General features: G+C 37.4%; 4 protein-coding genes and 1 non-coding gene across 5 annotated transcripts; 3 read left to right on the top strand and 2 right to left on the bottom strand.

Annotated features, from left to right (window-relative positions):
- Positions 1–17,158: 17,158 nt before the first annotated feature.
- On the bottom strand, positions 17,159–25,969 carry LOC133812640 (U-box domain-containing protein 5-like). The gene is made up of 7 exons (XM_062246428.1): positions 25,497–25,969; positions 25,024–25,141; positions 24,612–24,690; positions 23,330–23,515; positions 19,797–19,904; positions 18,535–19,424; positions 17,159–18,338 (listed from the first exon to the last, which is right to left on the bottom strand). Exons 3-7 carry the CDS (start codon positions 24,666–24,668, stop codon positions 17,675–17,677), a joined length of 1,905 nt encoding a protein of 634 aa, XP_062102412.1. The 5' UTR covers positions 24,669–24,690; positions 25,024–25,141; positions 25,497–25,969; the 3' UTR covers positions 17,159–17,674.
- Positions 25,970–44,433: 18,464 nt separating this feature from the next.
- Positions 44,434–47,513, top strand: LOC133812639 (putative disease resistance RPP13-like protein 1). The gene has a single exon (XM_062246427.1). It carries the CDS (start codon positions 44,627–44,629, stop codon positions 47,351–47,353), a length of 2,727 nt encoding a protein of 908 aa, XP_062102411.1. The 5' UTR covers positions 44,434–44,626; the 3' UTR covers positions 47,354–47,513.
- Positions 47,514–50,384: 2,871 nt separating this feature from the next.
- Positions 50,385–52,070, top strand: LOC133780593 (uncharacterized). The gene has a single exon (XM_062220243.1). It carries the CDS (start codon positions 50,385–50,387, stop codon positions 52,068–52,070), a length of 1,686 nt encoding a protein of 561 aa, XP_062076227.1.
- Positions 52,071–59,839: 7,769 nt separating this feature from the next.
- Positions 59,840–59,946, bottom strand: LOC133813696 (small nucleolar RNA R71). The gene has a single exon (XR_009884700.1). It is a non-coding gene; the product is annotated as a small nucleolar RNA R71 (small nucleolar RNA).
- A 1,091-nt stretch (positions 59,947–61,037) lies between these two features.
- LOC133780582 (uncharacterized) lies at positions 61,038–63,424 on the top strand. The gene is made up of 3 exons (XM_062220237.1): positions 61,038–61,663; positions 61,750–62,653; positions 63,089–63,424. Exons 1-3 carry the CDS (start codon positions 61,038–61,040, stop codon positions 63,422–63,424), a joined length of 1,866 nt encoding a protein of 621 aa, XP_062076221.1.
- The last annotated feature ends 8,665 nt before the right edge of the window (positions 63,425–72,089 follow it).

The following is a 72,089-nucleotide window of genomic DNA, read 5'->3' as shown; positions in this document are numbered from 1 at the left end:
TCGACCTGGGCGCTCCATGGAGGTGAACGATCTCTTTCACATAGAGATCTGCATACTGATATTCCAGAGTGGAAGTGAGTCATTGCAGCCTCTGGATATTCCAGAGTGGAAGTGGGAAGACATCACAATGGATTTTGTGGTGGGCTTACCCAAGACTACTGGTCAGCATGATTCTATTTGGGTGATAATGGATCGCTACACCAAATCAGCTCACTTTCTGCCAGTGAAGACTACTTATACAGTTGACCAGTATGCAGATCTCTATGTGAGAGAGATCGTGGATGAGGACATACCTAAGACGGCCTTCCGAACGCGGTTGGGCACTATGAGATCTTGGTCATGTCTTTTGGTTTGACCAATGCCCCAGTAGCCTTTATGGATCTAATGAACAGGGTGTTCAAGGATTTTCTAGATCAATTCGTTATTGTCTTTATCGACGACATCTTGGTGTATTCCAGTTCAGAGGAATAGTACGAGTTTCATCTTCGACAGGTTCTTCAGAGGTTGAGGGAGCATCAGTTGTATGCTAAATTTAAGAAGTGTGATTTCTAGTTACCTGAAGTGACATTCCTTGGACATATCATGGGTGCAGATAGGATTAAGGTGGATCCATCTAAGATAGAGGCAGTTAGAGATTGGCCGAGGCCAAGGAATGCCTCGGAGGTGCGGAGTTTTCTTGGTCTGGCAGGATACTACAGACGGTTTGTAGAGGGCTTTTCGAAGATAGCAGCACCGATGACAGGATTGACAAGAAAGAATTTGAAGTTCATCTGGTCGGACAAGTGTGAAGACAGTTTCCAGGAGTTAAAGCGACGACTTATTACAGCGCCAGTGTTAAGTCTTCCTTCGAGGGAAGGGAAGTTTGTTGTTTATTTCGATGCATCGAGGTTGGGCTTAGGCTGTGTATTGATGCAGAATGAGAAGGTTATAGCTTATGCATCATGACAGCTGAAGGAGTATGAGCAGCGGTATCCTACTCATGATTTGGAGCTGGCAGCAGTGGTTTTTGCACTGAAGATTTGGCGGCATTATCTATATGGGGAGAAGTGTGAGGTGTACACTGACCATAAGAGCCTGAAGTATTTCTTTACACAGAAGGACCTGAATATGAGACAGAGGCGTTGGCTAGAGTTGGTAAAGGATTATGATTGTGATATTCTTTACCATCCAGGGAAAGCCAATGTGGTGGCGGATGCATTGAGCCGCAGAGGTCCAGGTCAGTTGTATAGTTCTGTTCAGATCTCAAGGGAGTTAGCTGATGAGATGGTTAGAGCAGGGATAGAGTTGGTGGTGGGCCGGTTGGCTAATATTACTCTGCAGTCGACCCTGCTAGAGCGGATCAGAGAGGGGTAGTTGATAGACGCTCAGTTACAGAGGGTTAAAGAGGATGTCTTAGCGGGAGTAGCTAAGGACTATTCTGTTTCTGAGGTTGGTTTACTTCGGTATCAGGGACGGATTTGTGTTCCAGCTGATGAGGGGATCAGACGAGAGATACTAGATGAGTCTCACACGACGCCGTACTCCCTTAATCTGGGTACCACGAAGATGTATCAGGATTTGCAAACTTTATATTGGTGGCCCGGGATGAAGAGGGATGTGGTAGAGTATGTTGCCAGATGCTTAACCTATCAGCAGGTGAAAGCTGAGCATCAGCGACCGACGGGGTTGCTTCAGCCTTTGGGTATTCCTGAGTGGAAATTGGAGGACATTACCATGGATTTTGTGGGAGGTTTACCCAGGACAGTAGGACTTCATGACTCGGTGTGGGTGATAGTAGATAGATACACCAAGTCAGCCCATTTTCTCCCAGTGAGGTCAACATATACTGTGGATCAGTATGCTGAGTTATATGTGAGGGAGATCGTACGTATCCATGGGGTTCCTAAGTCTATAGTGTCAGACTGGGATCCTATCTTCACTTCCAAGTTTTGGGGTGGTTTGCAGAAAGCTTTGGGGACTCAATTGAAGTTCAGTACAGCCTTTCATCCTCAGACTGATGGACAGTCTGAGAGGATGATCCAAGTATTGGAGGATATGCTCAGAGCATGTGCGATTGATTTTGAGGGTTCATGGAGTAAGTACCTTCCGTTGATTGAGTTCTCGTATAACAATAGTTATCAGTCAACGATTGGAGTGGCTCCCTATGAGATGTTTTATGGGAGAAAGTGTAGATCACCCATTCATTGGGATGAGATGGGTGAGAGGAGATATTTGGGGCCAGATATGGTTCAGCAGACAAGTGAGGCCATAGAGAAGATCCGGGCTAGGATGCTCGCATCCCAGAGTAGACAGAAAAGCTACGCTGATCCTAAGCGTAGGGATGTGGAGTTCCAAGTTGGGGACCATGTCTTTCTCCGAGTTTCACCATTGCAAGTGGTGAGGAGGTTTGGAAAGAAGGGTAAGTTAAGCCCTAGATTCATTGGACCATTCGAAATCCTGGAAAGGATTGGTTAGGTGGCTTACAGGTTAGCTTTGCTGCCATCATTGTCTGGAGTTCATGATGTGTTCCATGTCTCCATGCTTCGAAAGTATGTTTCAGATGTAACTCATGTGTTGAGGTATGAAGATTTGGAGTTACAAGCAGATTTGGCTTATGAGGAGCAACCAGTTCAGATCATAGATCGGAAAGATAAAGTGTTGCGGAATAAGATGATTCCTCTGGTTAAGGTGATGTGGAGGAATAGTAAGGTCGAGGAGGCGACCTGGGAGCTTGAGACAGCGATGCGGGATCAATATCCCGAGTTGTTCAGGTAAATTTCGAGGACAAAATTCTCATTAGGAGGGGATAGTTGTAACGACCCAAAATTCGCTAGTAAGGCTTAAGGGCCTTGATTAGTGTGCCTGGAGGGCATAATGGGAATTATGTGTGAATTTAATGATTAAGATGCATGATTATGATTTAAAGCATGCTATATGATTAATTGAATATTTGAGATGCATGACTATGTGTATTAGTATGCACGTAGGCCCTGACTAGGTTAGAAGGGCATAATCGTAATTTTGGCCATTATGGGCATAACTGCTTTGATATATGTGATAATTGTCGAGACCACATTATTATGTGGATATATCTGTGATCTGTGACTCGAGACGATCCTTGTGAGCAAAGTAGCGAAAAAGTCATGGCGGAGATTTATACCCGGCTCAGGGTGAGCTTGGGGGTATAAATGGGAATTTAGGGAATATACTGGGGTCTATCTTGACATTGAGGAATACTATTGGTGGTTAGTTAGGTATCGGGAATTAAGCGGGAAATATTAGAGACACTCGAGGAGTTAGCGGGAATTGGGTAAAATGACTAAAATGCCCTTAAGTGGATTAAAGGGTTTAGAATTAATAGGGAGGGCATTAAGGTCATTTGGCTTTTAAAGAAGGGTATTACTGAGGTTTTATGTTAGTGGGATTTGTAGAATATTATAGAAGTCTGAAAAGAAAGAAAAAGGAAGGAAAAACAGAGTGGTTTTCCTTTGAGTCGATTTGTGGTTCTCTTACCACTTTTCTCCATTCTTCTTGAAGTAAAATTCAGAGGAGAGCTAGTTCAATTAAGCCACAAGGTTACTGAGCAAAGATTGAGGATTTGACAAGGGTTTAGCAAGGTTAGGCCATCACTTGAGGTAAGGTTCTGTAATTTATTCAGTTGCTGGTTTGGTTTCTGAACTATGGTATATAAGTTGAGTTTGATGGGGAACTTTGGGGAAATTCAGGGCAAAGGTTAAGGAAAAGCAAGCCAAGGAGGTCTAGAGACAGCTTGAGGTTGAAGTTCCATCAAAGGTATGAATTCTAAGCTCTAACTTTGCTGTTCAATTGGTTTCTGCTGAGTTTAAGTGTTTAGGAGTGGCTATGGTGAATTTTGAGTTTGTGGATGCATGTGCTTGAGTTCTAGGTATTTGGGGTGCTTGGGATGAGCAGAGTATGGTCATAAGGTTGTTTTTGAGTTTGGGAAAGAGTTGGAAGAGTTTTGGTTGAGGTTGGTTCGAGGAAATCGCAAGAAGAAGAACTGAGGGTGGTATCTGTCTGTGACTAGCGCTACAGCGCTAGCCTTTGGGCGCTGTAGCGCTAGGCCATGATGCTGAGGGGATTTTGGCTTCTGTTTGTAGCGTTGTAGCCCCCTCCCATGAGCGTTGTAGCATTACCCTGCCTTCTGAAGGGGATTTTAGGGTTATTTGCAAGGGCTTTTGACCTAGGGTTTGGGGTTTGATTCCACCACCTTGTTTGGTGGAACTAGGACTTCCCGAGGGCTCGGGATTAGCCCCGAGGCTAGGTTTTGAACTTGAGGATCGATAATGACTTTGGCCCATGATTGTGTTTAGGTGAGCGCTAGGGCTCGAGGGGGATCGTGCTCAAGGAGTCGAGGGATCAAAGCTAGGGAATTGAAAGGTAAGAAAACTGCACCCGATTATATGTTTGTGATGGGACTAAGTGCTCCCGAGAACTGTATCGTGTCAATGATGGTATTACGCCATGGGACATGTAAAAGCGGCCTAAGAGTGCCGTACATAATATTAGCGCACAGGGCGCGGCTTGGCCACTGGTAGCCAAGGACAGCTTAATATTCACTGAGCTTGGTTTAAGCAAGCCGGGGTCAGTGGGATAATGGAGGGAGCAGCCTGAGGGCGCTAGCCCTAGTTATCGTTTGTGAACTGTAGATGATATAAATTGATATGCTTAGCATGTTGAATACTTGATTATACTGAATGGCTATATGGTAGAGATTATGTGATGCGATGTGAGATATTGATTGCTTATGCTCTACTGTTGTGTTTTCTTGCTGGGCCTTGGCTCACGGGTGCTACGTGGTGCAGGTAAAGGCAAAGGCAAGCTGGACCAACCCTGAGATGGAGGGCTGCGGGGTGGAATGTACATAGCCAGTTGTTCGATCGCCATGGTCGAGGAGTGGGTCAGGACAGGGATTACCTAGTTGTCTGTTTTGCCTTAATATGGCTTGATATTGTATATAAACCTTGTGTCTTTTGTAAACAGTCTTTAAACTTAATATTTTTGGGATCCCGTGTAACAGATGATGCTTCTTAATGAAAATGTGGCTTTTGAGACCAAAACGCTTTTAACCCTAGTTCCTTTATTGTTTCAGTAACACGATTTTAATTAAATGACTTGATTAGCAAGTCTGGCACTTTGTAAACACACAGTGTAACGGTCTTGGCTATCCAGGGCGTTACATCGGATGCTCGCTTCTCAGAGTAGACAGAAGAGCTATGCAGATCCCTAGCGTAGGAACGTGGAGTTCCAGGTAGGAGACTATGTTTTCCTCAGAGTCTCGCCATGGAAATGGGTGAGAAGGTTTGGGAAGAAAGGCAAGCTGAGTCCTAGGTTTGTAGGTCCATTTGAGATCCTGAAGAGGATTGGTCAGGTGGCTTACAGATTGGCCTTGCCTCCGGCGTTGTCTGTCGTGCATAATGTGTTCCATGTATCAGCTCTTCGGAGGTATGTATCTGATGTGGGCCATATTTTGAGTTATGAAGATCTGGAACTTGAACCAGATCTCTCCTTTGAGGAGCAGCCAGTTCAGATACTTGACAGGAAAGACAAGGTCCTCAGGAATAAGACGATACCTTTGGTTAAGGTATTGTGGAGGAACAGCAAGGTCGAGGAGGCGACCTGGGAGCTGGAGTCAGATATGCAGAGTCAGTATCCCGAGCTGTTCAGGTAAATTTTGAGGACGAAATTTCAGTAAGGAGGGGATAGTTGTAATGCCCTGAATTCTCCGATGTGGTTTAGTGGCGGTTTAGTAGGCCGGGAGGGCCGTAATTGTTTAATTACGCCATTAAAGGAATATATGCATGTTTATGCGAATTATATTATGATATAATGATATATGCATGCATGTGGGTCCACATTTGATATATTATGCTGTTTTGATAATTTGGCCCATTGAGGGTAAATTTGTGTATTTGGGTGCATAATGTGATTTGTGAATGAGATTCCATTAATATGGAGATATATTCGAGCTATTCGGCATGAGAAGGTCATTTTTAGTGGATTAGCGGTTTTGTCATAACGGGGTCAATTTTGGGGTAGTAGAAATGTTTATTTGATGATAAATTGGGAATATTTGAGATCAGGGTGAAATTCTGGAGGTTTTGACTATAATGTTCCTGGGGGTGTTTTCGGGACCCCGAGTATTAGGTTTTATTTGAGATTATTTAAGCTTGAAGTAGCTGTCAGATAGAACGTACGATTAGAAAACCTCTCGTTCTCCTTCGTTAGTTCATTTTTGCCACCCGAAGCATATTTGAAGGAATCTTAAGTTCTCGGAGTCAGAATCAAGTGAGGATCGAGGCATAGCGATCCTAGGAAAGATTAGAAGCTTCTTGACCGAAGGATTTGATAGAAAACAACCTAATTGAAGGTAATCTAAGTTTAAAGTTTTGAGTTTTTAGAGTTTCTAAGCTTTGAATTGGACTTTGTGAATTGTTGTGTTTTTGATTCGTTTGAACCTTGGGTTTTGAGGGTTTTGATGCATTGGGAAGCTTGGGAACCTTGCTTTGATGATTGGGGAATGTTTAGGTATGATTTTGGAGGCTTTGAAGTGTTAAAAACACGTTTGGGAATGGCCCAGAGTTGAGGGCCGCAGCCCTGCCTTGAAGAAGCAGGTGGGGTTTTTGTGCCTGCTGGGCGCTGCGGCCCTTGCCTCAGGGAACTCTGGGGGCCACGGCCCAAGGTGCTAGGGCTGCAGCCCTTGCCCAGTTTTCGCCCCGTTTGCTCATTTTGACCCTGGGAACCTAGTTTTAGGCCTCGGGAGTGTCCCTACTACTTGGATTAGTTTGGATTGATCTCTCGGAGGCTAGATATTGGTTTGAGAACCTTTGATTATCATGTTATTGATGGTATCCTATAATGTGTTATGATTAGGTAACCGCTAAAGGACTAAAAGCTAAACCGTTCTCAAGGGTCGTTCTTTTGTTCATTCTAGCTCAAATCAGAGGTAAGAAAACTGCACCCCGAATGTGACTTGCATGCTTATTCATGAGGCATGTTGGTTGTATAAGTGTGGACATGAATTGATTGTGGAATACTTAGCAAATGTTGCTCACTTGTGCATGGTACTGACTCATTAGTCAGATTTGGCAAAGGTGCTAGTACCAACTGTGAAGCTGTGACTTATTAGTCAGGTTCGGCAGTGGTACTGGGCACTGGTCACATAGTGCTGACTCATTAGTCAGGACGGTCTTAGCGTGTTCAACGCAAGCCAGTAAAGATTAGATCTAATCGACTTTCTGCATTGAATGACTCAAAGAGCATTAATGCCGGACCGACCTTAAGTTCGATGAATATTATAAGTGCTTGTGTGGCTTACCCATCAGTCACTCACTTAATAAAGTAGAGACCTACCCATCAGTCTCTCATTTATTGAAGGCTAGTGGCTTACCTAGTAGCCACTCTTCCACTTGAATTAGTGACCTGCTTGTCAGTCACTCAATATGGTTTATTAGGACCTCAAGTGATATTCACTTGATGGACCCAAAACGGGTATGTTTAAAAATTTATACTCGCAAGCACACGAATCGTATTTATAGAATAGTTTTCGTGTAAGCACGAGATCGAACCCAAAGGAGTTGTCTAAAATCGAAAAGAGAAACTATTTTAAACCAAAATTAATAAATTCTAACCTAGTTCCAAAGATTGATGAGAATTTGTAACAATAAAAATAAAATAAAAGATAATAATAAAGAAATTAAAGACAATATATATAACATAAATTAATAATAGAGATGAAGGTGGTAAAATAAGATTATTAAGGATTAGAATCCACAAAATATAAGTTTAATAATATTTATAAGTACATTGATTCCCAAGTTTTAGTGATAGTTAAAATAAATCAAACTATCATTTTCTAAATAGATTTATAATTTTAAGCACAAATTATTTCTAAAAAGATAGGGTTTTTCTTCACTTTTCAAAATTATAATTTCAAAGCATTTAGTGTAAATCAATCTAATGAAATAACAAATAAATCAATGAACATTATTTATAAGGCAAAACATAATATTTTTGTTCTAAGCATGGATGTGTACAATTTAATGACACATCTTACACAAAGAATATTATGTTTTGCACTAATGAAGAACAAAGTGTAAATATGTACTAACAATCCAAAATACATGATATTTAAGATGAAAGAAGATATTTGAAGAAGAAAACTCCATAAACTTTGTTGCACAAAATGGGAAACCAACATACAAAATAAACACTATCTAGTTACATATTGTGTCATCATCACCTTAATAATCTTAAAAAGATTAGAAACACATAACTAGAATAGCAAATACAAACTAAAAATTACAAACATAAATAGGAAAATTTGGAGGATGAACCCCCAAAATTTCCTCTAAAAATTCATAAAATCTAAGAAAAGAACAAAGATGAAAAAAATAAAGAGATATGGAAGAAATAGTGTAAGAGAGGGTGTGTGAAATGGTGAAATGATGCTCCTATTTATAGGAGGGGATGAGGACTAAGAAATAAAAGTAAATTACATTGGGGATTAAAAACAAAGATTAAACCAAAATAAAACATAAAATAATAAAAAAACAGTAAAAATGGTAATTTTGATATCAATGTTGTAACTTTCTTGTGCATGTTTTAAAGTGGGAATATGGTGCAATGAGACATGTAAAAGGCAGCTGGCTCAAGGACTGCTCTCTTAGAGCTTGTTGGGTCCTTGGAGGCAAGGAGAGGCAGGTTGGTGGCGTGAGGTCCTGGCTGAAGGCAGGCGTAGGCCTGGGTGCAAGGGGGCAGTGGCTTTTGGTGCTGCTGGGAAATGGCCAGGCGGGCTGGGCTTGGGCCGAATGGCTGCTGAAAGATGGCAGGCGTGGGCCTGTGAGATGGCTTGGGCCATGTGCTATGTTGTGGAGAGCTGGCCCAAATGGATTTGTTGCTGGGAGGAGATGCGGCAGGTGCTTGATGAAGCAAGGAGGTAATGGAGGTAAAATGGGAGACAGGTGGCGGCAGGAGAAGCTTTCGGTGCTGGAGGTGTGATGTTGCATCAGGCGTGAGTGGCATGGTGAAGCTGAAGGAAGGAGTGGAAATGGGCCTTGGGCTTGCTGCTTTTGGTATTTCAAAAATACCAACTTTCTTTACTTTTAAAGCTTTATATCTTTTCTTTTCAAAGCCCAAAAATACAATAAATTCCCTACAAAATAAACATAAAATAAATCATAATAAAATATTTTCAACTATAAAATAAATCAAATTAATTCTTTGAAAATATTAATTATAACTTAATTTATATTAACATTTAGTTTCAATAAAACACACATTTTCTTACTTCTAACTAAACACAATAATTTAAATAATTAAACTACAACAAAATAACCATAAAAACACACAAAAATATATAAAATCAAAATAAGACTAATAAATTCAAAATTACTTAAAAACTTAATAAATCAATTAAAAACTCAAGAATTAAGCAACAATTAGCACATAAAAGGTGGTAAAATAACTCTATTTTGTAGAGTTATCATCACTCATCTGTTTGAAAGCTATGAGCTATGTGTGATTATAATGATAATCATTTGATAATGTTTACATATAATGTTATGTTTTCTTGCTGGGCTTTGGCTCATGGGTGCTATGTGGTGCAGGTAAAGGAAAAGAAAAGCTCACCCAGCCTTGAGTGGAGAGCTTAGGTGGTGATGTGTACATATGCGGCCGCTTGACCATCACGGCCAAGGAGTTCTCAGAGGAACTAGGGGGTTTACCCTATTTTTGCCGCTTAGGTCGGCGGAGTTTGAAATTTTGGAACAGTAATGACCTTTTTGAGTTGTATATAACTTGTAAATGTTCTTGTGGGCCCATGAACAGTTTTATGTATTAATAAAACATATCATTTCCTTTTTATTGGTTTTCACCTTAACTTGTTAATAACACTTAGAACACGTTTTTAACCAAAGGACTCAGGCAATGAGTCAAATTTCCGGTTCACCGTAACTGTTCTGGGGTAACCAGGGCGTTACATAACTCCAGCCAATGCCTTTGCCTCATATTAAAATCTTTTTGGGTGAAGAAGTATTTCAGGCTCTTGTGGTCTGTATAGATCTCACACTTCTCTCCATAAAGATAATGCCTCCATATCTTTAAAGCAAAGACCACAGCCGCCAACTCTAGATCATGCGTGGGATATCTCTTTTCATACTCCTTCAACTAACGAGAAGCATAAGCAATTACCTTCTCTGATTGCATCAGAACACAACTCAAACCCTGATGAGAAGCATCGCAATAAATCATAAACTTCTCCTGATCTGTCGAAAGACTCAGAATCGGAGCTGAAATCAATCTCTGCTTTAGTTCCTGGAAGCTGTTCTCACACTTATCTGACCACACAAATTTCTGACTCTTGTGTGTCAGCTCAGTCAATGCAGTAACAATCTTTGAGAACCCTTCCACGAAACGCCTATAATAACCTGCCAATCCTAGGAAACTTCTAACCTCAGAAGCATTCTTTGGCCTTGGCCAATCTCTGAACACTTCAATCTTCGTTGGATCTACCTTAATCCCCTCCTTACTGACAATATGCCCAAGAAAGGATACATGAGATAACCAGAACTCACACTTCTTGAACTTGGCAAACAATCTGTGTTCCCTCAATCTCTGTAGAACCAACCTCAGATGTTGCTCATGCTCTGGCTCAGACTGAGAATATACCAGAATATCATCGATGAAGACAATCACAAACTGGTCCAGATAATCCTTGAACACTCTGTTCATCAGATCCATAAAAGCAGCAGGGGCATTAGTCAATCCAAATGACATAACTAAAAATTCATAATGCCCATACCTGGTACGAAAAGCAGTCTTCGGTATGTCTCCCTCCTTGACCCTCAACTGATGATAACCAAAACGAAGGTCAATCTTTGAGAATACCTTTTTACCTTGCAACTGATCGAACATATTATCTATCCTTGGCAAAGGATACTTATTCTTAATTGTCAGCTTATTCAGTTTTTTGTAATCAATACACATCCTCAGAAAACCATCTTTCTTTTTCACAAACAGAACTAGCACACCCCAAGGTGAGAAACTAGGTCTGATAAAACCCAAATCCAACAGTTCTTGCAACTATACTTTTAACTCTTTCAACTCAGCTGGGGCCATTCTGTAAGGTGCTCTAGACACTGGCTCCGTCCCTAGTGCCATTTCTATAACGAACTCAATTTCTCTGTGTGGTGGCAACCCTGGAAAATCTTCCGGAAACACATCCAGGAATTCACAAACAAGTCTAGTCTCTTCCGGTCTCACTGGCACGACCTGAGTGGTATCAACCACACTGGCCAAGAATCCAATACAACCTTCTTGCAATAGATCCCTAACCCTCAATACAGAAATCATAGGTATGCGAGGTCCATGCATAGTACCAACAAACACAAAAGGATCCTCACCTTCAGGCTCAAAGGTGACCATCTTCCTTCTGCAATCAATGGTTGCCCCATACTTCACTAACCAATCCATACCCAATATCATATCAAAGTCAGTCATAACCAACTCTATCAAATCCACTGACAACTCTCTACCCTCCACTGTCACTGGCAAAGATCTGACCCATCTCCTGGATACCATTAATTCTCCAGTGGGCAACAAAGTTCCAAACCCCACAGCATAGAAATCACAGGGTCTACACAGTCTATCAATAATACTACTAGCAACAAAAGAATGTGTAGCACCAGAATCAATTAAAACATTATAAGGGGTTCCAGCACTAAGAAGCTGACCTGTAACAACTGAGGGAGAAGCCTCAGCTTCTGCTTGTGTCAATGCAAACACTTGAGCTGGGGCCGAGCTGTCCGCTTTCCTGGGTTCTTCTTTTCTGGCCTTAGGGCAATCCTTTTTAAGATGACCCACTGCTCCACATGAGAAGCAGGCCCTTGCCCTACACTCTCCCAAATGACGCCTCTTGCATCCAGGGCATTCAGGATAAGACTTCCAGGCTTCATTACCACCTGGACGACCCATTGAAATACCATGGGGCCGCCTATCAGGACCTGGAACTGGGAAGGTGTCAGGAACCTTCCTCTTCTGCTCACTGGGGCCTACACCCCTACCAGAACCCACAAATGGAGGACCTGGCCTACTGAATTCCTTTCTGGCTGCACTATCACGCCAGATCTTGTTCACTACACTCTCAGCTGTGAGTGCCTTCTCAACCACTTGTACATAGGTAGTAACCCCAGCCACAGTGGTAATACGTACATCACGGGCTAATCTAGGCTGAAGCCCCTGGAGGAATCTCTCTCTCCTGGTCCCGTCAGTGGGCACCAGCTCCATGGCAAACTTTGCCAAACGATCAAACTTTAAGGCATACTCAGTGACTGACAAATTTCCCTGAAGTAGCCTGATGAATTCCTCAGCTTTAGCTGCCCCGATAGCATCATTATAATATTTTTCATTAAACAGAGTCTGAAACTCTTCCCAACTCAGGGCATTAACATTCTTGGTCTGGGTAATAACCTCCCACCAAATCCGGGCATCCTCCCGAAACATATAAGTGGCATAGGCCACCCTCTCATTACCAGATACCCTCATGAAATCAAGGATAGTGGTAATCATACTCATCCATTGCTCTACCTTGGCAACATCTTCACTGCCCTCAAATACTGGAGGTTGCTGCTTCCTGAACCTTTCATAAAGAGGCTCTCATTTATTTCCAACCTCAGGCAGTTGCTCAGCTGCTGGCACCGACACAGGAGGTGCCTCTAATACACTGACCACTGCAGGTGCTTGCTGTTGTCTCAGGAGACGAAGCTCTTCTCCTTGTCTCAACACTGTAGCTTGCAGATCACTAACTATCTGCTGCCAGTTTACAGGAGCTGGCTGTGGAATTTGTGACTGGTCATTCTCCTGACCCTAACTATTATTATTCTGGCCTTGATCACTCTGGCCAGCTGAAGTATCTGTCTACCCTGGATTCATTCTTATCTGTTATGCCTTGTTGAAACAATGATCAATACTGCTAGTCAGGTAGTAATAACTAAACCTCTTGCCGCCTTACGGTCCAAGAACAAGCAGACAATTATCACATTCCACAGTCATACAATTATACAAGCAGATACATGTTTATAGCATTTAGCACTTAGCATGTATCACATAATAGCTCACAAACATCAATACTAATAAGTATGTTCCAGCAATCCCAGTACTAATTAGCACATAGTTGCTAAGGATATAATATTTCAGGGCACATGTTTAACATGGTGTCTCATGCATACAGGTAAAGCAAATATACTATATTGAAGCAGTTATACATATAACTACATAAATAGTTACCAAGCCATGAGTCGAGCTTGACTTCAGTGATGTGTGTACATGCCCAGCCAATCTACAGGAACCCTAACCTTGGCATGCTCTGATACCAAGTTGTAATGCCCTGGTTACCCCAGAACAGTTACGGTGAACCAGAAATTTGACTTGCTACCCGAGTCCTTTGGTTAAAAATGTGCATCTAAATGTTATTAACAGGCTAAGGTGGAAAACCAATCAAAAGGAAATGATATATTTTATTAAATACATAAAACTGTTCATGGGCCCATCAAAAACTTTTACAAGTTATATACAACTCTAAATGGTCATTACTGTATCAAATTTACAACCCCGCTGATCTAAGCGGCAAAAATAGGGTAAACCCCCTAGTTCCTCTAAGAACTCCTTGGCCGTGGTGGTCAAGCGGCCGCATATGTACACAACACCACCTAAGCTCTCCACTCAAAGCTGGGTGAGCTTTTCTTTCCCTTTACCTGCACCACATAGCATCCATGAGCCAAGGCCCAGCAAGAAAACACAATATAGCATGATATAATATCAACAATGATCGTAATAATCATTCAGGACTTTCAGTCCAAAATAGAGAAGTGACAATTGGAAAAGTCACCAAGGTGGGTACAGCTCCCTTTAGCCATGTGACGATAGGGTCACCGGGGCTTAACAGTTAAGTGAACCTTTCACTAGCTTAAACAGGTTAGGTGCATGATGACTAGTCACCAACATAACCTACCTCATGACCATAGAGTCATAACCATGGAACTCTGTTCCCTAGCCATGTGGCAAGCAGTCACCTAGGCCTTAGGCCCTAGCTCTGAGTAACTAGTCCTAGACTAGCCAAGCGCTTATAAGTTTCATCGACCTTTGGGTCGGTCCAGCATTAATGCCTTAGAGTCATTCAACGCTGATATCGATTAGATCTAATCTTCATTCGGCCCTGCGTTCAGGACGCTTATGTTGTTTCTGACTCTTAGGTTAATGATACGCGACCAGTGCCGTCCCTGACTAATCAGTGCCATACATAAGTAAACAACATTCACTAGCATTTAATATGCAATCAATGTCCACATTTACCAACCAACACACCTCAACAACAATCATGCATGTCATATACACAGGGTGCAGTTTCCTTACCTCCGGTTCGAGCGAGAAATATAATAAGAACGACTCCTGAGAACGATCAACCTTTTGATTCCTTAGCGGTTACCTAATCATAACCAATTATAACCTCCATTAATGAAAATCAACAATGAAAGGGTCTTAACCTAAACCCCACTCTCGAGACCTTGAAACATGCCCACACGGTGAGTAGATTCGATCCCGGGCCTTAAGGATTGAAACCCCGAGCCAAAAACACTTAAAAGCACTCAAAACGGGATTCTGGAGGAACAGAGTAGCACTACAGCGCTGCTCCCTAGCACCCCAGCGCTATACTCAGAACCCCCAAACGCCTAGAAAGCATCCTATGTAGCGCTATGGCGCCCTCTGATGGGCGCTGTAGCGCTACCCCCAGAACAGCTCTCCCATGAAACCTCCTTCTTTGACTCCTGCGATTCCTACTCGATTCCAATGCTTCCAAATCCCATTTTTGGTGCCAAATGAACCCAAAAACTATCCTCACATACCCCAAGCATCACAACCACAAGAACCCTAGCCAAAACTCCCAACAAAACCAAGCATCCATCCTAGGAATCCCAACTGAAAACCAGAACTAAAACAGGGCAAGACAGGGAATTCAATGGCTAGAAACTTACCTCAAGCTCAGATTATGATGCTCTTCAATGGTGGAACACACTCCCAAACTCCTAAGGCTCACTTCCCAAGCTTGAATCCTCAAGAATGGCTCAAAAATCACAAAGAAAGCTGAAGGAAAATAGGTACGGGAAAGCTCTTGAACTTACTCTGTTTTCTCCACCTTTCTACAGCCATAATTGGCTTATATCTATCCTAGGGGTGAAAAGACCTAAATACCCCTAGGTCAATTAAAGGTTTCTAAAGGCTCCCAAGGGCAAAATTGGTATTTCCCACCTATCTCGTTAATCATAATTAACGCTCTCCAATTCCCGCTATTCTCGATAATCTCAAACATCAATAATTCATATCCCGTTACCCTTTAATTCCTGGCAACGCTCTAGTCATTAAAATCACCCCGAGACTCACCCCGAGCCCCAAACTTAAACCTGTTATGACTAGACCGCTAATTAATATTCCAAGATCGTCTCATGCTGAATAGCTCGAACAAACCCACATTATAATGTGGTCTCAACAATAGGTCACCGACATGCATACAAATATACAATTACACCCTCAACGGGCCAAATTACCAAAACACCCATGTTATCAAATGTGGACCCACATGCATGCATTTAACATCATATTATAATATAATTCACATAAACATGCATATATTCATTTAATGGCATAATTAAGCAGTTATGGCCCTCCCGACCTACTAATCCAACCATTAAACGGAATTAGGGATTTCGGGGCATTACAGTTACCATTAGAAGTAAGACTCCGTGGACTCATTAGTGACTCTGAATACTCAAGATTTTTACCTTGAAGACTAAGATAGTTATGGACCAGATTTAGAAAGTGGTTTTGGAAACCAATTTTCCCTGACACTTAGAGGGTGTATTTGTTTTAAAGTTTAAAATGCATGTTAGAATTATGGTATGACTTAACAAGAGTTAAGTGTTAGATTTTCAATGCCCAATTTGTCAAATAAATTTTCTAAGATAATTTCCATAATTAATTTGAGTCACTGTATGGGTTCACTACAGTGTCACCTAAGCTAGAAGGCTCACCTCTGGATAGAGAAATTTCACAAACAAACGCTAAGATATCCAAGTAAGACAACTTATGAATGTATGGCTACAACATGATATGACTAGTTTTTTTTATTATTATTTTAATACTTAACTGTACTATTAGAAACTAGTTCTGGAAGGTTACTCAAGATCGTTGTCCTAAGGGAGTTCACATACTCATAAGTAAGGTAAGCAATGATGATTATGACACCCGGCTAGCTCTACCCAGCAGTAAAAAAAGAACTGACTTTAAAGTTTAAGTCAGATTTTTTTGTTTATGTTTAGGGGTTAGATTTAATTTTTTATTTTTGTTTATTTAAATTATTTCAAAGTTTTAATTATAAGTTTTTTTATTAACTCGGAAAATATTTTAAAATAACAAAATAAAAAAAATCATTAAAAATATGGGCAATATGGTCATATTTGAAATATGAGTTGACTAGATTGTAACAGAGGAGGGTACCAAACTGGTACAAATTGCAAATAGATGGTACTGAATGATTATTATTATAAACATATGGTACTAAGTGTGTATTTCGATAAAATACAGGGTACCACCAAACTGGTACGAATTGCAAATAGATGGTACTGAATGATTATTATTATAAACATATGGCACTAAGTGTGTATTTCAATAAAATACAGGGTACCAAATGAGTAACGCTCTCGAATCATTAAATTTTTAACTAGTAATTACTTTTTAAATGAATTTTTTTTTTATTTATCAACCTTTAGAATAATCAACAAAGGAAGTTTAACGTGCTCTTTGTTGAATACAATCACGATTTCCACTCAAAAAAGAAAAAGAAAAAACGAAAGAAAGTTTAATAATAAACTCATGTAGAATTAGATTATAAACGTGTTTGGAGCTCAATAATAATAGTCATTATAAAAATCTTGTCACAAATAAAAAGTCATTATAAAAATACATATATTTTTTTATTTGAGATGAAATACATCTATTTCAATGCATATAAAATCTATTCATGTTCATTTTACTATTTTAACAAATAAAAATTAAAATAGTCCTTACTTCCATTCAATTACCCCTTTTCAAAAAAAAAAAATCCATTCAATTTCAATTCTCAAGGGCACTTAGAATAATTGTCATTAGAACCAAACTCGTCAAATAATCTTTCAAGTTCAAGAGGAGCAAACATGGAACTGTACAAAAACACATCTTTTATATATGCATCCGAACCAATCCACAAGTCAACGGCAGAGATACATCAAGTACTACAGAACTATACATTTTTTGTATCCATGCACTATAAATGACAAATAAATTGGCACTCCTAAAAGAGAAAATTATATAAAATAAATAATAATAATAATTAAAATAGAAACTGCATAACTAGTAGAGCAAAAAAAAAAAACATCAAGCCTGGCTAAGCTAAGACAGGTTGCATCTCCCCTCCATTTAAGAACAAAGCTCTCAATTCTCTTATTGATCATTGATCAAAACCAGAAAAGATTCTGAGACTACCTTATCTGAATCTAGCTGAAGACATAAACTTCATTTTCTTTTCCCATTGTTTTTTGAGAACCTCGTAATTCTCCCAAAGAATCGTGATGTCTTAGACGGTTGTTTTTCAGTAATGTGATTGCTCTCTGTTAGCATCAAGATCAAATGTAGGGCATTCTGGCTCACTGCTAACATCTCTTAGTTGCCGGAGAAGTTCCAACGCATTCACCCGACCCCTATCGCTCCCATTGATAGAAATGTTGACAAGAGGAGGGATGACGCCCTCATCCATGACCATCTCACAATATTCAATTCGTTGAGAGCATAAAGAGAGGAGGATATCAACAGCATGCTCTTGCTCTTCGGAACTGCCATTTTCAAGAACTTCAGAAATAGAAGCAATGGATCCGCTAGTCTCAGCAACAGATGTCCTAGCCTCTTCAGTATTGCAGAGATTTTTCATTATAAATAGACACTTTTCAACAAGAGCTTTATCAGTAAGCAAGGAAACCAACTTTGGGATGCACTCAAAAGAAGCAATATGAGAACAAATGTCATGGTTTGAGGACAAGTTGCACAAAACTTTTACTGCGTTCTCCTGTAAATCTCTGATCTGTGAGTTGAGAGCTCTTATAATGGATTTTAGAGCACCAGAAGCCAGGATCTTTGATCTACAATAAGGGTAGCTGGACAAAACTTCCATGATGGTGAAAACTTCTTCAGCTACTACTGAATCCAGAAATGATGATAAGAGACCAAATGCATCTTCACGTAGATACAGTCCTTCATTCCTGCATTGGGCAGCAAAAGAGTCATTTTAATAGAATCTTAAAGGCCATGTATAGAATAATCATGCCCACATAATGAACAAGAGAACAAAATTACAGATACATAGAGAAAATAGAACATTGCTATGGACAGAGACAGTAGTTACACATACATAAACTTTTAAGGAAAAGAAGCTGTATAGTTAAACAAACAAATTACCTGTTTTTGCTCACAAATGTCAACAGTAACTGCAATCCATTCTTCAGAGCATTTACATCATTAGAATCATGTGCATCCCTTAAAAATGCTACCAGTGGTTCAACAAAATTCTCATTTGACAGAGAATAATAGGTTTTTTCATTGCGTTTCAAATGCCTTTTGACTTCTTCAACAACCTTCCATCGGGAGTCCCAAGAAAGCTCACCCAGGTTGGATAAAAATTCCAACTCAGGCTCAGTGTTTTTAGTACATGATTGAAATTTACCAGAACCATCATCAATCTGTGCAGAATTCAAGCCATTGGTTGTCTTATTGCGTGAAGAATCCGAACCGAAACTGGCGTCTATGGATCCAAGCGATACATTGCTAAAATCCATTTGCAGTCGTATGTCATTCATGGAACTGCTAAAGCTAGCAATGGAAGTTGAAGAAAACTCCAATGAGTGCAGTGCTTCTGGTGCTGTACTTGGGTCGGTGAGCGGTTCTACTTCAGCAGATCGATTACTTGTAGAGTCATTACCAGAACTTTCCAATTGAAATGAGCTTCGACAACAAGCAGAGGCAGTTTCTGTTTGATCTTGGATGACCAAGTTTCCATACTTCTTGAATAGATACAAGAAGTATGTTAATATCTTCTTCTTAGTAGAATCAGTCTCAGAAACCCTATGCAGCAACCTTTGAATTGATCTTTTTTCTAATAGAATATCCTTGGGTGATAAAATGTGGAGCCTTGACGCTGCAAGTTGAAGAGCTCTAATTTCAGAAGTTTCCATGGAATCTGATGAAGAAGTACCTCCATGGATCAACTCTTGTAGAACCTTCCCAGCCTCTTCTTCATATGGATCCAGAATGAAAGTTGCTGCCGCAAGATCATCAATTATGGTTGAGATCTGCAAAGCACAGAACACCTTCAGCTCTACAAAAATAAGTAGACTCTAAATGGCATGAAGACTAAAGTCTTAAAAAGAACCAAATTTATGAGAAAACTAACAACGGTTTGCAAAATTGCACTGTTAATATTTTGAAAGGTGAAAACTCCAATGCTGTAACAGAATATATTGCAGGAAATGTGAGATAATTAGATGTTCTGGTGCAAGGAAATCCAATGGAGAATATAAGTGGTCTGTCACTACCCCTCAAGGTCAGGAATATAATTTTTATATATATATATATAGGGAGCCACTTTGGTCCAGCCACTTTTTTGTATAAACAAACCATATTTATATATTTGTATAAGAACATAATTAAATAAATCAACAAACCTCTGATGCTAGTAAAGCTGGAACCATGTCTTGAATTTGGCATAAACTTTGCTTCAATGTGCTCCTAATTTTTGTACATCTTGAAAGTATCACATCCCCCGTTAGTGCCTGGAGGTAATATAAAGAATCATTAATATTAAATTCAAAGCTAGCTAGAATCAACAAATGGATTACAGGATTTAAGTACACAGTGACACTAATAACAGTTAATTTCCTCTGTTATATATGTTGGTTGTTACCAAAAGTTTTCTTGCCGAATAGCGTAATCATAAACATGTTGACATTTTATTTTATTTACAACTTGAATGACAATATATAGATTTATATATCTTTTGCTCCTATAATTTTTAGCAGAAAATAAACATTATTGTAGAGAAAGAGGAAAGATACAATGATGACAAGAAATCATTCAAAGTTTGCAATCACTACACCAGACAAAGCCAAGTCTTTAATTTTTTGTAAAGCAGACTCCTTGCCTAACCCTACTATATTTTAGGAACATAAAACTATAGCAACTGCTCTTCAGATTTTGTGAGAGCAAATCACAGGCCTGACAATTTGAGTTATCCATCTTGGGTTAAATTTGTTGAATGTCAAATTTATTTCCTAGTTTCTAGGACATTTATTTCTGCATTTTAGTTTTATTTTAAGAGATAAAGATCTCTAGGATCTAAAATCATACATCTCTGCTTGAAGGGAATATGTTGTCATTCCTGATTTCAATATCATGTTCAAATCCTTGATTTTAAGGGATTCTGTTGTCATTCAATAGAGGAGATTTTGTAGCAGATTTGTTACAAAATCTCTCCTATAAATTACGTACCACTGGTCTCAAATAATGTAGAAAACTAGAGTTTGCCTCTCTTGTTTTCTAACTTCCTTCCCCATTTTCTTTATGTTATCAGAGCCATAATCGGCCCAAAACAGCCATGACAGGCACTATTACAGATGGATCAACAGAGGCATCCACCAGATCTTCTCAAACAGTCTTCAATCCTTCAACAATCTTCCCACACCCTTGTTTCTTGGTGTTTTTCTAACTCCCATACTCTCAAAATTACTCGGCATAAATTAAATGGGACCAGTTATTTGGATTAGTCCCAATCCATACTTCTTCTGGTCCATGGTAAGGACATAATAGCTATAGCCTAAGCTACATCACAGGAGACACCATAAAACCCAAATAAGATGAACTTAATTATCATATATGGGAAGCTGAAAACTCTATGGTAACAACCTGATTAGTCAAGTCTAAGGAACCAAAGATAGGGAGAAATTATCTATATTAAAAAACTGCCCAAAAGGTCTGGGATTCAGCAGCAGCCATGTACTCAGATCTTGTTAAATCCTGTCAAATTTTTGAGCTACAATCTGTCCTTAAAGACGAGGAACAAGGAGACCCAACTGTGACTGATTACTACAACACTATCATCGAACTGAGGCAGGAGCTAGACATGTTTGAAGAGATTGTGGAGATAAGACTCCTGACTGGGATCAAAACAGCAGCACAAACCAGCAAGAACAAAGCATAGAAAACAACCAAAAAAACAGAGCAAAGAACACAAGTTTTACGTGGTTCAGATCAGAATGATCCTACATCCAAGGCAGGGCTTTCTAGACCCTAGTCAAATCCACAATATGATCAGCATTACATCCTCAATACATGAGAAGTCACACAGCTCACAATACACAGCTTTGTACACCAAGAACACAGCAGCAGTTCCTTTCAACAAGCTACAAAATATGGCTAACAGCACTCAGTACTCCTCACATATACAGACTAAAAATACTCTTAACCAACTCTAAATACACCCAAGTGAACCATATATACTAAGGCAGCCAATGAGAACAAGAACCAAACTTAAGCTGCGGTCTCAAGAACAGAACTACCTACCAAAAGAGAAAAGTCAGTTACAACCCCTTAGATAAAACACTCTTAAACGATTACCCTATGAAAGGATGGTGCACAAGTGGTTATAAACCACCAACTAATTATGTATCTAGTCAATGTTGGATCCTAATAGTACATCCTCATTTAGAGGTGACATTCACGGCAGGCCACTTTGGGATTAGGTTGCCCAATCCATGTCGTGCCGACATTCACGGTGGTCCACTCTGAACTTCTCGTCAAGTTGCCCCTTATGTGACGTGTCAATGTCCACTGTGGTCCACTCTGGGCTTCTCCCCAAGTCAATCATTTCGTTCCATTGGTCCCACTAGATGGTGTTGGCTATGATACCATTGTTACAACCACTCGTGTAAAACTCACCCTCAATATTCTAACTTATTCAGTTATACCTATGAGAAAAGGGTGTCCAAGTGGTTATAAAACACCAAACTAAACCCATATTTAGTTGATGACACTTAACTCTTTGAGATATAGAATAAGACATTTTTATGTACTGTTTATTTTTCTTCCTTCAGTGTCAGTTTTCAATATTGAACACATTAGAGCCTTGGCTAAGTGTAGGTACGAGGCATAGAAATAGGAGAAAATTTGTTAAGTATTGGTCAAATGCTCAAGGTCAACTCAGCTGTTATTGGACATCATAACTGAATTTGAAATTCAATTATGACAGGTGGTACTCAGTCTTAGAGGTTAAGTCAGTTGCTTACCTCTCAAGTGTACATATAAGGCTCCTAATCTATCACTTTTATTCATTCTATTCTTTTATGTACCGAGATATACAAAGTAAGAAATAAGTGAGCTTTGAGAGAACTTGTATCACTGTAAAAAGAGATTATTGGAGCAAGACTCCATTGATGTACAGAATTGAGAACTCAAGTTAATAAAGAGATTACATAGCCCTTGTGGCTGGTTTGGCCGTGGAGTAGAGTGGTGTCTAGCCAACATTCACTTGAACCACGTATGTGCATTGTGTTCTTTATGTTTTCATTCTGTTTTTGGTATTGATTCCTTGATTAAAACCAGTTTGTGTTTTATGCTTGATAATTGATATTTGATCAATTGTTTTCTGGTTTTGTTTTGTGTTTTTGTTCTTGTTTTGAGGTTGTGGTTACAACAAAATTGAATCTGAAATATTGTACTCTAATTCTGATAATGTTTGATATTTACAACTAGAAGTAATTCCGAGTGTAAATGACCACTATTAAAAATTATTTACAACAATTTAACAACTTGCTCAACAATTTTGTACCAGAAATCATTTTTACAGTTGCCATATAATTGGTCAGCACTTATCCTCCACTTATAAGTTATAAATAGCAACCTACGAAGTCATCTTATTCAAAATATGAATCTAAAAAAACTGTCGAGACAATTAGCCATTTCCTGACGAAAAAATATACTCCTGCTCACTATTTTAGCACAGTGGAATACAGATCATGTTTTCTATATCTTTGCCAGACGGCAAGAATGAATCTCATATATATAATCACAGCAACGTACAACAGAAATCTTATCTGCCCTTTTTCTTAAAATAAATTTGTTTGATAATTAATGATTTTAAATTTGACAGCATTCAATCAAAAGTAATCTAGTTTCTTTATCCAAATCATCCAACTACACGTACCAGGAAGAGTTTACTAGCTTCGCTGCAATACTGTAGGAGCAACTTTGCTTTTTCGATTGCTTGTTTTAACACAGATACAGCATATATTCCTGTTGAACACCTAGGTATAGTGGTAGTTATTTCTGGAAATAACTTTGATATCCTGTCGACTGATGCCATAAGTTCTGAGCACATTCTATGATGAACCTGCAATTAAGGAATTTTTTTAAGAAGCAAAATTACAGTAATGAAAATGACAAGAAAAAGGAGGATAAGGTATCTTGAAGAGAAGCACAAATACAAACTAAAGCAAAAAGAGCAAAACAGAAACTAAGCACCACGAAACCTGTGATTATCATTTATAATACTATTATATAAATATATATATATTAAATAAAAAAAATTATCTTAAATTAGTGGTCCAGAACAATTCAAAAGTAAAAGATGAATACAAGTTTAAAATTACTCATTCAAAATAAGAGATTACGATTAAAGTTTTCAACGAACAGACACCTCATTCTTCATCACTCAAAACATTAAAAAAGACAGGGCTGTAAACCCTATGTGCAATTAAATGACACTAGTCTTTTTTTTTTTTTTTAAGAACTAGGTCACCTGCCTATTCCTACAATATATGGGGACCAGAAGAGAAGACTATAGCAATTGCTATGTAGGGTGCTCAGAAGGGACTCAAACCTCAAGCATTGTGGGAGCAAATCACATGTCCATCTAATTGAGATACTCCTCTTGGATAAAAAAAATGACATTAAGTCTAATCTAACATCTAATAGAAACAACATTTGCTCACATTCTATCTCATCTTGATCAAAGATTATAAATATATTTTTATGGATTTAATTATTATTGTCCAACAAACCCAAAAGGAGTAGCTCGAACAGCTTCCCACAAAGTTTGAGGTTTAAATCCTTTTTCATACCTACATAGCAATTACTATAGTTTTGTATTCCTCAAATATTGTAGAATTAGGAAAAGAAGTCAAAAATTTATTGTTTAACAATATCCATTTAATCCTAAAAGTAACATGCCATATTTCTTTCAAGATAATTAGCTCTGATTTTATAAGACTCCAAGTGAACAAAACAAAACTCTCTTTAGGTTTGAACATCACGTTCATTGCATCAGTTACACAAAAGTCAAATCAGTATGCTAAATATGTTGTCATCAAAGAGCTTTACGTACACATCTTTTGTTTCTATTGAATTTCACAGCAAACTCTTCAAATCTAATTGATATGAAAAAACCCTTAACGATATAGAAATAAGTAATTTCGCATAAATTGTACCTTAAAGAAGTACTTGTATGACATTTTCACCTCCACTTCAGCAACATGAGTTGCCATATCATAGGAAATCACCAAGTATCTAGCATTAAATTACAAAAAAGGTCACTACATATGTTTCTACATAATTTATATCCACATTACAAAAAATATTATGCTTGTAAATTATATCAAATTAATACCTTTAATCATAACTATCATTTCCACATTGACACGAACCAAATGGAAAGAAACTACTTTACACAGTGCAACTGAGGAATCTCTATTCTTAATAAAGAAACGATACATGTAAATAAAAATTTTTCCACACCAAATAATAAATTTTATGTCGGACAAAATATATTACCATGGAAAATCTACAGTAGAACAAGACGGCAAAAAAAAAAAATAATAATAACCCATGGGTAGAACTCACCCTAAAGAACCACTTGCAAGGTGAGGGTGTCCAAGAATTCATGTATTCTAATCTTCTTCTCCTTCTTTACTCGTGGAAGGAATTGTGGTACATCACCATGAATATAGAGATAAATGACCTATCCCAAAACCAATAACATTTCATTAATAAATATCAAACCAACTTGTTCAACCTGGATGCCATATTCATTTTTATCTACACAGCCTCAACTAAAATTAGGTGAATAGAGAAATGGAAATTCCACTCAAAATTTACCCAAACCTTAAAAACCTCATACTTCACTTTTGCTCTCAAAATCTTTCTACAATCTAACACCTCACAAATTTCTAATTTACAGACAAAAAAATCAACAACCAAGATAAACCCAGACAAAAGAATAAATAAATAAAATAAAATTACCATCATCTAAAACATATGGTTATATACTATATCTAACAGTGAATCAGTATGATGAGAATTGGAGAGAGCTTTACCTGTATCAATGTCTTCTTAGCTCTTTCTGACAATTGGTTGAGAGAGAATAGCGATCCTCGAATATGAATTACTGTTACTCGCTTTGGTACAGTACCGATAACCGGATTACAGAATCAATTAAAACAGCTCAAGTCACGACTCATTAGATATTTCGGTTGGAGATTTCCGGTTCTGGGTTCTCGGCTTGGAGTGCTGGGGTTCAGGATTCTGCATACGAGTTGCAGAGGGGTGGCGATGGATCTTGGGATCGATGAGACTCTCAGATAGGCCCAGCGACGGAGATGGAGGTGAGGAGGTGGTTCGCGTCTGGGTGTGGGTTGTCGGGGGGATGGGCTCGAAGTTACGCCTACTCTCGCGCGAAGGAAGTGCGAAATCGCACTTGGGTTCGGATGCTGGGTGGGTTTAGAGAGAAATGGTTTGTGAGGCTTGGTTTGGAGAGAGAGAGTTTGTATGGTTGGGGTTTGATAGAGAGATAAATGGAATGCTCATTTACAATAATACTTAGTTTAGTTTGCTGGTGAGTTTTAGTTTTAATTTTAGCTTTCATATTTAATTAATTAGTAATTAGCATACTTTATTTGTAAAAAATTTATAGCACAATAATAATATAAAAACTATATTTTTAAAAAATTTCATTTTAAGGTTCAGCCCGCCTTTCGACCTGAGTTAGTTTAGTTTGGCAAATCGGTTTATGGGCATACATTTTAAAGCCTAATTGTAGAAGTACGTCAACTTTTGAATTTCTTTTATTGGCTTCGGCCAAATAAAATTTGACACATTGTCATTGAAAAACATAATAGGCTTATTTGTAGCAAAAGACCTCAACATCCACTACCTTTGCCACTTAGATCCCCAATTTCTAATTTTTTGCAAATAAATCCTCAACCTCAATGTATAATAGCAACTGTTAGATTTTTATTTATTCTGTCAATTTCAACTATTTAATACACACATGCACGTCACGTGATTTTTTAAACAGGCATATTTCATGAAAATATTAAAATCTTTTTTAAGCCATGAGTTTCTATCTCTTCTGGTTGATGACCAATTTTTTTTGCACCGTCCCGGCAGAGTGACAGTTCGTTAGCTTCCCTTAACCCATGCACAAAGGCATGTAATTCATTCGTCCTCTCCTCTGATCGATTATTGTTTCCGATTTGTTCTCTTAAGATGTAACATATTTGTTGTTGAACATATACACACACATTAATATATATAAGTATTATTTGGGGTGACGGCATATATTTAGGACTGTTCATTGGGCGGGTTGGTCGGGTTACAATGCGTTTTTACCCGTCTAATGTCATAATCGGGTTAGCAAAAGTGACCCGTAACTTGCCCAATTAAGAAAAAAAAAATTTAACACGTCCAATAATTTGGGCGAGTTGGTCGGGTTAACCCGCCCAAACCAAAATTGTATTTTTTTTTTGCGGGTTGGTCGGGTCAACCTGCCCAAACAAAAGTGGTATTTTTTTTTTTTACATTTTTGTAATTTTTTTCTTTTAAATACTTGTACTAATAGTGTGAAATTTATCTTTTTAAGCTTAAAACAATATTTTAAATTATAGTAAAAAAATTAAAACAAAACTTAATTAATTTATATATTTATTTGAATATATTAAAAATAATAAATTCTTAATTGGGCGGGTTGATAATTATTTTCAACCCACCCAATGTAACAATTGGACAGTTTAAATTTTAGTTGGTTTATTCGGATTGCGTTTTTTGACAGTTTTTTTGGGTTGGTTTGGACGAATTATTCAGGTTGGGCGGTTTGTAAAAATTTCTGCACAACCCTAATTTATAGTTTTTAAGTATATAATTTTCTTTGTTTTTACTGTCAAATATATTTAAAAAGAATTGCCACAAGTGGCGGAGCCAGCAACCCAACTCAATGGGGGAACCACTATGACAACATATAAAATTTTGATAAAAATTAATAACATAAAATGTATAAATTTTTAGTTATTAAATTAATAGGCAAACCCAATAATTTACTTAAGGGTGGCGGAATGAAGTTGTTATATAGGAGATAGTTGGAATAAAGTTTCTAGGATTATGTATTTGTTGTGTTTCTAGGACTATGTATTTGTTGTGTCTATTTCTTTTTAAATATTAGTCAAAGTTATTAACAAATAATAAGAAGTGTTGGATTTGATGGTTATGTTGCTTCACTTGTATATCACTCTAAATCCTGAATATTCATGAACTCCTATTTATGTGCTCAAATCTATAATTTGATTATAGATTAATTATTCGCAAGTGAATTAATACTTAAGGATCAAGAGGTAATTAAAAGGGTAAAACAGTAATATTGACTAGCTCTAATTAACGAACCAATAACAAAACTACATTTATTAATTATATCAATGGACTACAAAAGAATACTCTGTAAATATAATTCTATAAATACTTAGAGTGCAATTTCATATTTATAGTGGAGTAATCATGGAATTAAGAAATGAGTTTATTAGATTAAAGAGTTTAATTAATAATTTTGTTTATTAGAGCTTCGTATTATAGGTCAATGGCCCTCATATCACATATGTCCTATACTGTCAAGGTTAAGGATGTCAAAAGAAATATTTGTAGAGAGAATGACTTAATTGCATAGGAATTAATTTTCCAGGGCAATGAAATAATTATGGGCAATTGATTAATTATGAATGAATTAATTATTTAACTATATAGTTTTTATTTTGAAAAACTATAAGTTAGAATAAATATTAATCATGTTTGGATTAATATGGTGAGAGAGATTAATAATGATCTAATTTATAATAAGGTATATACTTATTTATTTAAAACTGATATTTTAATATAAAGTCAATTTTAAATTGACTGACATTTATTTTGTGATAAATATATCTTAAAGTGATAATGGCGGCAAAAATACCAAATATTTTCAAATACTAACACTTATATACCAATTATTTTTTTTCAGCTGTAAAAATATCAAATATTTGTTAATAGTTTCACTTAAGCACCAATTTTTTTATTTTGGCTGCAATAATACCAAATCTTTATTAATAGTTGCATTTAAGTACCAAATCTTTATTTTTTTTGTCACGAAAATAATATCAAATATTTTTTAATATGGAAAGCTAATTATTTCAAATATTCATTGAATAATTTTTTAAATATACAAAATCAATTTTAAATTGTTAAAATCTAAAAAATTAAATAGAAAAAAAAAGAATAAAAAAAATTATATTTAAGGGTAAATATTAGTAGAGATTTAGTTTTATTATTGTAAATGTTCCTTAAATTATTTTGAAAAAAATATATAAAATCAATTTTAATTTATAAAAGCATATAAAAAATAATAAAAATTGAATTTATATTTAAATGCCACTATTTTTTATAAATTTCGTATTATTGCAACATGTTTATTCCTTAAATATTTTTTTATAAAATATATAAAATCAATTTTATTCATAACAAAAAATTATTTAAAAAAAATTGGTACTTAAGTGCAACTATTAATAACGATTTGGTATTATTGCCGCCAAAATAAAAGAATTTGTACTTAAGTGAAACTATTAACAAAGATTTGATATTTTTTCCGCAAAAAAAAAAAAAGAAATTGGTATATAAGTGAAAGTATTTGAAAACATTTGGTATTTTTGCCGCCATTATTCAAATCTTAAATTTTAATTAAACAAACAAATGAGAAAATTAGGGATAACCCTAATAGTGTGGGGCGACACACTCACTGAGTGTGTGACACCACATAGGAATATAAGATATCCCTAGGATTTGAATTTTGAATTTCAAATTTCAAATTTATTTGTTTAATAAGTTATTTGATTATTCTTTTTTTTTTAAATATGATTTAAATTAAATAATTAAATAAGTTATAACTGTAACACCTTGGGTAACCAAGACTGTTACACTGTGTGTTTAAAGTAAAGCAAGACTTGCTAATCAAGTCGTTTAGTTGAAAACGTGCTCCTAAAGTCATAAACAGGTTAGGGTTAAAAGATTGTGTACATAAACAGATAATTTTTCATTTAAATAAACGTTTAGTACATGTGATCTCAAAAATAGGGTTAAAGGACAAATTTACGAACTTCCAAAAGTCAAATACAAGCAAAGGCTACTCTAATGGAAAAATACACATTTTAAGTTTTCTCTCCCTGTACAATCCCTCGGCCGTGGCAGACGAGCAACTGACAATATACACCTCGCCCCCAGAGCTCTCCAACTCATGGCTGATCCAACTTACCCTTGCATTTATCTACACCACATAGCACCCTTGAGCCAAGGCCCAACAAGAAAACCATATAGCATAACATAAACAATGATGGCAATCAAATGACCCATAAAATAGTTAACCAATTATTCAACATGTCATAACTGTCACCTAATCAGAGAGGACAATCAATGATTCACAAGCCATTCATCTCAGTGTTTAACACACTATAAGCAACCGATTAGCAATGGCGAACATATCAATACTCATCATACAATACTCAGGGTCGACGCCCTTAGGTCGCGCCCTCTATTTAACCCACTCACTCTGACTTGCTTAGATCGAGCTCAGTGATTATCTAGCTGACCTCAGTTCTTAGTGTTACATTATTTTATAATATAATGTAAAATTATATTATATTATAATATAATGTTTTGGATTAAATAAATGTGACAAAGTGTGTCACATATTGTAACATATAATAGAGAGTTACAATATTTAGATATATGAGATATATCCAAATAATGTAACATATTTGGTGTTACAAATTTGTAACTTCTAAATATTACCCTTTATTGTGTAAAATTGTTGTTACACAATATTGAGATGAATTTCATAAAGCCATATGTGATATGGCTGTTAGAGATATGATTTTAACCCCAATAATGTGTTTTGGGAGTTACAAAATCATTTTGGAGGGTTTGGAACCGTTTGGAAAAACAGCACAATTTTTTGTGCTGAAATTGGTCAGTGGCCGCGACCTGTGGGACAGAGACCAGTGGCCGCGGCCACAGGCCAAAAACTGACCAATTTTCAGTTTTTTCAATCTTTGTTGAACGGCTCAAAAAGCCCAAATAACTCCTAAATCTCTTTTTTAATTCCATATTAATCAAATTAAACATTGGTAACAGCCATGGGGGTTGGTGGAATTTGAAATTCAAAGGGTGTCTCTAAACTCTATAAATAGGAGCCTATAGCTCACTTGTAAGACACAACATTTCTATCCATTAGAGCACTTGGCAAGAAATACCTTGAGGCTTGATAATTCCAGAAAACATTTCCTAAATCTGAGAGAGATCCCTTAGTGCTTGAGTTAGGGGGAAATAAGCTTTTGAATGTTAGGAAAAAATTGTTGCCTCAATGGAAATTGATAATAATATTACAACTCTAAGCAATAATATTACAATAGACAAGGATTGATTAAATAAAGTGTTACAACTCTATAACTGAAAATACAAATAAAATAGAGAAAGAAGAAGAAAAGGATTGAAATAGAAAATACAACTCTTGACAAAAAGATACAAACGAACCTAATAGAACAAAGTTAGGTTCAAAAGTCATAAAGTGTGCTTTTGTTGGCTATGCCAACAATAGTAAAGCTGATAGGCTATTAGACTTAGAGTCTAATATTGTGATTGAATCTAGAGAAGTTGAATCTTTTGAGAATATGTTATGTGACAACAATTCTCAAGCCTTAACATCTCTAAAGGAGAATTTGTTATATGAGAACAATTCTCAAGCTTCTACATCCAAAGTTGATTCTCAAGAGGAGAATTCTCAAAAGGATGTAAAGCAACCATTTGAACCTAGAAGAAGTCAAAGGCTTAAAAATCATAAAAGTCTAGTAGTGGATGAGATAGATTCTCAACGAATTTCATTCTACATGGTAGAAGGAAATAGAGAGGAAGTCATTAGGAAAATTCCTATTGTACATCTCGTTGAGGATGATCCTAAGACTTATAGAGAAGCTATGCAATCAAGAAATAGTGAATTTTGGAAAGAAGCCATCAATGATGACATGTATTACATTCTTTCCAATAACACTTGGGAATTGGTAGACCTCCCACTGGGGTCTAAGCCAATTGGGTGTAAGTGGGTATTGAGGAGAAAATACAACACTGACGGCACTATCCAAACCTTTAAAGCTAGATTAGTAGCTAAAGGGTTTAGGCAAAAGAAGGGTATCGATTATTTCGATACTTATGCGCGTGTTGCAAGAACAACTTCTATAAGAATTTTGTTCGCTTTAGCTTCTATGCACAACTTGTATGTTCATCAAATGGATGTCAAAACGGCATTCCTTAATGGTGACCTCAATGAGGAGGTCTATATGGAACAACCCGAAGGGTTTGTCCTACCAAAATATGAACATAAAGTGTGTAGACTTGTAAAATCCTTATATGGATTGAAACAAGCTCCTAAGCAATGGCATGAGAAATTTGATCAAGCCATCATGTCTAATGGGTTTAGACATAACAATGGAGACAAGTGTTTGTATTCCAAAACTTGTAAGGGATATGTGATCATTGTTTGCTTATATGTGGATGACATGCTTATTCTAAGTAATAACATGAAAGGGATAGAAGAAACGAAGAGGTTTCTATCATCAACCTTCAAGATGAAAGATCTTGGAGAAGTTGATACCATACTCGGTATCAAAGTAAAGAAACATAGTGGGGGTATTGCGTTAGGGCAAGCCCACTATGTTGAGAAAGTATTGAACAAATTTAATCATCTCAAGGTTAAAGATGCCAATACTCCATTCGATCATAGTGTAAAACTAGAGAAGAATGAAGGAAGAGCGGTGGCTCAATTGGAGTACGCTAGTGCTATAGGGAGTCTAATGTACGTTGCCCAGTGTACTAGACCTGATATAGCATTTGCGGTAAGTAAACTTCGTAGGTTTACAAGTAATCCAAGTGTGGATCACTGGAAGGCAATTGGAAGAGTCCTAGGTTATCTCAAGAAAACCAAAGGACAAAGCCTTCACTACTCCAAATTTCCTTCGATATTAGAATGATATACATATGCAAGTTGGATATCCAATCTTGGGGACAACTTGTCCACAACTGGTTGGGTATTCACACTTGGTGGAGGTGCAATTTCTTGGGGTTCCAAGAAACAAACCTGTATATCTCATTCCACTATGGAAGCAGAGTTCATAGCTCTAGCTGCTACCGGCAAAGAGGCCGAATGGTTAAGGGATCTGTTGATAGAGATTCCCCTAATCAAAGAGAATGTATCTGCTATATCGATACATTGTGATAGCCAAGCGACATTGGCTAGAGCATACAGCGGAGTGTATAATGGGAAATCTAGACACATTAGTCTAAGACATGGATATGTAAGAGAATTGATTCAAAGAGGAGTCATCTCAATATCCTATGTGAGAACAAGTGAAAATCTGGCGGATCCTTTCACTAAGCCACTAACGAGGGATTTTGTGGCTGCATCATCTCGAGGGATGGGACTTAAACTCCCTAAAGAGATTCACGATTGATGGTAACCTATCTTAACACTAGTTATTTAACTAGTGTTAGGTTCAATAGGTAACAACAAGTCAATCAAGTGAATATTAGTTGTACTCAAAACAAGTCTCATCTGAGATATTGAGTACTTGTGTGTTACCAAGTAGAGGGTTAAAACCGAAAGGTTGTTTAATAGAATTTAGTCTTGTAAAGACAAGTATTTTTGGTAACAAATACTGTAAGAATTCTACCTATATGGACCTAGGGGTGGTGCCGCCTCTCATGAGAATTGGGAGTATTCTTAAGAACGTCCATGAATGGAAAGTGCACATGGCCATTAACGGTGCAAAACGAGACATAGAGGTCTTAAGTGAACATCGCAAATGTGTGTGTGTTATCACCGATTTGTCATCATGAAAAGATGGTTCAATGCCTAGTGCAACCTAATTTTCGACAAATTTTGTGATAATTACACTATAGTAAAGTTCAAGTTGAAAAACACTTTGCTTTATGCACTAATGCAATGACTCCTATAAGAGAGAGTTCTTATTTAATCAAGTGGGGGATATGTTATATTTCAAAATATAATGATTGATTAAATAAGTGTTACAATAGATAACTATTTAATCTTGTGGGGGAATGTTATATTATTTTATAATATAATGTAAAATTATATTATATTATAATATAATGTAAAATTATATTATATTATAATATAATGTTTAAGATTAAATAAATGTGACAAAGTGTGTCACATATTGTAACATATAATAGAGAGTTACAATATTTAGATATATGAGATATATCCAAATAATATAACATATTTGGTGTTACAAATTTGTAACTTCCAAATATTACCCTTTATTGTGTAAAATTGTTGTTACACAATATTGAGATGAATTTCATAAAGCCATATGTGATATGGCTGTTAGATATATGATTTTAACCCCAATAATGTGTTTTGGGAGTTACAAAATCATTTGGGAGGGTTTGGAACCGTTTGGAAAAACAGCACAATTTTTTGTGCTGAAATTGGTCAGTGGCCGCGGCCACCAATGTCTCTGGCCGCGGCCACAGGCCAAAAACTGACCAATTTTCAGTTTTTTCAATCTTTGTTGAACGGCTCAAAAAACTCAAATAACTCCCAAATCTCTTTTTTAATTCCATATTAATCCAATTAAACATTGGTAACAGCCATGGGGGTTGGTGGAATTTGAAATTCAAAGGGTGTCTCTAAACTCTATAAATAGGAGCCTATAGCTCACTTGTAAGACACAACATTTCTATCCATTAGAGCACTTGGCTAGAAACACCTTGAGGCTTGATAATTCCAGAAAGCATTTCCTAAATCTGAGAGAGATCCCTTAGTGCTTGAGTTAGGGGGAAATAAGCTTTTGGACAAAGGTTTCAAACCTTGTTCAAGTTGGTGATCCCCAACACTCTTCACTTTGGTTGTGTGAGTGAGAGTATCTTATTTTGTTCTATTGTTTTTCTTTATATCATTCTTGTTATATTTACTTGTATCTTTGCTTAAGAGTTGTAATCTCATCTACATCTTTCCTTTTACTACATCAAGTTTATTTGTATCTTTTTGTCAAGAGTTGTATTTTCTATTTCAATCATCTTCTTCTTCTTTCTCTATTTTATTTGTATTTTCAGTTATAGAGTTGTAACACTTTATTTAATCAATCCTTGTCTATTGTAATATTATTGCTTAGAGTTGTAATATTATTATCAATTTCCATTGAGGCAACAATTTTTTCCTAACACTTAGTGGTCGAGCCGCGTCCTGTGCGCAAATATCAGTCCCGGCACTCTTAGGCCGTTTATTTCATGCTCACATGGCATATCATAATCATACAACATCTGTATTCAAATATAGGGAACCTTAGTCCTAACACAGCCACACAAGGGTGCAGTTTTCTTATCTTTAATTTTGAACGGAGATAGTGAAATGGTTCCGAGCACGATCCTTAGCCCCGAGTTTTGGCGATAAACCTAGTCACAAGGGCCAATGGTTAACCATCAACCTCCAATCAAAATAAAATACCTAGGAAACAGAACTAGCCTCCGGGACCTCAATTTCTACTAAAACAGGTAGTGAAAATTGTCTCAAGCGCCTAGGTTCGAACCCCCGAACCTTACCATTTCTAGAAATAATTCTAAGGCTAAATTACGGTGAATAAATATCTAGTTTTTTTTAGTTTTTTTTAATTGATTTGGGGGTTATGTTAAGTTGTTCTGGTGTTTATATATATATATATATTATACATTTAAAAATGCAATGATAAGTTTTTCCATGTTTTTTTTCAATGTTTTTTAGTTTATTTTGGTTCATGCAATGTGTTGATGTCGAGTTGATTTGTAGATGTTGTGGGGTTGATGTCTCAATGATTTTGGATCGATACAATGTGTTCATGTCGAGTTGATTTGCAGTTGTTGTAGAGTTGATGTCTCGTTGATTTTCGACACTGTAACAACCTGACTTAAAATCAATTAATTTACTAATACTCCGTATTTAAGTAAATTAATACATACATGAATCTCTTTAAGAAAACAAAGCTTTTATAAAACTCTTTTAGAAACAACACGAATTAAAATACCTTTTACAAAATATGCAACTCGAGATCTTGGTATCTAAAATAAATAATCTCTTATATGCATAACGTAAGTAAAAATACATGTTTTAAAACTCAACATAAAACCAAAGTTTGAAGACCTTTAAAAGAATAATACATAAGTAGCAACCCCTTTGTAATGTCCCAAAATCCTTAATATTGTTTAATGGTTGGATTAGTAGGCCATGAGGGCCATAATTGTTTTATTATGCCATTAAACTATTATATGCATATTTATGTGAATTATATTATAATATAATGTTAAATGCATGCATGTGGGTCCACATTATATTATAAGGGCATTTTGGTAATTTGGCCCGTTGAGGGGATATTTGTATATTTTGGTGCATGTTTGTGATTTATGGATGAGATCCCATTATTATGTGGATATATTCGAGCTATTCGACATGAGACGATCTTAGGTTGCAAGTTAGCGGTTTTGTCATAACGAGGTCAATTATTGTGATATTGGATAATGATAATGATTATTTGATGATATATTGGGAGTTATTGAGATCATGAGGAAATTCTGGGAGTTTTGACTATTTTTTCCCCAGGGGTATTTTTGGGACACCAAGCATAGGATTTATTTGAGGTTACTTAAGCTTGAAGTAACATGTCAGAAAGAAAATTACGTTCAAACAATTTGACTCTCTCTCCCGTTATTCCTTTTTACCGTTCGTTGCAATTTTGAAGAAAACTTGGGTTTTAGGAGTCGAAATCAAGCGAGGATCGAGGCATAGAGATCCTAGGAAATATTAGAAGCTTCTTAACCGAAGGATTTAGCAAGAAACAACTTAATCAAAGGTAATCCAAGCTTTAAGTTTTGAGTTTTAGAGTTTCTAAGCTTTGATTTGGATTTTGTGTGTTGATGAGATTTTGATTTGTTTGAGCCTCGGGATCTAATGATTTTGGATCATTGGGATGTTTGGGAACTTTGATTTTTGGATTTGGAGATGTTTAGGTAGGTTTTTAGAAGGATTAAAAAGGTGGAAAATCGGGGTTATGGCTGATTTCCCAGGTGGGGCCGCGACCTGTTCTTGGGCGCCGTGGCTCGAGCAGGTTGCAGATGGGTGGTGGAGTTGTTAGGTCTGGGGGCCGTGGCATTGGGGAAGGTGGGCCGCGACACTTGCTTCAGGTGCCCCTGTCTTGGCTGGGGGCCGCAGCTCAAAGTGATGGGGGTTGCAGCGCTTGAGGGATTTGAGGCCGAAATAGTGTTTTGAACATGGGAACTCAAACCTTAGGCCTCGGGATCGTTCCTACTACGGTTTAGTATGATTCGATGTCCCAGAGGTTAGGTCTTGGTTCGGGAACCTTTTATTATTCATTTTATTGATGGAATCCCATAATTGGTTATGACCAGGTAACCGTTAAGGAATAAAAAGGGTCGATCGTTCTCAAGGGTCGTTCTTTTACTAATTCTCACTCGAACCAGAGGTAAGAAAACTGCACCCTATGTATATGACATGCGTGGTTATTATGAAGGCATGTTGATTGTTAAATGTGGGCATTGATTGCATATTAAATGCTTTGCAAATCTTGCTTACTTGTATATGGCACTGACTAATCAGAATCGGCACTGGTTGCGTGTTACTGACCTAAGAGTCATAAATGGCATAAGTGTCATGAACGCAAAGTTGATAAAAGATTAGATTTAATCGATATTTGCATTGAATGACTCATATGGAGCATTAATGCTGGGCTGATCCTAAGTTCGATGAAAATTATAAGTGCTTGCCTAGTTCTATGACTAGTTACACAGAGCCGGGGCTAAAGGCCCAAGTGACCCTATCGTCACATGGCTAAGGGAGCGGTACCCACAGTTGTGTCCCTATGGTCACTCCCTTTTTGTCTAGTTACTCAGGTTCAGGGCCAAAGGCCTAGGTGACTGTTTTGTCACATATCTAAGGGAACAGGATCCCACGTTAGTGACTCTATGGTCACTCGGTAAGGTTATGCTGATGACTATTTCATCAGATACCTATCTTGTTTAAGCTAGTGAAATGATCACTTATTGGTAAAGGGAACGGAACTCACCTTAGTGACTTTTACAACTGTCACTCTTCTATTTTGGACTAAAAGTCTGGATGATTATTATGATCATCGTTTGATATTATATTCATGCAGTATTGAGTTTTCTTGTTGGGCTTTGGCTCATGGGTGCTATGTGGTGCATGTAAAGGGAAAGAAAAATACACCCAGCCTTGAGTGGAGAGCTTAGGTGGTGATGTGTACATATGCGGCCACTTGACCACCATGGCCAAGGAGTTCTCAGGAGAACTAGGGGGTTTACCCTATTTTTACCGCTTAGATCAGTAGGTTGTAAACTTTATACTGTAATGACCATTTTGCATTGTAAATAACTTGTAAACGTTTTTATGGGCCCATGAACAGTTTTATGTTTTAAATAAAATATATCATTTCCTTTTGATTGGTTTTCCACCTCAACCTATTAATAACACCTAAAAGCACGTTTTTAACCAAAGAACTCGGTTAGTGAGTTAAATCACGGTTCAAAGTTCACCGTAATTGTCTTGGGGTAACCAGGGCGTTACACCCTTGACCCCCAGATCAACCAATCACGACATGCACACATCTGACCGAGCCTCAACAAACCACATTTTCCCCCTTACCTACAATACAAAGTACCCATGAGCTAACATCCAATAAGAAGAGCTATGTAGGTCACAACCCCAAAGCCTAATCATAAAACATATACTAGATTAGCTATCACATCTTAAGCCATGTACTACTCATAGTCTATACCTTAACATATATTGTAACGCCCTGGATAGCCAAGACTGCTACATTGTGTATTTATAAAGGTGTGAGACTTGCTAATCAAGTCGTTTAATCAAAACGTGTCATTAGCTAAAGTGTTCTAGGGCTAAAAGACATTTTGGCCCCAAAAGATACATTTTATAAGTTATAAAAAGTTTACAGAAGGGATCCCCAAAACTCTACAATGTTTAAAAGTTGGTTTACAAAATTCAATAGTTAAGAGTAAACATTAGCCATACTAAGGCAAAATACAAGGTTCTGGTCCTCTCGTCCATGTAATCTCCTCAACCGTGGCGATTGAGCGGCCTGACATGTACATTCACCCTGCAGAGCCATATGTGATATGGCTGTTAGAGATATGATTTTAACTCCAATAATGTGTTTTGGGAGTTACAAAATCATTTGGGAGGGTTTGGAACCGTTTGGAAAAACAACACATTTTTTAGTGCTGAAAATGGTTGGTGGCCGCGGCCACAGGCCAAAACTGTAGCACCCACATTATTTGGATATAATATAGCCAATAATCACATGATTGCATTTCATTGCATTACATATCATACAATATGTATAATTTGAGCATATGCATATTCTTATAAGTGTTTTCATGTATAAATATAAAAGTTGTGTATGTGATGTCTATATGTATGCTCAATATTATTAACCTTGTGGCATTTGAGTTGTCTTTTATGTGTGTTTTGTATGCTCAAGATATAAGAAAGTATGAAAAATATGGACAAGGCATGGAATTAAGTGAGAAAAGTGAGATATAGAAGGCAAAAGATGTTAAGTGGTGAAAAATAGTACAATGTCGATTACTAGTATTTCGGGGTAAAATTGAGTATTAGTGGATTTACCAAATATAATTGAGGTATGATTAAGGTCTCCTTGATGAAGTAAAAATAGTTTTAGAACCATTAGATCAATTCTTGATGGGAGGTATACATAATCAATGGTATTGATGCAAAGTCAAAACGAGCTTAGCATAAGTGCGCTACTCTCGATCGGGTAAGCATAACTATTGGGTATGAACTCATATGGACCTAAGGTTTGGTGTGAGTATTTTACACATAAGGATAATAGGCCTAGCAGATGATTAAGTCGAAATTATTGAAGTGATAAGGTTTTCATAAGTCAAAAGGTGAAATGATGAGGTGAAAAGTGTCAAATTTTGATACAATAAGGTCAAATCATTGAAAATAAAGAATTTTCATCAACCTTATCACTTTGCACGACCAAGAATCTGAAAAACAGAGAGAAAAGAAAACCAAAAACCATTTCTTGGCTGGTTTGAAGAAATTCTAAGGAGATCCAAGTGAAAACAAAGCCAAATAAGTGGATTAAGCTTAGTTTTAGCCTTTTTATGGTAAATTCTTGTACTTGGAAGTTAAACTATGTTTTTGAATTTTGCTGAGAGCTTATATATGGTTTTATCTCTTGTTAAGATATTTCTTGGTGGTTTCCAAGTGGTTTGAGGTTTAGAAAAGTTAGAAGAGATTGTTTTCGCCGAAAAGTTGCTCGGTAAGTGAAATTTTGTGTTTTATGAGGTTTTGGGGTTCTTGGAGTACAAGCTGATTTTTGGTTATTTTATTGAGTTTATAAGATGGTAGATATGTTTATAAATGTTTGAATAGACGTGGAGACTCATTTAATTTGGGTGATGATCTAGGAGATTAGAATTTTATCAAAATCGATATATGATAACTTTATGATGAATTATGCTGGTATTTGGGATATATATGGTTATGGCAGGTTATTTGATGTTGATTATTGGTTGATTTTCATATTTGAGGATAGCTAAAATTAAGGGGAAACTCTGTCAAAATTTCTCCAAATGTCTAAGATAAATCTAACGCTCGATCTAGGTGGTTTAAGGCATTTTAGGCATGAATTGGATATGAAATTTGATATGATGTTTTATGGGTATTTTTAAATGATAGTTCAATGTCTTACTGCCATCATTATGATGAGAAATCCATGCCATTGTCAGGATAAGCACATCAACACCTAAGACATCACTTGTTACACGGTGAATTATATTTTGGACAGAAGGTAAGTAAAGTACTCAACTGTAACACAAGAATTACATGTTATGTGAAAGTATGCATTATATGAATATTTTGTGAGTAAGTGGTATTAACATACATTGACACTTCATCATAAATTTTGTATGCATGGCATAATAGTGATATGGTAAATTATTATATGATATAAGACCATGCATGATATTATGATGATTAATTATATGATGCCTTTGCAAGTTTTGTGCAACATAAAAGAAAGTTGTAATAAGAAGTTTAAGTTCAGTGCCACTGTTTTGAAAAGACAAATGAAAGTGTTAATAAGTGTAAACGGAGGCCTATAGTAGGCTTATAGTGGCTGCCCAATATTTTGGGCTAGGTTTTAGTGAACCAATTATATTGTTTGCCATGTTTCCGTTTTTATTTCTCCTCCATATGAGTTATTGTTATATGTGTTGACACCACAGTGTGTGGCCGCCTTAACACTTGAGTCCGATGGGGAAACGATGGAATAAAGTTTATAATGTGCCCTACTGTGGTGATGGCTAGCCGGAGGAGAACCCATGAGATTTTATATTATATGTGTAACAAGCCCTGCAAGCATTGACAAATTCAAACAGTGTGCACAATATTAAGGGGCCCAAAATTTAAAAAGAAGTTGTGTATGTCCTTTGACTTTGAGTAATCATTAGCATTGCATGCATTACTTTGCTTACTGAGCTTTAGGCTCACAGTTGTCTTGTGTTGCAGGTAGAGAAAGAAATGAGTGAATGACATAAGGAGAACTGAAGCATGGTCCTGACCCTGATTTGTACATATGAACATATCGACCTTTTTGTGGGTTATTTCAGTTTACCAATGTGATATTTGTAATAAAGTGTGAAGTTATGCTTTGAAAACAAATTAGGTTGATTAATACTTATGTATAATATGTTTGAGACACACTTTATGTTTAATGTAAATAATGTGAAATAAGTTTTCAACAAAAAAAAAATGTCCAGACTTCCGCAGAAATAAATTATGATATAGTTTTAAAACGTAACACCTCAGATATGGTTTTAACTAAAATAAGTGAGGGTGTTACAAAAATATCATAGAAATCAATGTAACGACAAGTATTCCTCACTTAGGACACTAAAATACTACATTTCGAACAGATCTGGACATGATTTTTGAGTTTTTATTGCGATTTTTTTCTGATTTGAAACTTTGAAATCTACAGAAAATCGACGTGGTTCGATGGTGCTCGATGCCAACTCGATGGGGCCTTCAAAATCAAGATTTTCATGAAAAAATCGATGTTGCTCGATGGTGGTTCGATGGAGGTTCGATGATGGTTCGATGGTGTTCGATGCAATTCTTGCAATATACGTAATTTTTCACTTGGGTGTCCGTTTGGGGTGATTTGTTTTTTGATTTTGGGTATTTTTTCAAAATCTACACGTTTGAGATGTATATATACACATTTGGGAAATGTAAATCTTGAAAAAAATGACAAATGCAAAATATATCTCATATTCATGATATGTTTTGGTATGTTTTCAAGTTCTAAACTTTGAAAATGTGTATGTGAACATCGAAAACATGTAGATCTAAACAAAATACCCAAAATAAATAAATAAAAATCATCCCAAACAGACACCCGAGTGAAAAATTATGTCCTTTACAAGAATTGTATCGAACCACCATCGAGCAACCATCGAACCACCATCGAGTAACCATCAAACTACCATCGATAAATCTCGATTTTTTCATGAAAATATTGATTTTGAAGGCCCCATCGAGTTGGTATCGAGCACCATCGAGAAACAATCGAGCAAAGTCAATTTTCTACATATTTCAGTTTCAAATATGAAAAATAACTCAAAAATCACGCCCAACTTGATGGTTGCTCGATGGTGTTCGATGCTACCTTGACGGGGCCTTCAAAATCAATATTTTCATGAAAAAATCGATGTTGCTCGATGGTTGTTCGATAGTTGCTCGGTGGTGGTTCGATGCAATTCTTGTAAGAGACATAATTTTTCACTCGAGTGTCTGTTTGGGATGATTTTTTTTAATTTTGGGTATTTTTTTGAGATCTACACGTTTTAGATATTCATATATATATTTTCAAAGTTTAGAACTTGAAAACATACCAAAACATATCTTGAACATGAGGTATGTTTTGCATTTGTCATTTTTTTCAAGATTTATATTTCCCAAATGTGTATATACACATCTCAAACGTGTAGATCTTGAAAAAATACCCAAAATAAAAAAAAATCACCCCAAACGGACACCCGAGTGAAAAATTACGTATCTTGTAATAATTGCATCGAACACCATCGAACCACCATCGAGCAGCATCAATTTTTCATGAAAATCTTGATTTTGAAGGCCCCATCGAGCTGGCATCGAGCACCATCGAACCACGTCGATTTTTTGCAGATTTCAAAGTTTCAGATTTGAAAAAAATCACAAAAAAAACTAAAAAATCATGCCCAGATCTGTTCGAAATGCAATATTTTAGTGTCCTAAGTAAGGAATACTTGCTATTACATTGAGTTCTCTTATATTTTACCTTACCTATGAATTTTTTTCTAGAGAGAGAGTTGAGAAGAATGGGTTGAGGGAGAGAGAGGGAAGAGAGAAGAGGAAGTTGATGGAAAAATTATGAGAGGGGTATTTTGGGTATTGTCAAAAGATTTGGCATTTTTTTGAAATGATTAGAAATGCTAGCATTTTTTTGATTTAGTATATCTCTTTAAGCATAAAAACTCAAATTTCCCTTTTTAAATCAGCTTCACCTTTATGCCATTCCAATGTTAGGATATCCTCCATTTGATTAGAATCCACGCACCTCAATGTTAGGAATGCTCCTCAAAACAAGAAAGGGTTAATGGGAAAACCGATGCTAGCAAGTTTTACACGAGAAGTACTTATGGTTTATATTTTTTTTGGATCCTGTATTTTTTTAGATTATTTATTTGGATCATATATTTAAAAAAAAATATTTTTGAATCTTATATTTTGTAAAATAGTTCAAATAGACCATTGGACTCAATTTTGATGAAAAAAAATAAATATAATAACACAGTTTTTAAGCATAATAATTTATTTTTGTTCTGAATTGTTAGTTTGATGAATTATTTATAATTTTAGTTAATATTTTTTTATCAAAATTGAGTTTAGAGTTCTATTTGAACTATTTTACAAAACATAAAATGTTTGTTTCTCCTTGTATTCCTTATCTCATGACAATTTTATAACCGATTTTGACACTGCACTTTCCATTCTTTGAATAGTGCTGCATCAATTTATCTTGTGGCGGACATACATAAGTGCTTAAATTGAATAATTTGTGGGGAAAAACAAATCAAGTTGATATATTGTAGATAGATAGTAATTTTTAGTTTTTTTTTTATCGACTTTTCTTTATCGTTTGATGTTGGGTTTATATTTTTTTGGACCCTGTGTTTTTTCTCATTAACTGTTTGGATCCTGTGTTTTGACAAATTACTTTTTAGACCCTATGTTTTGTAAAATGGTTAAAATAGAACCCTAAATCTGATTTTAGTCAATGTTTTTTCAACTAAAATCACAAATAATTTACCAAACTAATAATTCAGAACAAAAATAAAATAATTATGCTTAAAAATTGTGTTGTTATATTCAATTTTTTCTTCATTAAAATTAAGTTTAGGGTTCTATTTTAAATATTTTACAAAATATAGAATCAAAAAAATAATTTATTAAAATACAGAATCCAATCTGGTAATGAAAAAAAACCCAAGATCCAAAAACTTTTATTTCATCTTTGGTTTCTCTATAGATACTATATGTTTATTTTTTATATGGATTAAAAGACTATATTATTGAGTGGCTAATAGTCGATAATGTGATCTGAGAGTGTGAGTGAGAGTAGACATTTTGAAAAAGTAACAATAATGAATAAAAGACAACAACACACCTATAGAAAAATAAATCCATAATATTTCACAAAGAAAAAAATTCAAAAATTTGAGGTGTGGTCCTACTTCTCGTGACTCTGGTTGTAAAGAGCTTTATCTTTTCTTCTAAAGGAAAGGTAAAGGAAAGCTCTCCAATTTGTCTTTTCTTTTTCTTTCTTGTCGAGAAAATTATCATTTGTTTGTACATGAAAATTATCAGATTCACTTCACTCTTACAAATTTTATTTGCATAAATTAGAACAATTTCGTTTTTTCTCCATTTTCAGGAGAGAGTTTGGTTGTTTTCTCTTTTCATTTTCTTTCCTGTCCATAAATCATGGCAGCGGAAGTGGTCGGTGGAGCTCTTCTCTCTGCTCTGTTTCAAGGCATTTTTGAAAGAATGGATTCTCGGGAGGTTTTAGACTTTTTTCGGGCAAAGAAGTTGAACAGTAACATGCTTAAGAAGTTAAAGATCAAGTTACGGTCAGCTAATGCAGTTGTCAGTTATGCGGAGGGGATGCAAACCAGAAACCCAGCTGTAAAGGAGTGGCTTGATGAACTCAAAGAAACAATTGATGAATTAGAGAACTTGATAGATGAGATCAAAACTGAAATTTTGGTAAGCAAGTGGAAAGATCAGCATGAAAGCAGCTATGTACACCAGGTACTTTCATTTATTTCAACTTCATTCACTGCCCAAGTAGATCCCAAGATAGAGGGTGTGCTAGATAGACTAGAACTCATTTTAAGCCAAATGGATGTCCTCGGTTTAAAACAAGTTCAAAATAGGCCATTTAGATCATTACCTTCTCCACTGGTGGAGGAATCTGATATTTTGGGTAGGATTTCTGACAAGAATGCCATAGTTCAGTTGTTGATTTCGGATGATGCTTGTTTTACTAAAATTAGTGTGATTCCAATCGTGGGGATGGCTGGGATTGGTAAGACAAGTCTTGCTCAGCTTGTTTATAATGATGAAAGAGTGAAAGAACATTTTAACATTAGAGCATGGGTTACTATTTCAGATGTCTTTGATGTATTTAAAGTAACCAAGACGCTCTTTGATAATGTTTCTAAGTCAGGGATATTGCCTCTTGGATACAATTTGGAGAGTGAAGATCCTTTTGATACCAATGACTTCTATCAACTTCAAGTTAATTTGAAGAATGTTTTGGCAAACAAAAAGTTTTTTTTTGTTCTCGATGATATTTGGAATGAGAATTATGATAAATGGGATTGTCTGAAAAGTTCTTTTGAATCTGGAGCTTGTGGAAGTAAAATTTTGGCAACTACCCGAAATGATATTGTGGCATCGAAGATGGGCAACGTTGCAAGTTATCATTTGCAAGCAATATCAAGTGAAGACTGTTGGTCATTATTTGTGAAGCACGCCTTCGGAAATGCGGAAAAGTTAGAACAACATCCAAATTTGGAAATAATTGGTAGGCAAATAATTGAAAAGTGTAATAATCTTCCTTTGGCAGTGAAATCATTGGCAGGTCTCTTGCGCGCTGAATTAGATCCAAGAAAATGGAAAAGCATGCTTAAAAGTGACATATGGGAGTTTTCTGAAAGAGAAAGTAACATTCTTCCAGCTCTATGGTTAAGCTATCATTATTTACCAGCACATTTGAAGAGATGTTTCGCATATTGTTCAATATTTCCTAAACATTTTGAATTCGCAAAAGAAACTTTAGTCTTGTTGTGGATGGCAGAAGATCTCTTGCAACCTGAGAAAGGGAAAATGATAGAAGATGTTGGAGAAGAATACTTCGACCATCTATTGTCTAGATCATTGATTCAAAGATCAAGACGTGATACATCACTTTTCCTCATGCATGATCTTGTGAATGACTTAGCTAGGTTTGTCTTGGGAAAATTTTGTTGTAGGCTGGAACATGATGACTTGAGTAGCATTGGAAGCAACACTATTCATCATTTGTCATATGAAAAAAATAATATTGACAGTGTTGTGAAATTTGTCACTTGTGCTGAATTAACATCTCTGCGTACATTTCTGCCATTAGGAAGCCGAAAGGTGGGTGAAGTGCTCATATGGAACAATTCAGTGTTGGATGAACTATTGTCATCAGCTCAATACTTGCGAGTTCTCTCTCTTTCTCAATACCCTATCACAGAATTACCTAATTCTATTGGCAATTTAAAGCATTTAAGGTACTTGAATTTGTCTTCAACTGATCTCACATTGATGCCTAATGAGATTTGTTCTTTGTTCAACTTGCAAACATTACTGCTGTTGAGTTGTCAGTATCTCACTCAATTGCCTGTTTATGTGGGAAGCCTGATCAATTTGCGTCATCTTGACATTAGAGGAACAAAGATAAAAGAGATGCCAGAAGGAATGTCTAGTTTGAAAGATCTGCAGACGTTGACTGATTTTGTTTTGAGAGAACACAATGCTTCCAACATTAAAGATTTGAAAGAGCTCAATCAGCTGCGTGGAAGACTTCGGATTACTGGGATTGAAAACATTATTCTTGTCAAAGATGTTTTAGAAGCCAATTTGAAGGAAAAAGAATATCTTAATGAGATTAGTTTTGTTTCACTTGGTTCTGCCGATGATTCGCGTAAAGAGAAAGAAATACTTGATGGGCTCCAACCACACAAAAACTTAGAGAACCTTGTCATAAAAGGTTACAAAGGTACAACCTTTCCAAATTGGGTGGGGCACCATTCATTTTCTAATATGGTAACAATAAGGCTAGATGGTTGTATAAATTGTTGCTTCTTGCCACCGCTTGGGCAGTTACCTTCCCTCAAAGTGCTCTTTATATTTCATTTTCCTATGGTGAGGAGTATAGGTGATGAATTTTATTCAAATGGTTTTCCTCTGTCTCATCCTTTTAGATCCTTAGAAAAATTAGTTTTTCGTCATATGCTAGAATGGCAAGAGTGGTTTTCTCCTAGAGATAATGAAGGTGAAAATTTTCCTTGTCTTAGAGAGCTTCGCTTGGAATATTGTCCCAAACTAATTGGAAGTCTACCTCATAAAACAATAGATTTTCTCATAATTAAGCAATGCAATAAATTAGTTAGTCATTGATGTATCCATTACAAGTTAGAAGGCAAGAGTTTGCATAAATGTATTGGCTTTACATGGCGATTTTTTTTCCATGAGAAAGCCTCCAAATGAGATTGAACGTAGTTCCTTCTACTGATCCAAATTTGTAACATGGATTTTTATCAAGAATAAAGCTTTTTTATTTGCACTTTGTTTAGTTCATTCAGTATAAACTGAGGCAAATAATTTCTGTTTATTGAATCAAAATATATTACATAATCTACTTTAAACCTTAATTTAATAAGTACAAATGCCAAAAACACACTATTAATATAGTTATGGAATTTGATTTTTTTGGGGTATTTGCGGCATAAATACCACATGTTTTCAGTTTTATAGACTTATATACCACATCTTTTTTTTTCGATGAATTAAATACCAAACGTTATGAATTGGCCTAATCCGTCACTACCACTCCGTTAAGTGGGAAAAAAGGACACGTGTCACAGATCTGAATAAATCTGTTTTTTTTTTGTCAAAAACTAATACAACAAAATTAAAACATCAAACAAAAATAAAAAAACCGAAAACTCAAAAAACTGAAACCCATTCCTTAAAAAACAAACCATTTTCTTCTGAAACCCATTCCTTGAAAAACTCAAATTCTCCCTCTCTCTCTTCGGGTCAACACCAGGGGAAACACAAACCATTTTCGACAGCCATTACCAGAGGAAGACGAAGACTCACCAATGCATATTCGACGCCTTCTTGGGGAGGAACCCCCTGAGTATGGTAAGTTAGTTTTTTCTTTGTTATATATGTGATAAAATGGTTTTTGTTGCTTGTTATGGGGTTTAGTGTGTAAAGTGTTTGGTGTGGGTAAGTTTTGTTTTTAGTTTAGTGTATTATTAATTTGGTGTGGGGTACTGGTTTTGGAAGTATGTGTAAGTTGACATGTGCATTGACTGTGATGGTATCTCTTTGGAATATTTTTGACTGAGTAAAAGGAAAAAGAAATGGGTATTGTAATGCTTTGGGACGTGAGATTTTGTCATTGTTAGACTAGAATAATGCATTTTTTACTTAGGCTAAAACAGAGCATTATAGAAACAAAATATGCACTGAACTATAAATAGTCAATGCATTTTTTTCTTTATTGGCAGATTTGAAGTTTGAGTTATTCACAATTAGTGTGCATCATGGTGGGAGGTGGTTCATTCATTTTGATGAGAAAAAATATGAAGGGGGTGATTGGGAATATTTCAGCTGGTATGATTTGGAGAAAATTGCAATGGATATTGGGTATGAGCTGCCTGTTGGTTTTTGGTGGAGGCCATATGAGAACTTTGTACTCAAATGTGTCATGTTAGTTTCAGATGAAGATATTAGGTTAATGATCTTTGATAAGAAAACAAGGAGGTATAGGGTGGTTGATATCTTCTTGGTCTGGCCTGACAAGGATTATGTGGCTCCTGCTGTCAGTTACTGTGAAACTGTCACTCTACCAAAATGTAGAATTGAAGAGTTATCAGATGATGTTGAAGTGGATGTGGATGTTGTAGTAAATGCATAGGGTTTTCCTGAGAGATTTGTCACTGATGGTAGTGAAGAGGATGTGGATGTGGATGATGTTGAAGAGGTAGATGATGCTCCTAATTTGGTTGTTTTGGATAGTGATGAAGAAGAAGAGTTACCCTTCCCACCCCAAGCCCAAGTACCACCCGAAGCCCATGAACCCAACTTCAAAGCCCATGAAACAGAGTTACCCTTCCCACCCTAAGCCCAAGTACCACCTCAAACTCATGAAACAGAAGAACACTTCCCACCCCAAGCTCAAGTACCACCTCAAACTCATGAAACAGAAGAACCATATCAAGAAGGCCAAGTAGCACTTGAATTAGAAGATAACACTATGGCTGAGTGTTGCGATTTTTTTTTCTGCTGCGCAAGTATACACAATCGAATAAGCAAGTAATAGTAGTGGAAATACAGTATCGTTCCGTAAGGGAATTGATCCAATAATTACCAATACCAAACTTTTATTTCTATTTGACTAATGAAAATTTAATGACAATTAACAACAAACAATAAACTAGAAAAGCAGGATTTAATTAACGAAATTTAATATAAGAGAAATATTAGAGCATTCTAATTTCATTAACCTTCAATTCTATTCAAACAATAATACTACTAATATGTTTCTTTGACCTATGATTATAGTAGGTTTACTATTGACAATTCTATTCTTTCTCAAGATATAAAATATTGAGTTTACCTGTGAATTCCCTACATGTCTGTGATAAATTCTACACATAAACCGCATTAAGAACAAAAACCTAATTGCTACACAAACAAATTTGATACTTTCGTTCTAAATTGAAATCTATGTCTATTGCCTAAAACTATTCCATTCTCACTTTTCAGATATTGAATTAAAACCAATAATCATGCAAAAGATGGCCAATCAATTACAAGCATTAAACATAAGAATAATAGATAAACATAAATTCAAAGAATTATAGAAATTGCATTAAAGATGAATAGAATATCCAGTGACTACATTAAAACACTCTAAATAAGAATTTAGTTCATAATATTAAACATCATCACATAATCTAAAATTCAAAAGCATAAAGAAAATAATAAAAGTGAATTCTTCTCTGTTTCTTTTCTCCTGTTGTCAGAACTCCTCCCTTCTTTGTTTCTTCCAATCTTCTTGTTATTTTCCCAAAAACAAAACCTACGAATTTCCAAAAATACCCTTGTGCCGATATATCGCCTATAATGCTGCGATATATCGCCTGCCGAATGTACTCGATAAAAACGCAATATCTGATGTCGTTTCTGCTTCAGTCAAAATTGAAATTCCTCAAGTGGCGATATATCACCCAAGACAGGCGATATATCGTTTGTACCAAATCTCCAAATATTAACCAATTTCGACTACTTAAACAGATATTTATCCGAATTCTCGTACTAATCAGAATTATAGCGACACACTGCACAAGTTCACCAAAAAGATCAAATACAGGCTTTCTCTTGAGAAAAACAACCAAATCAAACTGAAAAAGTTATGAATAAGCGTATATTTTGTACGCTTATCACTGAGACCAAAAGAAAAGGCAAGCATCCCCTGAGGAAGTGTAACAAGAAGAGGAGAAAGGGAAAGAGGAAGGTTGAGAAAGATGATTTTCTGTTGGAAGAGGAAGATTATGTTGATGATGGTGAACATAAAAATGATTTAGAGAACACAACTGATCCAAGAAAGTGGTGGTCTTCAGTGATAGACCATTGTAATGAGCAAGATTATGTTGATTCTGAAGGAGTAATATTTGAGGATGATCTCAACATCCTGTGTAGTGATGATGAGCACACTGTTATAAAGAGCAAGAGTGAATACAACCCTACTAACAAGTTTGAGAAATTTGAGTTCAAGCTTGGGATGGAATTTCCTACCACGGAGCATCTAAGGGAGGCTTTGAAAGATCAATTTATTAACAGTAATATAACATACAAGTTTGTTTTCAATGACAGATCTAGAATAAAAGCCAAATGCAAGGGTGAAGGTTGTGATTGGTTTATTTATGGAAGAGTTCAGGGTAATGATAAGAAGACTGTTAGGATAAACAAGTACGAGTCAGAACACCACTGTGGGATAGTGTTCAACAACAAACTTGTGACAAGCACATGGTTAGCCAAGCATTTCTTGGAGCAGTTCAGACTTAATCCAAACACAGACTACAATGGATTCATGGGAATGACCCAGAAAACAAAATTCAGCAATGTGTCACAAACCATTTTCTACAGGGCTAAGGCTTATCCAAGAAATCTGGTGGAGGGTTCGGTTAAGGATCAATATTTAATCCTTGATGACTACTGCAGGCAACTAATGGAGACAAACCCAGGTAGCACATCTTTACTTAAAACTAACCTTGTTGATGGCCAAAGAGTATTTGAGAGGGTTTATATTTGCTTGAAGGCTTGTAAGGATGGGTTCAATAATGGTTGTAGGCCTTTGCTAGGACTGGATGGATGTTTCTTGAAAGGCTATTGCAAGGGTATTTTATTGGCTGTTGTAGGTATAGACCCAAACAACTCACAATTTCTAGTGGTATATGCAATTGCTGAGAAGGAGAACACTGAAACTTGGACTTGGTTTATGAATTTAATAGTTGAGGATCTTGGCATTGAAAACCCAAGTATTTTCACAATGATGAGTGACCGACATAAGAGTTTGGAAAAAGCTTTGGCTGACATTATGATTGGAAGTGAAATCAGGTTTTGTGTGAGGCATTTGCACTCCAACTTCAAAAAAGAACATCCTGGTTTGATATTAAAACAAATGTTATGGGGCTGTGCACGGGCAACTACGCTTGTGGAGTTTACTCGAAGAATGAATGCTCTGAAAGAAGTAGATGAGAATGCTTACAAATGGTTGCTGAAAAAGGACCCTAAAGAATGGAGCAAATCACATTTTAGAGAAGCTGTGAAGTGTGATATGTGTCTTTACAATCTTTGTGAAAGCTTTAACTCAGCTATCATGCCTGCAAGAGACAAAGCAATTGTAACACTGTTAGAGAATGTCCGATTCTGGCTTATGTGCAGATTCAACACCAAAAGGGAAGAAGTTAAGAAATGGGTAAATCTAGTTGGTAGAAGGATCTTTGCAATTATTAAGAAACACAAGAAAGTGGCCATAGAATGTTACTCAACAATGGCTGGAAATGCTCGGTTTTCAATAACATATAAAGGAACATAAACATTTATGGTTGATTTGGTGAAGAAAGTGTGCACTTGTAGGGCTTTCCAATTATTTGGCATACCATGTCCCCATGATTTAGCTTCTATATGGGCATTAGGATTGAACCATTATGATTATGTTGATGACTGGTATAAAAAAGATGCATACATGGCTGTATATGTTGGGATAATTGAGCCCATGTCTAGTGCAGATAAGTGGCCTCAAACTAGCCTAAACCCCATACTCCCACCTCCAGAGCAAGTCCTACCTGGAAGACCAAAGAAAAAGAGAAACAGAAGCAATGATGAACCTCCACCAGGTGCTACAACACTTTCCAGGAAGGGTCAAGCTAATCACTGCAACAGATGTAAGCAGACTGGGCCTTCTAAGACGACTTGCCAAAATGAAGTTGTTAAGGAGGTACACTCTTATCTACTGTCATGAATTTTTTATATGATATGTTATTGGTTGTGATATTACTGAAAGCTAATTGATATGTTGATGATTGTGATATGTTGCAGCCCAAAGTTACTAAGAAGAGAGGTAGACCATTTATGGCTAATCCACTTCCTGAGACAGTGAAGAGGAATGAGAGGAGAAAGAGACAAAAAGCAAAGGAACAGGCCTCTGGATCTCAGCAGCAACAAGGATGAATTTTAGACCTGCTCTACAACAACTCATTTTGTAATGTTAGTTTCTGTGTAGAAGAGGGGATGGAACAAGTCATTTTGTGTAGAGCAGCTTCTTTTATTTAAATATTTAGGGTGGATGGATAAATGAGCAACTCCCTATACTTTACTGTTTTATGGCTAATTGTATTGGATATCTTATATTGAATGTGTTGCAGGCCAAAATTAATGCTATATTGTTGGTCTATTTCAAAATTTTACTAGTTTATTTACTGGTTTATGGCTTAAAACTATAAGAATTTTGTACTAGTGCAGGATCTTTTTACTAGTTTATGACTTTTGAATTACTAAATAGGGACATGATAATGGCACTCAAATTGACTTAATTAATGATGCATCAACTATTTACTGGTTTATGGCTTATTTACTGGTGCAAAATCATGCAAAATACAAGTTGCAATAACAATTAAAAAGACAACTTGCAAGAACATTTTGGATTCAAAATAAATAAAATTTCATTGCTGCAAAATACTAGTTACAAATTCCATTTTCATTGTCAATATACATACAGTCATTGATTCAAATTACAAGTTCAATTCTTTAACCAAACACACAAAACAACAACAAATATAGACATCAGCAATATTAATTTGAAATTTTTACAAATCCAAACAAGGCCAGCCCCATTTTCATTAGCTTGGTCTCTCAAATAGCAAGTTCCACATGTCATTGGTCCCATAATTTGGTCTTCGTTTTCCATAGCCTGCAGTGGTTCTCTGGTATTGATAATCTTGTGCTCTTGCTCCCTAATTCTTCTCAATATCCCCGGTATGACTTTTTTGGATCTTTCACAAATTTCAGGGTCAACCCAATGAAAAAAATTACACTCACCTGCTGAATGGAAATTCAAAAAAAAAAAAAAAATGAAAAAGGCAACAAAGAACCTGTGATTAAACAAACAAAAAATGAAAAAAAAAATTAAGGTACAACAATCTTACCTTCATCTTCCAGCAAGCAATGAACCTTCTTCCAGGATTAGCATCTGTCCACGACGTCCTCTGAACCCATGGTTCCCCACAATGACAAGTGTTAGGACCCCTAGATTTTGAAAAATCTTTCTTCCTCCCAGAGTTACTGCGAAGGCTTACTTTTTGCTAATTGCTTCGAGAGCTTACATGAGATGAAGAGGAAGCATCTCCCATCGTTGATATCAAGCTACACCGTCAAAAATGGTTTGTGTCCCCTGGTGTTGACCCGAAGAGAGAGAGAGGGAGAATTTAAGTGTTTAATTTTTGGGGATTTTGTTTTTGAAGGATTTGGTTTTAGTTTTTTTATTTTTATTTTTGTTTTAGGTTTTAATTTTGTTTTATTAGTTTTTGACAAAAAAAAAAACGGATTTATTCAGATCTGTGACACGTGTCTTTTTTTTCCCACTTAACAGAGTGGTAGTGGCTATTACACCCAGATTTTGAGACCAGAGGTTATGACCTCAAAAACTGGACTCGTCAGGTGTGAGCTCGAAATGTATGATTGCATTGTATGGTCCAGCTATAAGATCTCCGAAGTAAAATGACGACCTCGAAGATGTGTACCCTGGGGACGCTTTCTGAGTTCGAAATAACACGACGTTAGGATACATCGGTTATTGATCGTCTTCGGATTAAATAGTCCGAGCTTGGGAAGTGCAAGCTCGAGTGTGATAGCTTTGGCAGTGTCTATCTGCTCCGAGCATGTCCTGAAGTAGGATGGTAAGCTCGTAGCAATACCATGAGTCTCAACAGCCACAGGGTCGATCGCTGATCTCAAAGACCCGATGAGTCATCTGGGATAACCCTTTATGTATGAACGTATTTATTGTTGTATAATCCCAACATTTAAGGGATATTATTTAGTCTGTTATCTATTCCCGATTCTTATGGGACGTTTCCATATATGTAGAAGATATTGCATTTAATGTCATTATTGAAATTGATATATAGAATATCTCCCTAAAATATGTGGGAATGAACTTTGTAACCTCCCCTATAAATAGATGAGGAATGACCACTTGTAAATGATGGATTTCTTTTGCCTGAAGAATAAGCTCTGGGTAATTCATCTCTGAAGAATTTCCAGAAATCTTTAAGCCTTAATAACACAGACTCCTGGACTAGGCAGAGTTAACTGCTGAACCATGTAAAAACTCTCTTGTCATTCTTCATTTTTCATTCGCTTCATAGTATACGTTGTTTTATTGCTCTACGATATAAATTGACGAAAAATGACGTCAACAGTTTGGTGCTTTCATTGAGAGCATTAAGCAGTACGTACGTGAGTCTATTCAGTCGAAGAAGCCTCCCTGAATCAACTATGGCCGTGAATGATCCCAATATTCCTGAGGAGGAAATCCTAAAGGAAGTTGACTATCCCCGGCGCCCTGGGAAGCACCCGGTGATGAATTCTGACCCAGATGAGAGGAGTGGATCCTCTGACTCTCGAGGACCACCTGCACCACCGGCCCCCAGGGACGACGAGGACATGTACTACAACCCTGAGCGATATGTCCCTATTGTGGGGCTTGAAAATCGTCAACTCTGAAAACAATTGGTGGAGGCCAAGAAACGTAACGAGGAGCTGGCCAGATTGGCTGCTGAGGCGCAGGTGGCTCAGCCCGCGCCTCCGCCTGAGACCCAAAGTGATAACTCTTGAATAAAGAGTTATTTCATGTGCTTTTGAACTTATAATTGTGAAAAAATCATGGGTGATGTTAGTTTATTTTTAGTTTTGTAGCTATCTTTGATATTTTCATTATTTTAATTAAGTGTAATTATTTTTTAGTTTTTAATAGCTCTTGGGTTAAAGATAATGATTTCATGGATAGATATGTGCACAAAGGAATGAGCTAGCATTTGAATCTATTGTGATGAATTTATGTGTTGATGGCTGAATATTCAGGATTGCTGCAGCAAAACTGAAGCATTGTGATCAGGCATATTTTGGAGCGCATGGAACACGTGGCAGTCAATGGGCAAGCTTATATTTCGGCTGATGTGGCAAGGGCAGAAGGAAATAATCAGCATATTGGAGAAAAGGACAAAAGAGAAGGAAGACTTTATGTTTTGGGAGAAAAAGAGGGGCATTATGGTACTTTTGGAGGAGAAGAGAAAACCTAATATACCCAAAAGAATGCTCCAGCCGTAACATAGAACCAGCAGCCATTTTTGGCAAAGAAAAAACAAAAAAAAACAGAGAAAACAAACTAAGATACCAACAAGGAAAAAGGAGGACAAGCATAGAAAGCTCAAGCATCGTTTTGGATTTGTTCTTTCTTATTTTCCTAAACTTTATTTATTTAATTTCTGAGTTGGATTCTAAATCTGAATATTATGGGCTGTTTTGATTGTGAATTAATGTCTATGAACTCAGCCATGAACTAATTTTTAGGTGGCTTGAATTGTTGATGAACCCTATGTTATAGTCTATAAATTTCATGCACTTTATTCTAGTAAATCTCATTTGTTCATTCAAGTGTGCTTACATTAATTTCTTGTTGTTGTTTGGCCAGCAATGGCAAGTTATTTAGTTATATTTAATGCTGGAAAGATTAAATGTAATGGAAAAACTTGGATGACACAAGTCATAATCTAGGTTAGGTTATGTTAGTAAGTAACATAGGGATATGTTATTTGCCTTGTGTAACTTTTGAGAATTAAATTTTGATTTGCATTCTTAAATCTGATTTTGCATAGGAATATGTTTAATTAGGTAGAAGAATTAATGTCGTAAAATTTGGGAAAGTTTTATGAGTATTTAAAGGAATTCTTGTTAACCTGGAAGTTTTGCTAGGATATTGCTGCAGCAATCTATCCACAAATTGTTCAGGACGAATAATATAGGGGAATTCAATAATTCAAGTCCATTTTCCAATCCATATATTTCTCTCAATTTTCTTTTTCAGTTCAGTTTTTAATTTCAGTATTTCCATTTTATTTTAATATTTTGTTTAGCCTATAAACAACCCACTTGGCTTTTAATTTTCTAAAATTGTTTAGTAATTGGTTTGCTTAGTTTGTTTTTAATTTGCAATCCCTGTGGAGACGATTTACTTATCATTATATTACTTGTGTGATTACGTGCACTTGCGTATTTAAAATCAAATATTAGATTGATCGCAACAAGTTTTTGGTGCCGTTGCCGGGGATTGAAATTAGAAATTCTTGTAAAATCAATTACTTGAAATTTATTTTTTTTCTTTGTTGAGCTGACTTTGTTTGCTTGCTCTTGTGTTTTCTCAGGTGATTTACTATATGAACGAGAAAGAACACATTGAACTAGCTTCTATTGACCCCGAGATTGAAAGAACAATTAGAAGAAGACTAAGGGAACAACGGGCTCAAAATCGCCTTAATATGGTCGAAGAGGTTGAAGGATTTAAGGGTGCTAATAATGTCACTAACACAATTGCTATGGCTGATGATAGAGAGAGAGCCATAAGGGAGTATGCTGCCCCCATGTTTAATGAGCTCAATCCGGGCATTGTTAGGCCTGAAATTCAAGCACCCCAATTTGAGTTAAAGCCCGTTATGTTCCAAATGTTGCAAACAGTGGGTCAATTTAGTGGGCTGCCTACTGAGGATCCTCATCTTCATCTTCGTTCATTTTTGGAAGTGAGTGATTCTTTCAAGCTACAAGGAGTGACTGATGAGGCCCTAAGGTTGAAATTGTTCCCTTTCTCTTTGAGGGATCGAGCTAGAGCTTGGCTTATGTAACGACCCAAAATCGTTATTAAGGCTTAAGGGCCTTGATTAGTGTGCCAGGAGGGCATGTTGGGATTTATGTGTGATTTTATGAGTTAAATGCATTGCATGGTTATAATTTAAAGCGTGTTATGTGACTATTTGATTATTTGAGATGCATGACTATGTATATTAGTATGCATGTAGGCCCGGATTGTGTTAGAAGGGCATAATTGTAATTTTGGCCATGTTGGGCATAACTGTATTAATATGTGATAATTGTATTCCGTGATTTGTACCACGTGAGTGTGGTGTTATTAATGTGATGCACGTGCCGAGACGGTCCTAGAGAGCAAACTTAACTTAAGAGTCACAACGGGAATTCTATAGCCGGCTCGGGAGGAGCCTAGGGGTACCTCGGGAATTTTGTGGCTAAGTTGAGATTTAGTGGGTAATGGTTATTGGTGATTGAGTAACCTGGGTAACCATTAGTTACTGCTGTGAGTAACAAGTTTAGTTGGAAAATGGTAGAATTGAAATATTAGTGAAAAGACTAGTGTACCCTTGAGGAATTAGTTGAGAAAGGATCATTTGGAGGGGTAGCATGGTCATTTGGCAAGGGTAATAGTCAATTCTCAGCTGGGTTTTAGTGGGTCACGGTTTGGGTATTTAGGGTCATTTGATGCCTTGACCAAAATTGGAAGAGAAGAAGAAGAAAGGAGAAGAGGTGTAGATGGGGCTGAAGTTTTGAGACCTAGGAGGAGATTCAAAGGGATTTGAGGAACCAAAAACCAGATTTGAGCTAGGACTACTCAAGGTAAGATTTATATTCTATTATTTCTTGGGTTCAAGGTTGATTTCTCAAAGTTTTAGTGTGGAATTTAAAGATAGGTTGGTTGGTTTAAAGTTTGAGGAATTTGAAACTCTAGATGAGATTTTTAAGTGTGATGGTGTTTTGATCTTGCTACTAATGTTTATAGGTTGTTAAAGGGTTTATTTGGGGTCTTGAAATGATTTTGGGGGTTTAGGTTTTGTTTGGGATGATTTGGAGAGGTTGAAGTTCGGATAAAACGCAAGTAGAAACCCAGAATTCTGGGTTCGCGATGGGGCGCCGCGGCCCTGTTCTTGGGCGCGAGGTTGTGTCCAGGCGAGGGTGGCTTTCTGTCTTGCTGGGCGCCGCGGCGCTATAGGGCAGCACCGCGGCGCTAGGCCATTTTCAGGGCACCAAAAGTTGCACTTTTGAGCTTTTGCTCCGGGGGTTCGGGGGATATTTCCGATGAATTGTTGTAGGTATTTGGGAGTCCCGAGAGTGTGGGATTGGTCCCGGGAAGCGGTTTTTGATTTGATTAGTGTTGAGGGATATTTCTTGTGTGTTGTGACTAGGTTATTGGAGAGGCTCGTGCTAGAGGACCGTGCTCGCGGCTTTAGTGCATCAGGAGGCTCGGAATACAGGTAAGAAAACTATAACACCCGTAGGATAGGGCATGGGCCCATAGTATGATTGCGGGGCGCGGCCCTATGTTGCATGTTGCATGATGAGATGATTGCAGGGCACGACCCTATATTGCATCACATGTTAGGGTGCAGACTTAAAAGAATTAATATTTGATTGCATGTTGTTGTGTTATATTATATGTGTGATTATAATGGAATGAACGGGAAGGGCCGAGAGCGGCGTAGGCCGGGTACGGCAGCGGGGCCGGAAGTAACACCTAGCACATGGGATGCTATAGTCAGGGCGGGGCCCGGTGGATACATGTGTTATGCTATATTCAGGGTGGGACCCAAGGGATACATGAGTTATCCTCGCGGTGAGAACCGATACCCCAGGCTTCGGTAAGGCTCTGGGGCGGCTTGGCCGTGTTTGCTTAGTCTAATGGTCGACTTGTTTATCTGTGGATTATCTATTATGATAAACTGTATAAACTGCATATGTTATGTTTTGCATGAGTTTTCTTGCTGGGCTTCGGCTCACGGGTGCTCTGTGTTGCAGGTAAAGGCAATGACTGAGTCAACCAACCATGAGTACGGAGAGCGTGAAGCGACGCGTACATGTTTGGCCTGCCCGACTGCTTTGGTTGGGGGTTTATTTGAAAATGGCTGTAATAATCTATGATTTTTAGAAATGATCAACTGTAAACTTATTTCAAGATGTAAATAGTTTTCAAACCTTATTTTGGGATCCCAATCGTTTAATACTAGAAGTTTTTATTAAGTCAACGCATTTTCAAAGATTACAGCCTTAACTTTTTATTAGTCACACTTTTGTTTCAAAACCTCGGTTAGCGAGTTCATTGCACTGTTTTGTCTTAAAACTCACTTAGTAACGGCTCTAAGGAAGTAGGGCGTTACAGCTTAACACCCTTCCTCCCGACTCGGTGACTACATGGAATGAGTTGGCTAAAAAATTCTTGATGAAGTACTTTCCCCTACCAAAAATGCCAAGTTTCGCAATGAAATCATGTCATTTCAGCAGCTGGAAGATGAATCATTATGTGAAGCTTGGGAGAGATTCAAGGAATTATTGAGAAAGTGCCCACACCATGGGATCCCGCATTGTATACAAATGGAAACTTTCTACAATGGGCTAAATTCTTCCACTCGTATGGTGTTAGATGCTTCAGCTAATGGGGTTATTCTTTCTAAGTCCTATAATGAAGCCTATGAGATTTTGGAGAGGATAGCTAGCAACAATTATCAATGGTCCAATGTTAGAGCCTCAACAAGTCGAAAAGTGGCTGGTATACTTGAAGTGGATGCATTGACAGCTTTGACCGCTCAAGTTTCTTCAATGACTAACCTTCTCAAGAACATGAGTTTGGGGGGGAATGGTACAACCAGCTGCTATGGGACAAGTTGCCGATGTATCTTGTGTTTATTGTGGAGATGGACATGCATTTGAGAGTTGTCCTTCGAATCCCGCTTCAGTTTGCTATGTGGGGAATCAAAATGCCAACCGAAATAACCCATATTCGAACTCTTACAATTTGGGGTGGATGCAGCATCCAAACTTCTCATGGGGGGGTCAAGGAGCTAGTTCAAGCAGAGTACCAATGCAAAACAAGCCTACATATCCACCGGGGTTTTCTCAACAACAACAAAGAGCTCAACCACCTCCTCCACAAGTGTCTCATTCAAGCTCTTTGGATAGTTTAATGAAGAAATACATGGCCAAGAACGATGTTGTGATTCAGAGTCAAGCGGCATCCTTGAGGAATCTAGAAACTCAGTTGGGGCAGCTTGCTAATGAGCTAAGGAATAGACCACAAGGCACTTTGCCTAGTGATACAGAAAACCCAAGAAAGGATGGCAAGGAGCATTGCAAGGCGGTTACCTTAAGAAGTGGCAAAAATGTGGAATTGACTGAGGATAATTGTACTAGAAACAGTGAGCCAACTTCAATCCAAAGTAGTGGGGACAAAGGAGACAAAGCCGTGAAATCAAAAAATTTAAATGCTGATCCTGAAGCAATTGCTGCAGCAAATCCTCCGCAAAATGCTACAGGAGAGCCTATAAGCAAGCCACCTCCACCATTTCCTTAGCGCTTTCAAAGGCAGCAACAAGATAGTCAATTCCAGAGATTTTTAGATGTTTTGAAACAACTTCACATCAATATACCGTTGGTGGAAGCTTTGGAGCAAATGCCCAACTATGTGAATTTTTTGAAAGATATTTTGACTAAAAAGAGGAGGCTTGGTGAATTTGAAACAGTGGCATTGAGTGAAGGTTGTAGCGCTATATTGAAGAGTAAAATTCCTCCTAAATTGAAGGATCCAGGCAGCTTCACAATTCCTTGTTTTATTGGTGGTAGAGATATTGGTAGAGCACTTTGTGACTTGGGGGCTAGTATCAATTTGATGCCCATGTCAATTTTCAAGAAGTTGGGGATTGGCGAAGCAAGACTAACCACAGTCACTTTGCAGTTAGCAGATCGTTCTATGGCACACCCGGAAGGAAAAATTGAAGATGTACTTGTGCAAGTTGATAAATTCATTTTTCCGGCCAATTTCATCATCCTTGATTATGAAGCGGATAGAGATGTTCCTATTATCTTGGGTAGGCCATTTCTAGCTACCAGGAGGACCTTGATTAATGTACAAAAAGGGGAGCTTACTATGAGGGTGAATGACCAACAAGTGACTTTCAACGTGTTCAATGCTATGAAGTTTCTGGATGAGGTTGAAGAATGCTCTAGGCTAAGTGTAATTAAGTCTATTGTCGCTGAAAAATTCCAGAAGGAAGCTTGTAAAGATGGAGTGGGGGTGAGGTCACTTGAAGAGCTTAAAGCTTAAGTGAAGAGGAAGAAAGCCAAGTTACATGGGTGGAGTCAAAGCAGCCCTTTGCTAAATTCAGGAGGCCTTTTGAGTCATTGAACTTGTCGGAAAGGAATTTTAAGCCTCCTAAGCCTTCTATTCAAGAGCCACCAAAATTAGAGTTGAAGCCTTTGCCTAGTCACTTGAAGTATGCTTATTTGAGAGATAATGAGACCTTGCCTGTGATTATTTCAGCCATGTTAGGAGCTGAAAAAGAGAGTTTGTTGCTGGCTGTTTTGAAGAAATACACAAGGGCCATTGGTTGGACTATGGCAGATATCAAGGGGATAAGTCCCTCATTTTGTATGCATAAAATTATGTTGGAGGATTGCTGTAATAATTCTGTTGAGCAGCAGCGAAGGCTTAATCTTATCATGAAGGAAGTGGTCAGAATAGAGATAATTAAGTGGCTTGATTATGGAATTGTTTACCCAATTTCAGATAGTTCTTGGGTCAGCCCAATTCAGTGTGTTCCTAAAAAAGGTGGAGTCACAGTGGTGGCTAATCAAAATAATGAGTTGATTCCCACAAGACAAGTGACGGGGTGGCGTGTTTGTATGGACTATCGGAAGTTGAATAAGGCTACTCGTAAAGACCACTTCCCGCTGCCATTCATTGACCAAATGCTTGATCGGTTGGCTGGAAAAGAGTTTTATTGTTTCCTCATTGGGTATTCAGGCTATAATCAAATTTCTATCGCGCCGGAAGACCAAGAGAAGACTACCTTTACTTGTCCTTATGGCACCTTTGCCTTTAGAAGGATGCCTTTTGGGCTGTGCAACGCCCCTGCCACTTTCCAACGTTGTATGATGGCAATATTCTCAGATATGGTGGAGAAGTCTCTTAAAGTCTTCATGGATGATTTTTCAGTATTTGGGGAGTCTTTTGACACTTGTTTGGATAACTTGGAGCAAGTCTTGGCTAGATGTGAAGAAACAAACTTGGTACTCAATTGGGAAAAATGCCATTTCATGGTTCAAGAAGGCATTGTGTTGGGCCATAGAATTTCTAACAAGGGCATAGAAGTGGATAGAGCAAAGCTAGAAGTCATAGAAAAATTGCCACCACCTACTATAGTCAAGGGGATTAGAAGCTTTTTGGGGCATGCGGGCTTCTATAGGAGGTTTATAACGGATTTTTCAAAGATTTCTAAGCCCCTTTGTTCCTTACTTGAGCAAAATCGAGCATTTGAGTTCACCAAGGAGTGTCAAGAAGCATTTGTGACTTTAAAAAAGGCTCTTATCACTGCACCCATCATTGTAGCTCCGGATTGGTCTCTCCCCTTTGAATTGATGTGCGATGCTAGTGATTTCGCCGTGGGTGCTGTTCTTGGGCAGCGAAAATAGAAGGTTTTTCATTCCATTTACTATGCAAGCAAGACATTAGCCGATGCCCAATTGAACTATACTACCACCGAGAAAGAGCTTTTGGTGGTGGTGTTTGCTTTTGACAAGTTTAGAGCTTATCTTGTGGGCACTAAAGTGGTAGTTTATACAAACCATTCAACGATCAAGTATCTAATTGCCAAAAAGGATGCTAAGCCACGACTTATTCAATGGGTGTTGCTTCTTCAAGAATTTGACTTGGAAATTCGGGATAGAAAAGGAACGGAGAACCAAGTGGCTGACCACTTATCTAGACTTGAAGCTGGAAGTGAAAAGCAAAATGAAGGGCCTATTAAAGAGAAATTCCCAATGAGCAATTGTTGGTTGTGAACCAAACCACTACTCCATGGTACGCTGATTTTGTCAACAATTTGGTGAGTGGTTTGCAGCCACCTGATTTGAATAGGCAGCAACTCAAGAAGTTCTTTCATGATGTGAGATTCTATTATTGGGATGAGCCCTATTTGTACAAACAATGTTCAGATCGAATCATGAGGCGTTGTGTGCCCGAGGATGAAGTTTCTAGCATACTAGAGCATTGCCATTCAGCTCCTTATGGTGGACATTTTGGTGGGCAAAGAACAGCCGCTAAGGTTTTTCAATCGGGGTACTATTGGCCCTCTATTATCAAGGATGCTCACGAATTTGCTAAGAGATGTGACCGCTGCCAGCGTGTTGGTAATATTTCAGCAAGAAGTGAAATACCTTTGAATAGCATCCTTGAAGTGGAATTGTTTGATGTTTGGGGAATCGACTTCATGGGGCCATTTCCACCATCATTTGGAAATTTGTATATCTTGATGGCTGTTGACTATGTCTCTAAGTGGGTTGAAGCAGTGGCAAGTCCTACTAATGATTCCAAGGTGGTCATGAAATTCCTACATAAGCATGTGTTCACCCGTTTTGGCACTCCAAGGGCGCTTATAAGTGATGAAGGCACCCACTTTGTGAACAAGATTTTGGCAGCTTTGTTAGCCAAATATAGTGTGAAGCACAAGATTGCCACCGCCTACCACCCCCAAACCAATGGTTAAGCAAAAATATCCAATACGGAGATCAAGGGAATCCTAGAGAAAGTGGTGAATCCTAGTAGAAAGGATTGGTCTCAGCGATTGGATGATGCTCTTTGGGCCTATAGAGCAACATTCAAAACCCCTTTGGGAATGTCACCGTATCGTTTGGTTTTTGGGAAAGCTTGCCATTTGCCCGTTGAGTTGGAGCATAAGGCATACTGGGCCACTAAGAAACTGAATATGGATCTCCAAGCTGGAAACTTGCCAAGCTCGAAAGTTGCAGTTAAATGGGCTGGAAGAGATGAGGTTGTTCTCCTATGAAAATTCTAAGTTGTACAAGGAGAAAACTAAGAGGTGGCATGATCAGAAAATTCAAGCTTGGGTCTTTGAGAAAGGGCAGAAAGTATTGTTTTTCAACTCGCGCTTGAAGTTATTTCCTGGCAAGTTAAAGTCCCGCTGGTCTGGCCCATTCACAGTGGTGCAAGTTTACCCCTTTGGAGCAGTTGAAGTTCGTGAAGATCAATCCGGAAGGGAGTTTAAAGTGAATGGGCAGTGGCTGAAACATTATTTGGGAGGTGAGGTCAACTGCGAGAAGACCTCCATCAATTTGGAGGATCCTTAAGGCTGAGGTTGTTTTGGGTTGTCAAGTGATTCAGGCACTAATTTAAAGACAACCCAAACAGAAGCAAGTGTAAATTGATATTGTATATAAAAAAAAAAAAAAGACAAAAAGAAGAAGAAAACAGAAAGAAAAGAAAGAAAGAAAAAATATATATATATATACATATGAGTGTTTTTAATTATAGTAATTTTTAATTTTATTTTAATTTCACTTTTTGTAATTTTAATCCCATTTTATTGTGATGTTTTGGAGCAGTTTTATATTTATTTTGGTGTTTCAGGTGTTAAGACAGCAAGAAACAGGGTGTTTTGGAAGTAATTTTGGAGTCTGATGGTTTTGCAAGAGTTTTGCTTCAGCAAAATGACCGCAAAGATTTCTGAAAAAAAGGAGTTACGTCAAATTTGGGTTGTTGAAGCAAATCTTGGGCAAAATGTTAGCAATCTGGGCAGAGAAAAATCCTGGGTCATGGTTTTATTCAGAGGCATATACATATATATATAATACTATAAAATATATATATTACTACATATATATGTTAATATATAATTATATACATACCTAAACAATATATATATATATAAGAAAAAACAAAGTTATATATATATATGTATACCTTATAAACTAGATAAAAACCATATATATACATATATATTTCAGTAACAATTTTATTATATTTAGACACTATGTATATATGTATATATATGTATAATATATATATTATAAATATGCATCTGTTTATATTTTATTTATTTATTTTATAAAATATATATATGTATATACCCAAATACCCTAATACTCATTGTCATCTTCCCCATATTCATCTTCCACCAGCCGTGCAGCCCTCCGCCCACCTTAACCCAACCAAGCCATCTCCGACCACCCCAGACCGCGGCCCACCACCTCCCATCCATCCTCGACCCTCACCAAAAATATCCCACGCCATTCCCCAGCCCAGCCTCCCAAACCGCGAACACTCTCCCTGGTTCCGCTGCCGTGTGTGGGTTCGCCGCGCCCTGCCCTCGCCTCTTCGCACGCCGCATCCGAGCAACCCAGAGCACCAAGCCCAGTCCAGGACGACGCAGAAGCCCCTGTCCTTGCGCGCCTCAGCCGAGCCTCCCACACCCAAGCCAACACAAGGAGCCCAGCACCCCAGAACCAGGCGCGCCCTGCTCGTGTGTCCCAGCCGAGAGCCATTTCTCTCCAGCCCAACCCACTCGGAACAAACCCAGACTGAGTCTACCACCACTCAGCCAAGAAGCTCTATGCCCAGTTCACCTAGCCAAGCTGTACGCTCCATACACTGCCTTCATCTCCCAATAGTCAGCCGAGCCAATAAATAAAAAATGGGGTATTAATTCCTTGTCCATGTATAGTGATAAATATATATATTACTGGGCAGTTGAGTTACTGGTAGTTTTTGATCTGGTGAGCACACAAATCTGTTGGAAACTTTGTTGGATAATCTGTGGCCTTACTGGGTGGTAATATTGCACTGTTGTTCTGTTGGAAATTTTGTGGTATTTCTGTTCAGGTGCTCTTTTTATGTGTGATAACCTTGTGAATTGGCTGCTGTTTTTTTTTTGTCCAACATGACCATTAAAACAAGAGCACAGCGAAAGAAGACCAACATTACCCCACCATCCCCTGTCCCACCATCAGATAAACCAAAACCTACATCGACCCCTATCCCACAAACAACCAAAACACCCAAAAAGACATCCAAAACCACCACTGCCCCACCAAAGACCCCACAAATCCCCACTGCTCCACTCCTACTGCCTCCCCCAACAGCCAGAAATGCCCCTTCCTCCACCAAAACTACCCCGCCCGCCACCACATCAAAACCACCCCGACCCAAATCCAAAAGAGCAGCCCCACAAGCATCACCTGCACCCCCACCAAAGCAACAAAAGACTTCCACCACCACAACAGCTGCCCCCCAGCCTACACACACAGCTGTCCCACCTCCTAAAACCAAGAAAACAGCTACCCCTTCAGGTCCTACCAGAAAACTTACTTCTGCTCAAGCCAAGGCCAGATATAAGTCTGTCAAGACAAAGAAATTGTTTCCAGAAAGAGGGTTTTTGCCTACTGCTGTTGAGGTGCCTGCTTTTATTAGTACAGTCATTGAGCAACACAATTAGGAACTTTTCTGTCAGAAACCAGAGTATGCCATTATTCCATTGGTCAGAGAATTTTATGCCAACCTAGCATCCGCTGAGAATTCTGAAGTGTTGGTTCGTGGCAAGGTTGTCTCTTTTGCGAGTGAGGCTATTAATGCCCTCTTTGGGTTAGCCAACGTTGACAGCACATTTTATAATGAAATGATCTTGGCACCTACCCCAGCTGACTTTGACAAGGCACTACAGCGTGTTGCAGCTCCTGGAGCTCAATGGTGCATATCTTTTGGCGGTGTGCGCACTCTCTTGCACACCTCCATTTTGCCTGAAGCTGGAGTGTGGCTCAGCTTTCTAAAGTGTCGATTAGTGCCCACCACACATGACACCACAGTGTCCACAGAGAGGGTGCTCTTGTTATATTGTATACTGGCTGGGCTGAGTATCAATGTCGGCCAGTTAATCTCTAGGCAGCTTGCTAGCTGTGCCAGGAAGAAGAAAGGGAAGCTGTTCTTTCCCTCACTCATCACACAGTTATGCATTAGAGCTGGGGTATCTATTGCTTCCACAGAGGATATCCTTTTCGAGCGCTGGGACATGGATTTCACTCTTTTTGGCCAGACTCGTGCACCTACCTCAGCCTCTTGGCCCTCCACCGTGCCTCCCCCAGTTCCACTCACTGACCTCATTGCCCAGCAACAGGAGATTCTTGGCCGGTTGGTGTCTATGGAAGCTCAACAGTATGCTTATTGGTAGTATGCTAAGTAGCGGGATGCAACTCTCATCAAATCCCTCCAGCACAACTTCAACAAACCAACTGCTCCATTTCCAGTCTTTCCCAGCTCCATCCTGGAGGCGTGGACCGCGCTAGTTGTGAATGATGGCCCTAGTCCTTCGGATGCTGATTCCGAGGACTAGGAGGAGGGAGCTTCTTTAACCCACTTTTGATTTTTAATTATTATTATTATTGTTTTGTAATTAATTCTGTTCGTAAACTCTCTGGTTGTCTACTTTTCTTATCTATTATTTTGTCTTGCTTCTGTGTGCTTTGTTGCTTGTTATGTTCCTGCCTTGTTGTTTAGTTCCTCTTGTAGTGATACTCTTTGCTTTTGTTCATATGTAACTAGGGGGCTCAATGACGACTTCTTTAATCAATCTAAGTTGCAGTTGACTATTTTTCTTTCTTGAGTTTTCAACTAAATTCTTTGGATGTGAATGTTGCTATCCATTGATTGATGCAAATGTTTCTCTTTTTAGTTTGTGCATAGTTAGATTAAACAATTTTGAGACCCTAGAAAGAGCTAGTTTCTTGTGAGAGCTTAAGTTACTAGAATTACTTAGTGATTTTCCTTGAGGCGAAATCCTAGACAATACCAAACCAATGAAATGATTTAGGCCATCTTTAGACCGTTTGAGCCTTTGAAGCCTACCTTGTATGCATTTTTATCCACAGTCACCCCATTGAGCTTAAGTGTCATTTTTTTCTTTCTTATCCACACATTAGCTTAGCTTACAATATATATACTCCCCTATTTTCACCACACCCTTTTAGCACCTTGATCTTTATAGGATTTATTTGTTATGCATTTTGGGGTGTTTTGTGAGTGAGTGCATGAGAAAATTGGGTGAGTGTTTTCCTTTTCTCCTTGTGCTTGTTTTCACCATTGGGGACAATGTTGATTTTAAGTTTGGGGGGGGGGGGGTTATTAATCTTCTTATACTCTTGCCATTTAGTTGTTTATTTTTATAAAAACAAAAAAATAGAGAATCCAAAAGAAAAAAACAAAAAAAATTTAAGAGTACACTCCCTTGCATCAAAGCATCTAGTAAAAAAAAAATCAGAAAATAAAATATTATGTATGTTTGTAAATAAGTTTGGGGGTGTACTTTTCAAATAAAGGAAAAGTTGTTTTTAGTTTTGTCTTTGTATGTTAGTAATAAAGGCTAGTGGCAATATTTATATTGTGTTGTGGGGTTTTCTTTGGGGGTAATTAATGTGTGCATTTATGTATGTAGGTCCTAGAAAGATTGAGGTGTTTAGAGTGATTTGAGCCAAAAATTTATCTCTCTTATCCTACCTTTACCCTAGCCTATCATTACAAGCTTGATAAAGACCTATTGATCTTTGGTGTGGTGTTTGTCTACATTAGTGGAGAGGGAATCACTAAGTAACTTATGGAGACATTATTTAAGCTTGAGGACCAAGGTCTAGCTTGATTTTTGGTGATTAAAATTGTTTAGGAAAAGCTATGCATGCACTAAAGGGTGAAACACTTGATTCATATTTTTGGCAGCAACATTCATGCTTAAAGAATTTGGTTTAAAACTTGTGAAAGATTGAAAGTCAGCTTCTTTTTTTCAAAATAAAATTTCCTGAGAACCTTCCCCTCTTTACCATTGGAATAGCAAAGTTTTCCTTTGTTGTGGTGTTTTGCCTTTGTGTTTTCTTGTCTTTGGTGTTTAGTTTGTGCCTTTTCTGTCTCTTGTTAGTTGTATTTTGTTTTTAGAGTCATCACTCGAGGACGAGTAATGTTGTAAGTTTGGGGCTGTGATAACTCTTTAATAAAGAGTTATTTTATGTGCTTTTGAACTTATAATTGTGAAAAAATCATGGGTGATGTTAGTTTATTTTTAGTTTTTGTAGCTATCTTTGATGTTTTCATTATTTTAATTAAGTGTAATTATTTTTTAGTTTTTAATAGCTCTTGGGTTAAAGATAATGATTTCATAGATAGATATGTGCACAAAGGAATGAGCTAGCATTTGAATCTATTGTGATGAATTTATGTGTTGATGGCTAAATATTCAGGATTGTTGCAGCAAAACTGAAGCATTGTGATCAGGCATATTTTGGAGCTCATGGAACACATGGCAGTCAATGAGCAAGCTTATATTTCGGCTGATGTGGCAAGGGCAGAAGGAAATAATTAGCATATTGGAGAAAAGGACAAAAGAGAAGGAAGACTTTATGTTTTGGAAGAAAAAGAGGGGCATTATGGTACTTTTGGAGGAGAAGAGAAAACCTAATATACCCAAAAGAATGCTCCAGCCGTAACATAGAACCAGCAGCCATTTTTGGCAAAGAAAAAACCAGAGAAAACAAGCTGAGATACCAACAAGGAAGGAGGACAAGCATAGAAAGCTCAAGCATCATTTTGGATTTGTTCTTTCTTATTTTCATAAACTTTATTTATTTAATTTCTGAGTTGGAATATAAATCTGAATATTATGGGCTGTTTTGATTGTGAATTAATGTCTATGAACTCAGCCATGAACTAATTTTTAGGTGGCTTGAATTGTTGATGAACCCTATGTTATAGTCTATAAATTTCATGCACTTCATTCTAGTAAATCTCCTTTGTTCATTCAAGTCTGCTTACATTAATTTCTTGTTGTTGTTTGGCCAGCAATGGCAAGTTATTTAGTTATATTTAATGCTGGAAAGATTAAATGTAATGGAAAAACTTGGATGACACAAGTCATAATCTAGGTTAGGTTATGTTAGTAAGTAACATAGGGATATGTTATTTGCCTTGTGTAACTTTTGAGAATTAAATTTTTATTTGCATTCTTAAATCTGATTTTGCTTAGGAATATGTTTAATTAGGTAGAAGAATTAATGTCATAAAATTTGGGAAAGTTTTATGAGTATTTAAAGGAATTCTTGTTAACCTGGGAGTTTTGCTAGGATATTGCTGCAGCAATCTATCCGCAAATTGTTCAAGACGAATAATAAGGGAATTCAATAATTCAAGTCCATTTTCCAATCCATATATTTCTCTCAATTTTCTTGTTCAGTTCAGTTTTTAATTTCAGTATTTCCATTTTATTTTAATATTTTGTTTAGCCTGTAAACAACCCACTTGACTTTTAATTTTCTAAAATTGTTTAGTAATTAGTTTGCTTAGTTTGTTTTTAATTTGCAATCCTTGTGGAGATGATTTACTTATCATTATATTACTTGTGTGATTACGTGCACTTGCGTATTTAAAATCAAATATTAGATTGATCGCAACACCAAGCTCCACCTTCGCGAGATGTTCATGCTCTACCACGCAGGCCTCGTGGGCGACCTCACAAAAACGCTGCCACACAAAGAACGGAACAACCTCTGCCACCAGCAGAACAACCTGCTCCTTCAAGGCCCCGGAGAAATACCCGGGCTGGAGCTCCTGTCAACTCAACTGCTGAGGCACCAGCTGAGACTAGGAATAACCGAGCCCCCACAGTGGCTTGGACCCAAAATCCTGTTAACACGCAGAACGTTCCTGAACCGCCACAGGCAAACTCAGGACCTTCTAGGCCCCGTAATGGATGGCAGCCACCATCACCCATAAGGCACCCACCATCGCCGATAAGATATCCCTCACCGCTTTGGAGAAGCACGCAACCGACGTAGGGTGATAGGGAAAGGCGAGCTGGGCAGAAACATGGGAATGGGGAGACTGCTAGAGAACGTAGAGGTGCCCAGCCTACGAGAAGCCAAATGTCTCGGTCTCAGACTATTGAGACGAGACAACTAGAAAGGAACCCATCTCGAAACAACCGCGCAGCGAGCCATACCAGTGAAGGCTCAGGAGACACCAGATCGGTCAGTATGTATGACCGGGGACGCAGAAATACTGGGAATCGAAGGGATCACCCAGATTTACGGGAACACCTGAACCAGAATCGAGGTAATGATAACCCCTCGAGCCCAGACCTGAGGGATCACCTAAATGGGTGCAAGAATCCCATGCGGAGGCACGAAGCTGGAATTATGATCAATGATAACCAATTTCAGGTCAGACCCCCCGTGGATCCAGTCCAAGAAAGGATTGATCAACTGGAAAGAGCGTTCAGGCTTTTACAAAATGAACGAGGACGGGATCGGGACGAAGAGTTTGACGAGGAACTTGAACCCTTCACCCCCTATATTTCTAGTATCCCATTTCCTCAAGGGTTTCGAATTCCTCATTTCCCACCGTTTGATGGGAATTCTGATCCATACAGTCACTTAAGTACGTTTAATACCATTATGAGAGCGAGTAATGTGGGCTACGAGCTCAGGTGCATGCTGTTTCCAGCTTCATTCACAGGACCAGCAAAAAACTAGTTCGAAAAATATAAGAGGCATTCAATTGCTTCTTGGGATTAATTATCTAGAGATTTCAAGAAGCAATTCAGAGCCATGATTGGAATAAGGCTCGAGGCGTCTGCCTTATCCAATGTCTGGCAACAACCGAACGAAATATTGAAAAGTT

This window comes from Humulus lupulus, chromosome 1, assembly GCF_963169125.1.
Source record: "Humulus lupulus chromosome 1, drHumLupu1.1, whole genome shotgun sequence".
Taxonomy (NCBI): Eukaryota; Viridiplantae; Streptophyta; class Magnoliopsida; order Rosales; family Cannabaceae; genus Humulus; species Humulus lupulus.
This window is presented reverse-complemented; position numbering and strand designations above follow the sequence as displayed.

Bases quoted from the DNA above. Each gene is read 5' to 3' on its own strand.
- LOC133812639 (XM_062246427.1), top strand. From the start codon at position 44,627: ATGGCAGCGGAAGTGGTCGGTGGAGCTCTTCTCTCTGCTCTGTTTCAA.
- LOC133780582 (XM_062220237.1), top strand. From the start codon at position 61,038: ATGCCCAACTATGTGAATTTTTTGAAAGATATTTTGACTAAAAAGAGG. The intron at 61,664-61,749 runs GTCACTTGAAGA...TGCTAAATTCAG, and splicing joins AAAGATGGAGTGGGGGTGAG to GAGGCCTTTTGAGTCATTGA. The intron at 62,654-63,088 runs GTACTCAATTGG...TATGCAAGCAAG, and splicing joins GATGTGAAGAAACAAACTTG to ACATTAGCCGATGCCCAATT.
- LOC133780593 (XM_062220243.1), top strand. From the start codon at position 50,385: ATGAATAAGCGTATATTTTGTACGCTTATCACTGAGACCAAAAGAAAA.
- LOC133812640 (XM_062246428.1), bottom strand. From the start codon at position 24,668: ATGGCAACTCATGTTGCTGAAGTGGAGGTGAAAATGTCATACAAGTAC. The intron at 19,425-19,796 runs GTTTGTTGATTT...TGTGCTTTGCAG, and splicing joins CAGCTTTACTAGCATCAGAG to ATCTCAACCATAATTGATGA. The intron at 18,339-18,534 runs GTAATTTGTTTG...TGCCCAATGCAG, and splicing joins ACATTTGTGAGCAAAAACAG to GAATGAAGGACTGTATCTAC.